Source organism: Taudactylus pleione, unplaced genomic scaffold (assembly GCF_031769625.1).
Source record: "Taudactylus pleione unplaced genomic scaffold, aTauple2 ptg000189l, whole genome shotgun sequence".
Lineage (NCBI taxonomy): Eukaryota > Metazoa > Chordata > Amphibia > Anura > Myobatrachidae > Taudactylus > Taudactylus pleione.
The window spans coordinates 14,545,153-14,617,241 of NW_028284591.1; the positions used below are offsets into that span (position 1 = coordinate 14,545,153).

General features: G+C 41.4%; 1 protein-coding gene across 2 annotated transcripts; it reads left to right on the forward strand.

Moving 5' to 3' along the window:
• The first annotated feature begins 2,965 nt into the window (after nt 1-2,965).
• On the forward strand, nt 2,966-28,554 carry SYT4 (synaptotagmin 4). 2 transcript variants are annotated; one of them, XM_088476571.1, is made up of 4 exons: nt 2,966-3,621; nt 6,811-7,622; nt 8,281-8,401; nt 26,037-28,554. In XM_088476571.1, exons 1-4 carry the CDS (start codon nt 3,582-3,584, stop codon nt 26,342-26,344), a joined length of 1,281 nt encoding a protein of 426 aa, XP_088332697.1. In that variant the 5' UTR covers nt 2,966-3,581; the 3' UTR covers nt 26,345-28,554. The 2 variants fall into 2 exon arrangements, with proteins under 2 accessions (XP_088332697.1, XP_088332698.1); XM_088476572.1 differs by having other exon boundaries at nt 6,865-7,622.
• The last annotated feature ends 43,535 nt before the right edge of the window (nt 28,555-72,089 follow it).

Below are 72,089 nucleotides of genomic sequence, written 5' to 3' on the forward strand. Positions count from 1 at the left end.
CAAAAGTACACTAGCATACTTTTTGATATCTTGGCAGTGTGTAAAGAAATGGGAGTGGTCACACTATGAGTCTGCTTTGATGGCCATCCACAGTCCCTTTCCTGTTCCTTAAAACCCTTTTCAATGATTCTGTATGTGTTCCATTGTTATAAGTGGTATGGAAGGGACACCCATTAACCCACATCATCCAACTGTCCTTAAATATGGATATAAGTCCTGAACCGCATCAAATGAGAAGTGGACTAATCTCTTCATCCTCTCTTTCACCCACAGGTAATTATCTCTGAACATTATACAATACACAGTATGTACCAGTTCATTATCCAGCATTCAGATGTGAATTTTTTATTAATTTAACAGTAATTATCTCTGCATCAGTTATATGAACTTTATATTGAATCAATGGCATTCTACTTTTTATGCTCTGTTTAATTCTTTAACAGTTGTATTACAGGTCTTTTTAGTGTAAGACTACTGTACTTATTTTCTTCCTCTTGACAAATGTGGTATTGTGGGAAAAGTGATTATAAGAAAGTTACAGAAGGTGAAGTGCCCCCTACTGTTCAAAGTCTTCTGTCCAAAACTATACAACATACTGATTCATTCTAAACTATATTTGTTACCACTGAAATAACAACAGTTTCCAGGTACCATTTAAGAGTTGTCTAATAAATCTCTCTGATCCTCCATGCCTGGCAACATATAATTGCAAAAATATTTGCAGTACATCAAAACATACAGTATTATACACTATGTAGACAATAGTAATTGGACACCCCTACACAAGTGAAATGCATACCATGCATAACATTGCACACGAGTTCCAAATGTTTCCAGGGCAATGCTGGACTGGTATACAGAAAATTTGGTAACCCAGATGAACTGGCCAGCTCCGAGTCCAGATCTTAACCCCATTGAGAACCTCTGGGATGAATTGGAGTGACATGTTCATTCTAGGCTTGCTTGACCTCCTTCAATGTCACAGTTGATCACTGTACATAAGATGGAATGGCAGAACATAGTGCCTACTGTTGTCTAGGAACTTGTGGAAAGTTTGCCGAGAAGAGTGTCTGCAATTATCACTGCATGTGGTGGACCTACAAAGTACTGATGTCAATAAAATCTAATTTATCTATTTGACATCAGTGTCCAATTACTTCTGTCTACATAGTGTATAAGAATGACATACACATTACATATTAGTATTTATTTACTAATACTGGATATATCTACACAATTTGAACTCATCTAAAACAATCAGACACTAATGCTCATTATCAAACCAGACAGATAATACTAACTGCTGTATATTTACTCAAATCCAGCACCTTAATGCTATGAATGTGAGTCCTATAGCATAAACATTGCTGGAACAGCAGCTTACCTGGCTGACTAGCTAACACAAATTATATCCTCATCTTCACACAGTTTAAAATAGTCGTCATATTCTGTGAAATTTGTATCACAATGCTCTGATCAATGTGATCGTAAGTAAATTCAATCTTTAATGGCAGATGACATCATAGTATAGCCTATGGTCTTATAAAAAAAGCAAAAGCTATAAACCATTGGAAGAATGGAACTTACTTTAATTAATTTCTACACTATTTATATCTCTGGTATCAATTCCCTGTACATAATAGTTGTATTGCATTCCTAATGGTTTATTTATATAAAACTGTAGCTGAAACATCCTCGTTGTTAACTGAAATTTGGCCAAAATATAACATATAGAATGACATGATCATATAATGTATTTGTGTGTCTGTGCCCATTACATACAGTATATTCATTTTCTTGGAACACATTTATACTGATGAATACAGTTCTTTATACTACACCATGCAGAAGAACGGTGGTGTCCTAGTTTTCTCTGCTCCTCCTTCTGGTGTTTATGAAGAGCCCAATCTGCTACTTGAATCAGGTCAGATATCTTGGAGGAAAAACATGTCTACTAAGATTACGGTGAAGACAATAGACAACATATAGCCTACAACAGTGGACAAGGAGACAAATGAAACAGTGAAGCATTCCCAGAACTTATATCTTTTGTAGTCAGATTCACCATAGATCATGTCCTACAATATACTGCTCTTCAGTGACATAATAATGATGTCATTTGGGCAGGGCCATCTTTCCTGTCTGATTCCTGTAATTCTACATCATTTATTTCTATAGCAATAGCCTCAATGTACAGAGCCGAGCAATGTATAGTTGTATTAATTATGTAGGTGCATCAATTTCTAATCATAACAATTCTATGAAAATAAAGCTTTCACTTCCAAATATATGTTGACTCTTGGAAGTGCAACAATGTATGCAAATGTGTATCGCAATGTATTTGTATTATCATTATTAATTAATAATAATGATATGAAAGCAAGCTTTTATATAAAAAAATAACGTTCACTTCCTAATATATGTTAACTCTTTGAAGTACAACGAATTGCAGGAATGTGTATTGCTAAATAATACTAATCATAATATGTATTATTAATATATATATACTAGTAATACATACTCAATATATAAACTGCTAAAAGTGCAGCTACATGCTCAAAAGTGTATTGCAGCATAATACTAAAAATAATATTTGAACAACAATAATAATAATAATAATAATAATAATATAATAATCATGATATAATAAATGTGCTATATATCATTTATAGTCTTTTATATGTGTTTATTTACACATGCTTGGTGCTTTGTTACCCAGAACATTTGTATACATTAAACATTGTTGCCAGTACTTGCAGAAGAGTATGTCTTTATGTCTGAAAAAGATTGAGCACGTTTTTAACTGTTTGGTTCCATGCCTGTCTGCAGCCAAGGAAGTGTGAGTTAATCTCTAGCTGTTAAAATAATTGATGAGCATCCTGTAGATCCCGAGAGAGTGGGGCTGGGGAGGTGCTGTTTCCAGCCTTGTAGCGTCAGCATTGCGTCAATTTGGCCAGCAGCCGTGTCTGCAGCTGGAGCAGGACACGCAGAGCAGGAGGTGAGCTGCAGTCAGTGCAGGGAACCGAGTCAGCCCCTCCTCACACAGAGATCTGCTGGATGCCGACAGATTTCCACTCGCTCTCTCTGCCATTTTCTCAAGCTGCACGCAGAGGAAGAGAGAACAGGGAACCGACAACCGACCAGATTTCAGCACCAGAAGAGGCCACAGAGCCGGTCGGATTTCAGCACTTTGGACAGAGGAGCGGGGGAGAAAAGGAAGCCGACCAGATTTCACAACCTTCAACAGAGGCGCACAGAGAACCCACCAGATTTCAGCACTTTGGACAGAGGCGCACAGAGGACCGACCAGATTCCAGCACCTTGGACAGAGGCGAACAGAGAACCGACCAGATTCCAGCACCTTGGACAGAGGCACACAGAGAACCCACCAGATTTCAGCACTTTGGACAGAGGCGCACAGAGGACCGACCAGATTCCAGCACCTTGGACAGAGGCGCACAGAGAACCGACCAGAATTCAGCACCTTGGACAGAGGCGCACAGAGAACCGACCAGAATTCAGCACCTTGGACAGAGGAAGAGAGAACAGGGAGCCGACTAGATTTCAGGGGAGCCAGCAATATGGCTCCAATTACTGCCACAGCAGGCGAGGAAGCATATGGTAAGCAAGTTTTCTACCTAAAGTTCTGGGTCTTAACCACCTAAAGCAATATACATTATGAAGATGCATGTAGTATTTTTTTTTTTATGTTTTGTTTCCATTCCTTTAGGATGGGAGACAGGGTGAGTGGGTGAGGTTTCATCTGACAATTATTTCATGGTAAAGAAGTGTTAGGAGAAAATATATATCCAATTACACCCTCTTCTAGTTAGTATAAAGTATATATTAAGTACTAGGGGTCTGTTCTTGTCACTAATCCTATATACGCCATCTCTGAGTTGCTGGAGGGGCGTGGGGCAATCAGATGACTGTGTCTTTCTATTACAATAAAAAGAGGCATTAAAGTTTTTAAGATGTTTCATTTAAAAAAATATTGTAACCATATTAAAATGTATTGTTTATGTCTCTGAATGTGAAAACTATAAAGCATTGGAGTGCCAACAGCTTTCAATATGTAAATGTTTCACAGTGATGGAAGTTTTTGGATTGATAGAAAATATATATTTTGAAGTATATTTGTGATTTATTTTGAATGTGTTTGGACCACACCTTTGACCTTATTGCTAAGAGAATGAAAAGTCGGTTGAAAACCTCTGCTGTATGAGAAGGGATCAATCTGCCTCACATTTTATCCTCCTCTATCCATGATTCATTGCATCTAAATGTAAAGTGCTAATGCATCCCATCTAAATGACGTCATGAAATATCAACAACTAAAAATAGCTTTGCTGAACATACTGTAGAGCACATCTGCTAATGTTCAGGTACACTCTACTCACATCACTCTAATAAGGTTACCCATGATTAACTGTTACAGCACCAAAAGATGAGTGAATTTTATTTAGAAACCTTTCTGTCTTGTATTTTGCACAAGATCTAAGTGGTTAAGGTTTGAAATGATCAAAAAGTGAAGAGATAAAAGGGTGGGGAATGATAGGAGTGGACAGGGGTTTAATTGACAGTACAGAAGATTTTTATGTCAGGGATTGAAGTAAAAGTGTGGAAGGATTAGGTGAAAGGGTTAATTTTTAGTAATTGGCACATTTCCTACTACAATGAAAAGTGCAGACCAGCATAAGTCACACAAAGTTCCACAGTCTCTCAGACTACATCACAGACTTCAACTCCAAAGCAGAACAAAGGCAACTGATGTACCTTCTGAGAAAAGGTACACCTACAATGGAAAATAGATGAAGCAGCATTTAGTTCACCCAGCAAACCAATTAATACTGGATCCATTAGGAAATTGATCACAAATTGTTCCTTGAGGCAAATGGGCATTAGCTGTGACATACTGCGACACCTGTACTGCTGTGTAACGCCACACTGATGACAACTCCATACACAGCTGCAAACTACTGTATATCAGCTCCTTATTAGTATTAACATGACAAATATATATGCATTTTTGTCTCTTCTCCATTGACGCCTTTACAATATTATGTAGTCATGGTTATAGGCTTATTTGACTTTGAGTGCCTAAAGGCGTTAACTGAAAAAGGATTAAACAATACTACAGATATGGAAATTGATGGTATACAAAGTTTATAAATGTTGCTTATACTTAGAAATAGTTGACACATTTTTAGCGCTGAATGGATTAAACTACTCAGGAGTTGTGGGAATGGGTTTAAGAGGACAATTGAAGAAAAGTAATCAGAAGATGACATTTAGATAAAGATAAGTAAGTGAAGTAGTTAAAATATGAGCTATTGTAGATGTGGAGGTAACTTGCATTACTGTACTTCCAATATTGTTGTATTGTTATTTTGTCTGTGTGCTGTGTGCAAACGTTCAGCAGTCACTGTGCACTAGTAGTCCTATCCCTATTTGTGAGATGTCAGCTCTATGTATAGAGCATTGGGGTTATTTGGATATAAGTTGTCACCAGACACAATCTGTCAGTATTACCAGCCCCTGTAACTGTGCAGTGATATCATCAAAGACATGCACAAAATAGCTTCAACTACCTTCACAACTACCCCACCCTCAGTGTGTGTGTGTTCTTCCCATCTACATAAGTGTTATTGGTCCAAGGAGGGGCCAGTTAGGACACAGAGCTGAATGTATCTGAAACTGCTCTCCTTAGCAAAGGAGTGGACAAAGGAATACAATATATTTGAAAAATAAATCACTTGGGAGTTGCAATGATTTTCTAGTACCAATATCATAGGACAGAGTATATTTGAATAAAAAGTTGCCTCTAGAAAAGACTAGGAAATATTTGTATGCCATACATGCCACACCCCTGTCCTACACCATGGAAGTCTTTGTGAGGAAATATTATAGTATACTACTATGCATTGTATGCATTTGTATTTGGTTTTAAGCCATTATATGTTTAAATCAAGGCTAGAATAAATAGACAAATGATGATTTGTTGTTCATTTTAAAAAATAAGTGTTATTTTAGTTTCCTATTTATTCACTTGTAAAATTCTTAGGTAACCTGGTAGACATTTTGTTGTGAAATGTGTAACTTAAAATTTGCAATTTTGCTTTGGTTTTATTTTTTTATTTTAAATATTTATTTATCTAGTCACAACAGTATGCAATATGAGCTAAATTATGGATATGTTAATGTTAATATAATTAGATTTCATTAAAGATGTGGTAACTGGCTATTTATCAAATTATATACCTTATACATATATGTGATAATTTATGCAATCAGATCACAGCGAAAGCAACACTTATCTACTTCCTGCTATTTTCTTCTTAACATTGAATATATAACAATATAGTATACTGAAATAATATTTGATTTAAATTGCTAAATAAATTGTCTGTTTGTAAATCTACAAAATGTGGGTCCAAACCATAATGGGTTTTATATTTTCAGTTTTATTTGTATATATTTGTCTTTAAAAGCATTTTTTTTAACTTAAATTTTTTTTGCCAATATTTAGGTTGTAATGTAAGCTTTTTAGCTAAATATAAAAGTGTACTTTTACATTTATTTTTAAAAATTACTTTTAAGTACAGAAAAATAGAATCCAGGCACTGAGCTTTAGAGAAATATATGCAATACTAAGACCCAACAGCAGGTGGAGCATATAATCTATTTTGCATGCAACAAAAATATGTTTCTACCTCTACATACATAAAGGATACATTTATGTTACAATATGCTACCTGTATTTTAAACTTAGCATTTTACTTATTATTTTTTTATATGTATCATTTTTAGATGCAATCCCTACAATGGTTGGACTCATAAGTGCGTTTGGCCTTGTGTTTACAGTGTCGCTGTTTTCCTGGATTTGCTGTCAGCGTAAATCAACAAAGTCAAACAAAACTCCTCCATATAAGTTCGTACATGTATTGAAAGGTGTTGACATATACCCTGAAAATCTAAACAGCAAAAAGAAATTTGGGGCAGATGAAAAAACAGAATTATCGCCAAAATCGCATATATCAAAGACGTCGCTTCACCTTGATCTAGAGAAAAGAGACTTGAATGGCAATTTTCCGAAAGCGAATAAAGTCAGAAGCTCCCCAGACCTTGATGATTTCTCCCAGCCTCAATTACCAGAGAAAGACAAAGATTCAGTATCTCCCGAGAGCATCAAGTCCAGCTCATCCCTATCATCTGTGGATAAACCAGACAAGCTCGGAACACTTTTCTTCTCATTAGAGTACAACTTTGAGAAGAAAGCATTTGTGGTGAACATAAAAGAGGCAAGGTCTCTCCCAGCCATGGACGAACAATCAATGACTTCTGATCCCTACATCAAAATGACCATTCTTCCAGAAAAAAAGCACAAGGTTAAAACAAGAGTACTCCGGAAGACCCTTGACCCAGCTTTTGATGAGACCTTCACATTTTATGGAATTCCATACAGCCAAGTGCAAGATTTAGTCCTACACTTCATGATTCTGAGTTTTGACAGGTTCTCCAGAGATGACGTCATTGGAGAGGTCTACTTCCCTCTGTCTGGAATTGAGTTGTCTGATGGAAGAGTGCTGATGAACAGGGAGATCAATAAAAGGAATGTCCGGGTAATATACCATGTGATTACATTGTTATTGTTACCGAGTTTGTTTATTGATTCATGCTCTGACATTTAGATAATTAAATGATAATAATAAAAACATTGATGAATATTTTATCAAATAATTATATGTTATATTCTTCAGCAACTATGATATAGATCAAATATATTATTAGATTATAGATGATATAGACTAAATTTATTATCATTATATTTAAGAAAAAAATGTGTTTATTGATTATGAATGAGGACATTGTAAACATTTTCTATTTAATCATGGACATCTGCTTCGAGCCTGGTTGACTGAATGTTGTCATAATCACTAACCAAAAATACAAAAGACAAATTGTGCTGCTGAATTTTAATGGTCTACATTATACTAGCTAATATATCATTGGAAAGTAGAACGTGCAGCTGTTTTATAATGCATGATAGACGTATTAAAAATTCCCATGTTGTCCACTGAAAGCACAATAGGATTGATTTATATTTACTATTGAGAACACATGTTCATATTTCGGGTTGATATTTGTGTTTATCCTGACATGTTTCTGATTGATGTGTAATATTGTGACCCACAGGTCAGTAATGTATTATATCATAGAATCGCTATGTCAGTTTGACAGTATTCCATTATTAAAGGAAAGCATTGTATTTACTTTTAGAAGTCAGCGGGACGAGGAGAATTGCTGATCTCTCTATGCTACCAGTCTACTACGACCACCTTAACTGTTGTTGTGCTGAAAGCTCGCCATTTGCCGAAAGCTGACATATCAGGATTCTCAGGTACAAATTAAAATTTGCAATTTGTTTTTAACTGTTAATACCATGTTTGTCAATGATCAAACAGTTCAATGTGATGGCTTAGTAATATATTCATGATGCATTTTTTGAAAATATGTCTACTACTACTAATATTATTATTATTATTATTATTATTATTATTATTATTATTATTATTATTATTATTATTATTACTTTTATTCATGCTATATATAAAACATTTTGTTAAAGAAGGTAGAATAAAAAAAAATAGTTTCCTTTGTTTTTACATTTCCAGAACTCATTGCCTAATTCACTGATTCAGGATTATTTTACAAAAACTATTACAGTAATTACAGTATTATACAGGCACAGAAGACTTGTTTGAAGCTAATTAATAACAGATATAAATGTATAGACATACATCTAGATTCCTTGCACATTAGACAGCTCCTCTAATCACGCCTTGCAGCGGTGTGACCCGGTAGTGCTGAGCATCTTTTCATGCAACTGTTTCCCTATTTTTCTCACTAAGCGATGTAAAAGGGCGCACTAAGCAGGTTATGCTGATTAGAAGGATATGCGGCATGCCTATATTTTGTGTGCGACTGCGGGTGTATCTGCATGCAAAATGCTACTTTACCGTGTCACAGCCACTGATACTGTAACGTAGCATTTTGCATGCAGATTTAAACGCAGTCGCACACAGAATATAGTCATGCGGCAAATCATTTTAATCAACATAAGCTGATGAGTCTTATTTGCATCACTTTTGCGAATAAGACACGCTGTAAGGGAGAAAGTAGCAGAAAAAGACACTCAATGCTGCAGAGGCACATGGCACTCATGCATTATATGGAATGCAAATTCTGTAGATCAAAATCACACCCTTTCCTATGAAGATAAGCTTTGCCATGTTACATGTGTGTTTCCATGTGTGTGTGTTTGTGTGCATTGAGACATTCACTGAATTCTACTCTACCTGCACATATAATTATAGAAAAAGTCCAGTTTTTGGAAATGATATATTGCATTAGTTTATCTCAATGATTTATAACTATTTTAGTCAGCCAAAATGTGGTTGTTCATTTAGAGGATAAATCACACCATTTGATAATGAAACTGGTCCCTGCACATAGGTGCCGGAACAGACAAAGACCTCAAATTACACCTCCTTCATGCAGTGCAGGGGCTGTGTAGCCTATTGCTATAATGCCAAGCCTCTGTCTCCTGCTTCACTATGGTACCGCCTACTTCTCCCTGGTGGTCCCGCCCTCCTCTTCTTCCATGCTGTCGGCCTCCTCCCCCACGCTACTGCCCCGCCTCCACCCAGAAACAGGTAACAGAGCGCCAAAATTAAATTATATCTTGCCCTCCCAACATAAAAATGTTCTGATGCCCCTATCCCGGCATGAACTTAAACTATTTACTGAATTCCTGGAGATATTGAAGAGAAGGTGTTCCTGTATCAAAGAATGCAACATGTCAGTAACACACAAAATAGTACCACATATGGACACTGGGTGGTGCTGTAGATGCCTTCAATTCTGCCTTGGCTTTTTGCTGGATCCTTAAATGTTAAATACAGTATAATGCATGTGCTGGATAATTAAGGCTGATTGTAGCACCCACTCACAATGTACAGTAATTTAATACATAATATTTGCTTTTTATATTGTTCTCAATCAATTTTTTTTATCTACAATTTTAATTATCTATATAATAAGCGAGAAAGTGTGTGTGTGTCTGTCTGTTTGTCCTTTATGCAAAGCCAGAGTTTTTTACCTAGCTTCACCAAATTTGATATGGTGATGGAGTTGACCAGGATTGGGTTTTTGGCTACAATATGTTTGAAGTTCATCAGGGCCATGGAGGTCTACATGGTGCCCACCAAGCAGGCCGTGGAGTTTCTGATTTGAATGTTTGTTTAAGTAAGTTTGCTCAGGATGTTTTTCAGTGCCTAAAACTGCTCTAATCTGAAGGCACAGGATGTACCAGTGGGGGGCAGGCAAAGCAACAACGTAGGAGCAGTGAGTCGGTGGATCAACTGTCACACTGCACCTGCACTGACAGTTATTAAAGTCCAATGTTAGTCTGCAGAGATTTCTGCTCGGCAATGATTTCTGTCCTGCACTAATTTCTGTTCTGCAGTGATTTCTGAAACTGCAGTGATTCGGAAAGCTATACTGATTTCTGTCCTGTCACTCTGCTCCTGATATAACCCATTCCAAACAGTCAGAGAATACTCCTTGGAATGTGGTATACTAAATGGAGAAATCTTTGACTAAGGGCCCGATTCAGACCCACTCGCAGGGGCAGGGTCGGCCATCATTCCTGGAAACAGGGGTTTGTCCGCTCCATTTTCCGGGAGTGACCAACCCAGGATCTGAGTTGATCAGCGTCATCCTCACAATGGTGATACCAGCCTGTGACCTCTGTCACTGTGCTGGCATTGCAAATGCAATAGGGGATGTCAAACACCTCATGCTGCATTTGCATTATTGCAAGGATCGCAACTGCAAAGGTGCCTGCATGCATAACTCATATATCTATAGGCTGCGTGCATGCATCATATATCTATAGCCTGCGTGCATACATCATATATCTATAGCCTGCATGCAGCTTTGCAATTGCCATCCTTGCAGAATCAGGCTCACAGATTTATTCTGATTTGGGAAATAACATAAAAAATTGAATGAAAAAAGCTAAATTATAAAGAGATTTTTGAATACTGGGATTGTTTATTTTGGCAAAAAAGACAACGGAGAGGTATTCAAATTAATATATGTAAATATGACCAAGGACAATTCAAAGATTTGTCTAAATAACTTTTTGTACCATTTAGACGTAAAGATATATGACTCTCCTTTCAGATGTGTCCTCACACACCTACAGTAGCCGCAATATGCCATACGGCGTGAGACTAACGACGCCACTGAGCCACTCCGAGAGGTGTAGCATACCATTTTTTTCTTTAAATTGATATTTCAAAAAGGTAGCATAGAAATTCATATGAAGCACTCATCATAAGAAGGGCTTCAGCACATTACTCTAAGTATTAACTAAAGCTGCCTATACACGGTGCGATGCACCGTGTAGGGCGACTGCCGATCCGTTGGCAGACGGCTTGTGCTGTCACCGCCGGCAATCGTGCGGTCCTGGCAGACCGCACGATATGCCGGCTTCCCCATCCTTCATCTGAATGGGATCGTACATCCCATCCCAGATCAGATTGTTTTTCAGGAAGATCTGGGGATGCAATGTATGACCCTGCGGGAGCGCGTAGCACGATATCAGGTACGATATCGTGCCCATACATGCCACAATATAGCACCTATATAGTGCCGATCTGTTGGATCAGCACGTATATCGTGCCGTGTACGGGGGCCTTTGTTTTTTGTTTTTTTTTAAAACATTTTTACATGAAGTTCTAATATTTCTTTGTTAATATTCAATGTACAGTAGGTTTACACACACACACGTATTTTAATACACCACATTTATTGGTTTTGTGATTCTTACACAAGAGCAGTTATTTAGGGGTATCACATTTTCGGTTATTTTTTATGAATTTCAGCATTTCCACATTCTGGGGAGAATAAATGACTGATAATTTTGGTTAAGTTACCACAACAGCAATTATTAAACTTACCAACACTGAGCCATGGACAATGGACTGGTAGTATTTTGCAAAGCCAATGAGCATTACATAACAGACTTGCCAACTCTCCCCGATTGTCAGGCAGATTCCCTGAAATAGCAGCAATCTCTCTGACTACCTGAAGAGTCTAGTAATCTCCCTGATTGCACCTTACTCTCATTATAAAGCTGTTATAGTAAAAAATACCCAGAGATATATACATTCCAATTGAAATAACTAGTATTATTTCCCTGCATTGGTTATAAAATACAATGATCCCTATGGCTACATGCATTTTCTGAAAAGTATCAGTGTGTTTTCATCAACAAGTTGATATTACTGACTGCTTTTGGGCTCATTTACATTTGGATGTTAGTCAGTTTTATGGCACGCCTCTCAGATGTAGCAGTACAGTCCACATTACCACTGTGCTCATAGGTGTGGCTTTCACAGTCTCCTTCAAATGCTCTTTCAAAAGTAGGCAAGTATGTTACATGGCCTACACATACTTAGGAATAGGTCTTGCATCAATAGATCTGAATTCAGCACAATTCACCTGTAAGCTTTGTGTCTTAAGAACTCCAATGTTATTTGCACAATAGAACTTTTTTTATTATCAAAGACATGCTAAAATATGTTATGGAAGAGAATTTAGGATATCATCAAAGTACGTTACAACAAGCTGATCCAATAAAACTCTGAAATCTTTATTGTACTGTATGCAGGCTGAGCTGTTCTCCATTATACTGTGCAGAAATGTGTGGTTGCATCCATCTCTGCAGGTACCCCAAAGTGAGAGTCAGTTGGAACATTGCAAAGGTCAAAATTCCATATTAGGTCCAGAATTAGATTTTCTATGTGTCTCCTGGTCAGACCTGAATCAGATTATAGAACCCCTGAAGGCTTAGTCTGGTGAAGCATTTAATATTCCATAATTGTTCCAGAAATTCTGGTATCATAATAAGTAGATATCAGTCACACTCTGTGATCAACTTCCAGGCAAATTATGAATGCAGGAAAAAATATCTGTTTTTTTCCCCTTAACAATTTAAGAATTATACAGTATTCAGCCAAAATTAATATGAGCCCTGGATAAGAGACCAATAGGGCATTCATATGACAGAGGATAGTGCAAGGCTATGACCACGGATAATGCAAGGATATCACTGAGGATAATGCTAGATTATGATCAAGGATAATACAAGGATATCACTGAGGATAATGCAAGATTATGATCAAGGATAATGCAAGGATATGACTAAGGATAGTGCAAGGGTATGACCGAGGATAATGCAAGGATATGACTGAGGATAGTGAAATAATATGATCAAGGATAATGCAAGGATATCATTGAGGATAGTGCAAGGATAAGACCGAGGTTAGTGCAAGAAAATAAGCAAGGATAGTGAAAGCATATTACCAAGGATAATGGAAGGATATGACCATGGATAGTGCAAGGATATCACAGAGCATAGTGCAAGGATTTGACCAAGGATAATGCAAGGATATCACTGAAGATAGTGCAAGGATATGACAGAGGATAATGAGAGGTTATGACCGAGGATAGTGCAAGGATATGACCGAGGATAATGCAAGGATATTTTTAAGGGTAGTGCAAGGATATGACTGAGGATAGTGCAAGGATATGACCGTGGATAGTGCAAGATTATAATCAAGGATGATGCAAGGATATAAGTGAAGATAGTGCAAGGATATGACTGAGAATAGTGCAAGGATATGACCGAGGATAGTGCAAGGATATCACTGAGGATAGTGAAATGATATGACCGAGGATAATGTAAGGATATGACTGAGGATAGTGCAAGATTATGATCAAGGTTAATGCAAGAATATCACTGAAGATAGTGCAAGGATATCACTGAGGATAGTGCAAGGATAAGACCAAGGATAGTGCAAGAATATGACCAAGGATAGTGCAAGAATGTGACCAAGGATAATGCAAGGATATGACCGAGGATAGTGCAAGGATATCACAGAGGATAGTGCAAGGATCTGACTAAGGCTAATGCAAGGATATCATCAAAGAAAGTGCAAGGATATCACAGAGCATAATGCAAGGATATGACCAAGGATAATGCAAGGATATGACTGAGGATAGTGAAATAATATGATCGAGCATAATGCAAGGATATCACTGAGGATAGTGCAAGGATAAGACTGAGGTTAGTGCAAGAAAATAACCGAGGATAGTGAAAGAATATGACCAAGGATAATGCACGGATATGAACATGGATAGTACAAGGATATCACAGAGGATAATGCAAGAATATCAATGAAGATAGTGCAAGGATATGACAGAGGATAATGCAAGGATATGACTGAGGATAATGCAAGGATATGACCGAGGATAGTGAAATAATATGATCAAGGATAATGCAAGGATATCATTGAGGATAGTGCAAGGATAAGACTGAGGTTAGTGCAAGAAAATAACCGAGGATAGTGAAAGAATATGATCAAGGATAATGCAGGGTTATGACCGTGGATAGTGCAAGGATATCACAGAGGATAATGCAAGGATTTGACCAAGGTTAATGCAAGGATATCACTGAAGACAGTGCAAGGATATGACCGAGGATAATGCAAGGATATGACCAAGGATAATGCAAGGATATCATTGAGGATAGTGCAAGGATATGACCGAGAATAGTGAAATAATATGATCACAGATAATGCAAGAATATCATTGAGAATAGTACAAGGATAAGACCGAGGTTAGTACAAGATTATACCTGAGGATAGTGCAAGTATATTACCAAGGATAATGCAAGTATATCACTGAAGATAGTGCAAGGATATCACTGAGGATAATGCAAGGATATGACCAAGGATAATGCAAGGATATCAGGGAGGAAGTGCAAGGATATGACCGAGGATAGTGCAAGGATATGACTGAGGATAATGTAAGGATATGACTGAGGATAGTGCAAGATTATGATCAAGGATAATGCAAGGATATCACTGAAGATAGAGCAAAGATAAGACCAAGGATAGTGCAAGAATATGACCAAAGATAATGCAAGGATATGACCGAGGATAGTGCAAGGATATCACTGAAGATAGTGCAAGGATATCACTGAGGATAGAGCAAAGATAAGACCAAGGATAGTGCAAGAATGTGACCAAGGATAATGCAAGGATGTGACCGAGGATAGTGCAAGGATATCACAGAGGATAGTGCAAGGATCTGACTAAGGCTAATGCAAGGATATCATCAAAGATAGTGTAAGGATATCACAGAGGATAATGCAAGGATATGACAAAGGATAATGCAAGGATATCACCAAGGATTGTGCAAGGATATGACTGAGGATAGTGAAATAATATGATCAAGGATAATGCAAGGATATCTCTGAGGATAGTGCAAGGATAAGGCCGAGGTTTGGGCAATAAAATAACTGAGGATAGTGAAAGAATATGACCAAGGATAATGCAAGGATATGACAGAGGATAATGCAAGGATATGACCAAGGATAATGCAAGGATATCACTGAAGATAGTGCAAGGATATGACCGAGGATAATGAAAGGATATCACTGAGGATAATGCAAGGATATGACCAAGGATAATGCAAGGATATCACTGAAGATAGTGCAAGGATATGACCAAGGATAATGAAAGGATATCACTGAGGATAATGCAAGGATATGACCGAGGATAATACAAGGATATCTTCGAGGGTAGTGCAGGGACAGGACCGTGGATAGTGCAATGATATGACCGAGGATAGTGCAAGATTATAATCAAGGATAATGCAAGGTTATCACTGAAGATAGTGCAAGGATATGACTGAGGAGAGTACAAGAATATAACCAAGGATAGTGCAGGGATATCACTGAGGATATTGCAAATATAAGTCCGAGGATAGTGCAAGGATAAGTCCGGAGATAGTGCAAGAATATGACCAAGGATAATGCAATGATATCACCAAGGATAGTGCAAGGATATCACCAAGGATAATGCAAGGATATGACTGACGATAGTGAAATAATATGATCACGAATAATGCAAGGATATCATTGAGGATAGTGCAAGGATAAGACCGAGGTTAGTGAAAGAAAATAACCGAGGATAGTGCAAGAATATGACCAAGGATAATGCAAGGATATGACCGTGGATAGTGCAAGGATATCACAGAGAATATTTAAAGGATATGACCAATGATAATGCAAGGATATCACTGAGGATAGTGCAAGGATATCACAGAGGAGAATTCAAGATTATGATCAAGGATAATGCAAGGATATCACTGAGGATAGTGCAAGGATATCACAGAGAATAGTGCAAGGATATGATTAAGGATAATGCAAGGATATCACCAAGGACAGTGCCAGTATATGATCGAGGATAGTGCAAGAATATGAATACGGATAGTGCAAGGAAAAGACAGAGGATAGTGCAAGTATAAAACCCAGGATAGTACAAGAATAAGACTGAGGATAGTGCAAGGATATGACGGAGGATAGTACAAGGATAACACTGAGGATAGTGTAAGGATAAGACTGAGGATAGTGCAAGACCGGGGATAGTGCAAGAATTAGGTTTTGAACTAAATTTAGTGCCAAGATTTTAGAACTTACAGTTTTTACATAATAACTAGGCCAAGTCATCTGGACTGAAGAAATTTTACTGCCAGAAAGTTTCACATAAACCCTTAATCAGTGATGGCTGGGATGGCTATCATATTATTCTGAAGTTTAACTTGAATGGATAGGGAACCATAGCACTCTGAAATGATGACTGTTGTCTGATAATTGCAGGCTTGAAATTAACAAAGGGGAAGGTTTGGGAGAAATAAGGCAGTGTCCCTGGGTCTAGGCTTTTCCTTACCCACATATAGGTTAGCCATGAAGCAGACACCGGCTATATACTAGAACAATAAATACAGTGGTTTAATTCTTGCAACATTTACAGCCACTATCAATGTGTATGGTTTCCATGGCAAGAGGACTTTGAAAATAACAGTATTTGGCTGGTGCACAGCCAGGGGGGTATTTATAATGGGTGCAGGATGTGCGGGGAACACGGGCCCCTGGGTCCAGGGTGGCCCCGCACCGCACACCCTGTACCCATAATATTACTTACCTTTCTGGAGTCCCACGTCGGCGTGGTGGTCCAGCACTGTTAAACGACTAGAAAATGGCCGTGGCGGCCATTTTCCTATTGTTTGCGCATGCGAAGTACAGGGAAAATGGCCACTGCAGCTGTTTTCCCAGCTGCAGTGGCCATACACTATAGACTCTGGGCACACTGTAGTGCCCAGAGTCTATAACTTCAGCACTGGCCGCACACAGCTCAGTGCGCTGCCGGCCACTGGGCGGAGAGGAGGGGGCCCATGTCAGAGACTGCACACAGGCCCCCTCCTCTCTAGAAACGCCCCTGTGCACAGCAATGATTCATGCTTTTTTCTTCCCGTTGTTCAATAAGATTGGCATCTATACCAATGCACTGCACAATGAAATCCTTCAGTTTTTTGGGGGGGGTATCCATACATGCCAGTTCATCCTATATCAACATTGAGACCCAAACAAGATTGATAAATATGACCATGGTATTTCATTGAGTGTCATCCACCAATCTCTGGGATTATGTGGTGTATTCAATAACAGTTCTAGAACACACTCACAAGGATAGTGTAACTTTGGCTGTAGCCTAACAGTGGGGATCATTGCAGACTGTTGAGAAAGTTTGCTGAAAATGAGGGAGGGATTTGCGAATCTTATCTTGTGGGGTAGGTGAAATGGGAAATCTGGCTTCCGTAAGCAACTGATGATGACACTACCAGGAATTTCACAAAATAATAGTTTTTTCAAAGCAGGAAATAATTTGGTATCTGTCAATTTATTTTTTTCACATACAATTTTAATGCTCTAATTTATGTGCAAAGTTCACATTCCCTACCATGTGTGGCAATATCAGGGTAACATTGCCGTCTCCTGGGGTAAATTGTCGCACATGTCATGAAGCAGCCAAGTAGTAGTAAGGGAAGGCAGGGCTAGTTGTTACAAAAATACAGAAAATCAAATATCTAAAAAATCTTTAATCACAACCAAACAGAAAAATTTGCAAACAAAACAGTCTTCTTTCTTCTATTTATATTGGGTGTAATTTACATCCAATAATTGTTAATAACAATTAAAATATGTTTTTTGGAACAAAAATAATTGTAAAAATCTGCCCCCGATGAGGGTAAGTTGTTACGGGGTTGGGGCAAACTTTTACCTATAAAATAATCTATACAAAATGTTAATATAAAAGCATTCATTAGAAAACTGTACATTTATCACAAAATCGCATTTGGCATATATTTGGTATATAGTCTGATAACAATGACAGATATCACTCATCGTCTTTACTGTTGATTTCTAATTTGCAATTGGTGTAAGTAAATGTTACTGCATCACCTCTTACACAAGCAATATGAGCCCACCATTTACATGCAATACATTGGACCCACTTCTGGCCAGGTTTCGACAGCAGCCCTGCTCTGCTCTATCCATGTATCTCTATCCCCCTGCTCACAAGAAAGTCACCTCCCTCTCCAGGTAAAAAAAAAGCCCATTTGTCAAATGCAGTGGACAACATGGTGGGTTAGGGGGGGCAGCCTGTTGTGCCGCCCCCAACAAGTGGCGCCCCTAGGCACATGCCTTCCAGAATCAGACCCACAGACTCTAACAGGAAATGCGTTGATATAAATGTATTACTAAGAACCAAACCATGGCTCCCACACTATGAGCTAGCATTGCTAACCACTGTGACATTGTGCCTTCCATAACTGTGTCACCATGTCATAGTACTTCTCTCATATTCCTCAACCTCAATTTTTGGCAAAAAGTGACTGAATTTAAATTGTAATTTTAGATGTAATTGGTTTTCACTGCTGCAATTGAAAATAGTATATTTTTGTTTGCATGAACTGTCACTTGGATTATTTTTTTTATTGATATACAGTAAGTTGTAATCAGGTATCTGACAGTCAATGCAAGTATAATAGATATTGCAGTTTGCAGAAAAACTGTAGATTATAATGTGTTTTGTGCAAGCCATTATGTTGTGACGAGCACATGAAATGTTATAACAATTTATATTTGGACATCTACATAGAGTAGCTTATAGTACTGATGATAAGTCCTGTAGAAAATGGCAGTGTTTTCAAATAAACACACAGGCTCATATGACCAAGTATAATTCTATTTGTATACTTAGATTGACAATGGGGCTAATGACAAGTTCACTGCCTCATATTGTTATTGTAAGTAAGTGTGTTTGGAAAAATATTTCACCTCATATCACAAAGAATTGCCTGTATATTTTAATATGTTTGTAAAATGATGAGTGCCTAAAACAGTTGTGTTTTGTGATTTCATGCAGTAGTTACAGATTGTATCTGCTGACAATCCAATGAGTGTCTAAGTTATCCCGGTGGTTTTTCTCAATGCATGCTGAATGGCTTCTTTATGTACCATGCATTATGATTGAGTTCATTCTTTTGTTTATGCTAATTATTTTTGGTGATTCAGGAACTTTTCACATTTTAATTTTTCACTGTTGAAATGTTGAAAGTTGGGTGAATTTCAGAATCTCTTTGCTAATGTCTAGTCATCAGTTGTAATATAATTTGCATATGAAGTGGATATCTACTATAAAGGTGATAAATCTGTTGAATTCATTATCAACTGAAGGGGTGGTGAAAAATTAACTTACATAATTTAAAATGGAATTGATGTTTATCTTGTAGGAAATGCTATTTGTTACTAAAATTAGCATAACTTTCAATTGTCCCTGTTTTTAAGGAACAGTGCTGATTTATCATATATGAAAGTGAGTGAGGTTTCTCTCAAATGTGTCCATTTATTAATAGACCAGGCTGAAGTGTGGCTTATTTTAACTTTATGAGATTTTCCATAACATTTTTGAAAAGAGTAAAGTTAATTTGAGAAATTGGAAAATAGGAATTCCACAGCACACATCTCACTCACCCACATTAGTGCAGGTCTAGATGGCATGTATTTCAAAAGTCCAATGGAAACAGTAGGACAAATCATGGGTGTTCCAAGATTAGTACAAGACTGCTTACTAGGGCTGCAGGAAGTCCTAGAAATTATGTTCCAAATTTTGGATCAGAAATCACTCATTTTAAAAATTTGTTTGTGGAGTCAAAAGAAAAAAGAAAAATGCCATCGGTTTTTGCCCTGATTTCACCTGTTCTGTTCAAAAATAAATACATAAATAAAGTGACTATTTTCTAATAGTGATTATTCAGTGGTAGTGCACTCACCACTGGAGATACTAATTTATATTATTAATCATTTTTTCTTAAATGGTCATTAAACTACTTATAAAGTTAAAAACATTTACTATATATTTTATACAAAATTTTTTAGATGGATTTAAAAAAAAATCTTCATATTTGAGGTTAAATTGTAATGTTACATTTGAATAATTTCTCAGGCAAAAGGCAAGCTAAAAATTCAACCTTGGCCTTAAACACAGTAATGTTCGGTGTTCAAATATATAAATTAAAATTACTATAAGCTTTAAGTTTTTTTTTTTTTTTCATTTTCAACTCAAACTTATTACTCTTTTTTCTGTAAAAATTGTAATTTGCCAAACTGTGATTGTTCAATTGAATTTCATACTGGCTCAAAGAGTGAAATAATCTCTATTCACCACCTGTATTAAAAAAAAACTTCTTAACATTATACACAGTGCACTGTTATTGTTATTAATTAGTCATTTTAAAAACAATGAAATAAAAAAAATCCCCAAAAAATGAACAGGGGACCCTGAGACTCCTGCCATATAATAAAAGAGTAAAACACATGTAAATTAAAAAAAATATTTTAATTGGAGAAAATATCCCTCTCACCCATCAATTTACATCATGGTCCAAAAGGAAAACAAATAAACAAAAACTTAAAGGCACCCCATAAAAAAATAACCCATTCGAACATTCGCTAACCACGTGCATTATCTAAGCAGGGACTCCAAATACTCTACTTATCAGAAGTGGCCAGAGTGTAAAAGCACGTGAATCCACAAAATGATAAAGCTAAGAATCAATTGCTGTTAAGAAACAAAGTGAGCATCACCTTGAAATGTGCAAAGAGGCTCATTTGCACAAATAACTAACTAATTTAGAAATTACCTTTTTTTAGTATCATTTACTAATCAAAATTCTGAAAATGTACAGGACATGTGATTGCACTTAATTGTCAATACTAGCCCAAGTTTGTGTACTTACAATCTATATTCCCTTTCACATGGACACACATACAAATTAGGGTTTATAGCCAAAGTACCAATATATTACCAGTATGTTTTTGCAATTATGATAGAAAACATGAGTACAGAGGAAACACATGCAAACACATTGAGAACATGCACACTCCACACAGATTAGTCCCTTGGTTGGAATCCAGAACCATGACCACAGTGCCATGAAAAATGGGAAAAGTCTCATTTTCCTATATGATCTCTGTAATCTTTTGAACTGCAAATATAACAAAATAGGATACATTGACCAACGTTTTTAAATAGGCAACACGTAGGTTTTTTCCCAGAACTGAAATGTCAATTGTTTTTCAACATCTTTGATTAATCACTCTGCATTTAATTTATCAATACCTTGTACATGCTAGCATGCTGATTGCTAATTTTGCCTAATTCTCAAGCAGGCTATCAATTCTATGAACATTTCAATACGATTTAAACATTCATTAGCATAGAAAATAATTTTTATTATGTCACATGTATAAAATGTACTGTAGTTGGTTTTACTATATTATGGTTTTGTTCTTTATCTATAAAGCTTTTTTCTTATCACAGGCTTTTTTTTAATTGTGAAACTAAAAGTTATGGTGAACACTCAGAGAAAATGTTACATTCCTAATTTTTTTATTTATTATAGGTTCATTTATATCTGAAGTGCAATGATATTACTCTAATCCCCGTTTATTAGGCTACGATGACCAGCAGTAGGTTCTGTTGTTGAGACATCACAGATTAATATCACTGATTAAAACTGGCCTTAGATGGCAAGTGTTATTATTTCCTATAAGGAGTGCTGTGACTGCAGTACCGTACACGATCTTATGCTGGGTACACACTGGAGCGCCGTCTGGCCGATTTGCCATTTCGCAATGACAAATCATTTACACTGCTCTCCCGCGGTCACTAGTGATGGTCGCTAGGTGTGATGTGTTACACATTAACCCTGATGACAGTGCTAGCAACCTATGGTAAGTTAATGAAGGACAGAACGGTTATCGTTTCGTCATTCATTAACTCCTTCAAATGTGGACGGGCAATCCCCATTCAAGGGCATTCATTCTAATGTCAGAACGATTGCCCATCGCTCCAGTGGCATCGCTCCAGTGGTCATATGACACAACCCCACTTAGGAGGTGGAGAGGATTGTTTAAAGATAATCAGTAATTTAACTACAGCAATATGAGTATGCCCAAGTCTTAGGCTTATTTAAATACAGCAGAAGATGTGTTAATTCTAATTTTGTCTGCTGTTGGGGCTTATTATGCATGACTAGTCCATACCCAGAGGAAATATAACTGTATCATCAGCAACTTATTCACTTAACCCTCGAGCCTGGTGTGTTGTAATTAGTTTATCCTGTGTAATGTGGGTTAGACATAAACTGCAGGCTAAATTGCTAGTGTAGCTGGAAGAAAGGCATCAGAGGTAGGTCATGAAAGGACAGAGAGGACAAGGAGTTGTGAAGCCTGACACCTATAAGAAGATAATTTTTTGTGCACTAGCGGTTTATGAATGGGGGAGAAGAAGGTTGGGGTGAGAGGGAGTTCTAGTATGGAAGGAATGATGGACTTGGAAGCAGGCGATCTTACCTGTCCAGCATATTAGTAAGGTGGGAAATAGATTGGCATGACTGTATGTATGGAGGGAGGTTCTATGTCCAAGACTAAGGGGAAGATGTATCAAACCTTGGAGAGAGAACTAGTACCATCCAATCAGCTTCTAACTGTCATGTTACAGGTTGTTACAGTTTGTGCTAATTGGTTGGTACATTATCTCTTGCCACATTATTTCTCTCCAAACTTTGATGAATCTCCCCCTAAGTCTAGATTGCCAGTCAGGCTATATCTTCTACACAAGTATTGTGTTATAATGATAATTCAAGTCCATGAGAATCTAATTGTCTTTGTACAGTAGGTGCTGAGAACATTTCTAGGTATACACTTACATTACAATTCTTTTACTCTCTTAAGCACATCATTTTGCAATCCTGATTGTCATATGAGTCACATGACCTCATTTAAAGGTAAAAATGGCTCAGGCACCACATTAAAACCCCTTTAATAGCTCTGTGCATCTCAGTTTGCTCAGGTGTGTTAACATGTTTTAAAACCAAGATGACAGCGTTTCTAAAGAAGTTTGCACAACAAATGCCAGGAATTGGGTGTAGTGAGGTCACTCCTTGCTAAGTACTGAGTAGACGTACTATGCTGTTTTCTTTGTGGAGCATTGCTAAAACAAGAACTCATTTGGGGAGTATGTTTATTAAAATGACAAAAAGGAGGGAGATGACAAATTTTGGGATTGTTCCTTACTAAGTGGAATGAGGACGCAATTACCCTTCCTAAAAATGACCTGCAGTACATTTTAAAACTCTGAGCTAGCAGAATACTGGTCTCATTCAGTACTTTCAATGGACACAGTTATAGAACTTTATTTTGCACTTCAGCAGAGAATCTAATTTCTAGTCACATGTTGCACAATGGAATCAAAAAGGCACAAAGTGCCACATATAATAAAGGTGCACTTTTAGTTTGGAGCGGTATTTCCTGAGAGTAGGTGTGCAGGACAGGTTTTTAAGACACACCAATACCTCAAAAAGGCATTTTGCTGTACTCATCTATTGGCCTTTGCAAAAAAAGGTCCATGGGCAGTAAAAAAGTTCAATAAAAAATGCTAAATCAGAAAGAAATTACATTTTGTTTAAACTTGTATTATCATCCTAAACAATAATCATTTTAAAAAAATAATAATAATTGTATTTCAATTAAAAATTATTATTCTGCATTCTTACCGGGTTCTATTATTTTTTTTTTTACAATGCTGAAATAAATTACAAAGACATAGTTAATAATAAGATGTCTGTGCATGTTAATATTATTTAAGGAAGTTAATTTTCACATATTAAAGATAATTTGCAAACCATAAAATTTGAGGAAATGACATTACATATTGTGCAAATGCTCCTATTCATCCACATACTATTTATTTATTTTATTATGTATTTATTACCAGTTATTTATATACAGTAGCGCATACATATTCTGCAGTGCTTTACAGAGAATATTTGGCCATTTACATCGGTCCCTGACCCAGTGGAGCTTACATTCTATATTTCCTACTACATGTACACACACATACACACTAGGGTTCATTTTTACTGGGAGCCAATTAATCTACCAGTATATTTTTGGAGTATGGGAGGAAACCGGAATACCCAGAGGAAACCCACGCAAACACAGGGAGAATATACAAACTCCACACAGTTAGGGCCGTAGTGGGAATTGAACCCACAAACTCAGTGCTGTGAGGCAGTAACACTAACCATTACACCGTCAGTGCTGTGCATACTATGAAGTACTGTACACCTTTGAAAAAAAATCTACTCTTCACTTTTGTGGTATTGCGGATCTGGCTAGAACTGTATGCAGGGAATTGATGTAAGTGTAAAATCAAGATACAGCATAGTATAACTTTTCAAGCAGTACCTTCATTAATTTAAACTTGTACATATTTATTTTAAAATACTGCACAGTTTAGCCTTATTTCTGTCTTTAATTATGAGTGTGAGGATACATTAGAACCATAATTATTATATTGTTAAATTGTACTTTACATGCCTCCCAAAAGTTGGAGAGTGCAAAATGGAACATCAAAGTAGGTTCTGGTCATTCTACAGGGGGGTGAAGCGCTCTTTGCTTCCAAAGCACAGGGCTGCCAAAAATCTCTTCTTTTGCTATAAAACTGATAAAAACACATCTTCCATCTGTCCTGCAGTGGGGATAGCCGGACAGTCGGACAGTTCCCTCAAATCTGGACTTTTTCTCTAAATTGTGACAGATAGAAGACATGACTTTCCCATATACAGTGCACCTTGGTAACAAGGTGCCCCATTTATAGTATATACAGTAGCCTGTTTTTCACCACCTCCAATAACATGTAAAAAGCAAGTGCTTTGTAGGGGTAAAACAGTCTTTGAGCATCTGTAAACCAGGATATGCCCCCAAAATGTGCCCTCTGCAACCTAATATTCACATCATAACATATGCAAAATGTATACATGCTGCCATCTTGTCTTGCACTTCATGTGGTTCCCCATATAAATTAGGGTATTTAAGCTTAAATAGCTCAATAATATCGCAAAACAGCATTCAAAGAGCCCACAATTTTAAATTATTATTAATATGTCTTAATATTAAAATGTTTTATCATATTTTCTTGGCCTTTTATAAACTTAGACATTTATAATTCACCATTTATAAATGGAGAATTCTATGTCAAAAGTTTAAATAATGTGATGATTATATTTGAAACAATTAATTATATATATATATATATATATATATATATATATATAATGTAAGCTCTTACGAGCAGGCCCCTCTACCCTCTTTTGCTTCTCCCTACTTTAGTTTCATCTACTTCTTACTCACCATTAGGGCACCTAACACTTGGTTGCTTATGCTCTGTTGCTTGTCTGGTTGTTATGGTTGCTAAAGTAGCAATATATATTATCCATGTCCTGGTCCTGCAATGTATTGCTCTGTAAGTCACTTGTCAGCAATTTGTTTATGTACTTTGTAAGGCGCTGCAGAACACTTGTGGTGCCATATAAATAAATGATAATAATAATAATAATAAATATATATATATATATATATATATATATAATTTTACATATTAAGTGTAATTTTTAAATGTCATGTGTCATGTGTCTTTTTGTTGCAGACCCATATGTGAAGGTGAATCTGTATCACGCAAAGAAAAGAATTTCCAAAAAGAAAACTCATGTGAAGAAGTGCACCCCGAATGCTGTCTTTAATGAACTGTTTGTGTTTGACATTCCGTGTGAAGGCTTGGATGACATAACCGTAGAATTCCTGGTGATGGATTCAGACAGGGGATCCAGGAATGAGATTATCGGTCGATTAATCCTGGGGGCTTCAGCAGATGGAACAGGTGGAGAACATTGGAAGGAAATCTGTGAACATCCTCGGAGACAAATTGCCAAGTGGCACATGTTGTGTGATGGTTAGCAGCCTAGATTTAAGTGGACTTAAGACATCTCCATTTTTTTATATTTATTTGCCATGTAAAATAAGAAGCTTGCAGTGACATTTTTTTTTACATTGACACATGATCAATTGAGCATAAAACTAACAAAAGTGCTGAAAATAATAAAAGTAAAAAACAAAAATAAAAATAATATGGAGGATGACAACCTAAACAAAAAAGTATGCAGTAACTTTACTTTAAAAATGAAGCTTTTTGCAGTTTACAGAATTAAAATGTAAACACTATCCTTCTTCAATAGTGTGCCCATTCACAATATTTTTGTATTTTGCTCTGCACATTGCTTATCTCTTCATTAGTGGCTCATACGTTATTAACTACTTTATGACTGGATGGCTACCCACCACTGCAAACACTTTGTGATACACCAGAATCCTTGGTCTGTCACTAAGGGTCCTGGTCTGTTATTGGTGGCATGTACATGAGCATGGCCATTACTATTGTTGCCTTTCTACATCATCTCAAAGCAACAACCGTGCCATGATAACATAGAAAGCCTAGGGTGTTGGGGAAGTATTTAAAAGTTTTAAGTGGTATCCTAAAACTATATGCTTCTTGGCTAGTGTAATCTCTTCTTTAACATAAGGTTATTTAAATACATTTGCAAACAATGCATATTTTTTAACTACTAGGTGATAAAAATTATCAACCTTGGATGATTAAATTCCTGAACATTTTTTGGTCTGCTTCATAACTTTTTCAATGCACAAATTTGAGATATGCGCTGACCCTTGTGTTTTGGTTTTGGATCTTAATTCATCTTCATGTTTTGGTTTTGGCTTTGTAAATCCAACCTCAAGAGTTTTTGATTTGGATCTGGATTTTTCTTTTTTTTTTAAAAAAAAGCATGTAATTTTGCAATCCAAAAACTGAAATTAAGATTTAAAAAACAAATACTGAACCATTGGAAGATCAGAGCCATGACTTGGATTTATCCGTATCTCCTCAGGAGATTAGTATTATGACTTGGATCTGTCTGGATTCAATTCGGGTGGTTTCAGATTTCTAGAGAACTGATCCACGCATCTCTAACCCAAATTTATTAAGTTAACAATCAATTTTTGAGTTTGTAATTTTAGATTGTAATGAGATTTTCAGGGCTGCCATCCCACAAATAGGAACAATATTTAGAATTAAAATAAAAAAACTGTAAATTGCCGAAAACTTTTTGCAAAGGGGTAGGGGGCAGATTATGTATTTATGGATATAATTATCTAATAACCAACACAAGGGTTTAAAAATAATAATTGTTCTGTTCTCACAACTCCTGAGAGTTGAACAAATCACTGAACAACCATGAAGTTTTTGAAAAACATTTTTTTTTAACTCTGGGTTACAATATTCTCCAGACAGCATGAATAATGACACTGTTATTCATATCACTCTGCTGTGACGTAAACATTCTCTTATGAAATCCATAGTATCAGGAGAAAGTTTGCCACGATCAACCCAAAGACTTGCTAAGTAAATTGAACAACTTGCTTTACATAATGCATCTCACGCATTATTGTTCTCTTTGTGAATTGTTGTATGGAATTGTGATTTTAATACAGTATGTGATAAAATAAGCAAAACACAAGAAGAAGACTGCAAGGTATTTAAAGGGCTTGGACTCAGAATCAGTGGGTCTTGTGAGTGATGTGAATCTGTGCACTATAAGAGTACAGTATGTAGCATACAGTATGTTATATTAAATTATTAACCTGTATGTCCCAATAACAAATAATGGGGTAGTAACTGTTTTGTGTCATTGGAATAAACAAAAACAAAAAATATTAATTTTCAAATGTGTAGCAGATTTGCATTCTAATGTCGTTTTGAATGTTCATGTTTTTTTTTTAAACTGCACTATTGGTGTATAAGTGTTACAAGATTTTTGGGGGGTTTTCTATTTTTTTTTGTTTTTTAATTGATGAGCAGGAAAGAAAGAGAGGGATGATATTTTAAGAAAAAATCACCATATTTTGACATCTGTTTATGGAGGTTTAACAATTTTCCAATATGTAAGAAAAAAATGTATTATCAATGCTGAATTAGGGTGAGTGGGTGGTTATTCCTCTTTATCCTAGTATGTATACGGCTTGATACTTTATTTGCAATTTATGGGACACGGTTTTCAATTTTACTGTACAGCTCATTTGGGTTGTATTAAAGATAAAGGCTATGCATTTTAGTATGTGATCATGTTTCTTTTATTGATGACAATAATATTAATTTGAGAAAGGGTATTAATTTCTACCAAAATCCTCTCAATAGTTAGGGTGAAGGACGATTGGGCCATCGCACTTGGAAGACCTCTGCAAAGACTGGTATATTGATTTTTTAAATTAGTTTATTAACCGTAAACATGCAAGAAAAATGTACTGCACCAACATGATTGTTCTGCCAAATATAACTAGCGGAGACATCTACAACAGACAGCAATTAAAGATTGTGGTAGATGCATCATTTTACACATATAAAATCAGCCCCCAAATCTTCTTCACTAAAACAAACCTAAGTTTTTCTACATAAAGTCCCTAATGTAGGATTTGGGGGTAATGTACACAGTTGGTGCTAACACTATGCACACCTAGGGGTAAATTTACTAAAGTGAGAGTTTTTAGAAGTGAAGATGTTGCCCATAGCAACTAACCAGCTTCTAGCTATTATCTTCCAGAAGGTGCTAATTAAATGTTAAGTAGACTCTGGGCCTGATTCAGAGCCGGACGCTCTGACAAAGCGCTCGCTCTGAATCAGGGCCGTCCTTCTTGTTTTTCAGAGTGGCCTCCTGGCCACTTGCATAGCTGTTGACCACCCACAGCTATAGTGAGCAGCCAGGAAGATACCATCACGACCATCGGTCTTACGACGAGACCCTTGTGGTAGGGTCTTGTTGTCGCAAGCCCTAGAGTGCTTTCGGCTCTACCAGAGCCGAAAGCACTCCCACTGACATCACTTGTGATGCCAGTGGGGCCGGCTCCAGACAGTAGGCATTCCCATGGGAACACCTCCGTCTGGGCAGCCACGCCCTCGGCCCGCCCACCAAAGGGTGCGTGCTGTCACTCAACATCGACAGCACGCCCCCTTTGGTACAAGACCCAGAGTGACGGTTTGCCCATCACCATCCGGGTATTGCGCATGTGCACAACGGAGCCGGCTCCATCGTGCGCATGCGCACTGGGCCACAATCGTCCCATTTGCGAGCGCATGGCGCTCGTGAGCGGGTCTGAATCAGCCCCTCTGTTTGGTTGCTATGGGCCATATCTCAACTTCTAAAAACTCTCAATTTAGCAAATGTACCCCCTACAGTAGGTGGGTGCATATGGAGGCATCTAAAATACTATGAGGGGAATGTATCAAACCTTCTAAAGAGTGAAGAAGTTGGCAAGTGACATTTTCCTTAGCAACTAAACAGATTCTAAATAACAATGTACTTGATAAATGTTCATGTGACTTTATATTCACTATGGAACCTCATGTGCTGACCATTGACATAGAGCAGGGATGGGGAACCTCCTGCCCGGGGGGCCGTATTAGGCCCTCAGAATTATTTGGTCTGGCCCTCTGAGCTTTTTCTCATAGCCTCATCTAGAATGGCACACTGCAGCCAGAATCTAAACAGCAGTGCTGTCTGGAGCATCGTTAGGATGCTTCGGATGGTCACACTGCTGCCCTTACAGCTCCCTGTAGCATACTCAGGATGACCCGGGCATTGCTGTACTCACCAGTGATTGTGGCCCTGTCCCTGTGGGACATCACGCAGAGGGGGTGTGGCCTGCATAGTGTTCTATATATCAAAATGGCCCTCATCAGAAAAAGGTTCCCCACCCCTGACATAGAGGAACAGTAGCCAGTCAATGTCTTACCTGTGAATCTGTCAGCTGCTGCTCTTTCATGTTGAAAATGGGCTCTGAATGTGACATGGGGATATACTGTTTCCGCGCATTGCCAAACAGCCAGGGATTGATACTACAAACTCATGCTCCTCATATGGGGTGGAATGTACTAAAGGGTAAAATGTGGAAAAAACTTCAGAAACCCCCATTTTCTGAGTTATGGCCACATTTATTTAGGTACCAAGCTCTAAATTGCGATACATTCTGGAGCTTTGACCTCATCTGTAACACCATCTTTAGATGGCATTACCCAATGGAAGCATATGTGCTACTTTCCGCAATTCCACCTGAGAGGGATCCAATTGGATCCCTCCCAGCACCCACAGTGGTGCACGCATCCTTCTGCACAGAAGAATACCAGAGGGACTTCTGGGTCATAAACCAAGAAGTCCCTCTATCGCAAAGGACAGCTATTATCAAAATAGAGATTTTCTAGGTACATACCAGTGATATTATCAACGGTTTGTACCCAATAATTGGCTGAATGTACGGCATAGTGGATGTGATGCTTTGCACATCCCTCCCATGGCATTAAGTGGGGGCCAGACAGTGCCTATGATGGGGAGAAGGGCACCTAGGGGGTGCCAGCCATTGATATACAGCAATATATATATATATATATATATATATATGTAGAGAAGGAAGGTGCGGCACTCTGGCATATGAAGAAATGGCAACACGCAGTGGTTGATTTTCAACGTTTCAGTTCACTTGGAACTTTTTTCAAGATAACAGTTTAATGATACAAACATACCTTAAAAAGAAGAAGCCACACCTCGTGAGACGCCTCTCAGCCGGAACTGGGACTGCACACCCGCCCGGCGGCGCCAATAGATGACGTCATCGCGCTCCTACGTGGGATAGCAACGACCCCATCAGTGACCCCATCACCATGGTTACCCATCACAACAATTACATAAATATTGTAAAAAAAAAACAAAACATATAGAGCGAAATACATCACAATTATTTAATGTTCAGCACTGTTGTTAGAAGGACATCTTGTAACAACCCTTTATTGCTACTAAGACCAACACTAAATATCATCGTTGCAAAAAACTGCAACCGATGTATACCTAGATTATATCACTATAATAAATACATATTCAGGGCTATAGCAGCCACACAAATGTCTAATATATCTATATCCTACCGTAGGGGTCCCATATCGATATTCCTAAAAGGGGGGGACTACTACCCTCCTGTAAAGATGACCTCCTCACAAGAAGCATGTATAGGAAATGTTTTCATTTAGCCCCCGGGGGTGTACTACATCCAAACGAGCGATCCAACGAGCCTCGCACTGCAGTAATTTGGTGGCCCGATCACCACCACGTAGAAGAGGAGGGATGTGATCAATCATACGGTAGCGAATACTGGCTACCGGATGATTACACATGGCGAAATGCCGTGCCACCGGCTGTTCACTAGAACCCACCTCAAGAGCTTGGCGGATGGCGGACCGATGCGCCGCCATGCGCTCCTTAAATTTTCTTTCGGTCTTACCAATGTAGGTAAGACCGCAAGGACAGATAATTTGGTATACCACAAAGTTGGTATTGCAACTTAACGAAAATCTAATAGAAATTATTTTGCCACTATGTGGATGTGCAAAGGAGTCTCCAGGTATGAGGAATTGGCATGTTGTACATGTACATTTAATGCACCCCACTTTTTTCTGTAAAAAGGATCTGTTAGTGGGAATTTTATTTATTTTAGAAATGCCCGTTTTGACCAAAAGGTCACGTAAATTACGTCCTCGTGAGTAACAAGGCATCAGCTGGCTATTCTTAAGGTAAAGGTTCTTATCTGATTCTATGATAGGCCAATGTTTTTTTGAAATTTTATTAATTACTGGGGTTGCTACATTAAACCTATTCACCCAGGGAAATTTTTCTATAGTGGTCGTATTTTTTTCTTTCCTAATTAGCAACTGATCTCTATCCAACTGCATAACCCTATCTTTAGTTAATTCTAGAGATTTACGTGAGTATCCTCTGGCAGAGAATTTTTCTATAAGCTCATTTAATTGGACTAAGGCTCTCTCTGAGTCATTATTTATGCGTCTTATCCTTATCATTTGGGAGTAAGGTAAACCCCGTAAAAGGTTTTTAGGATGACAGCTCTGAGCCTGTAAAAGCGTATTTCTATCTGTGGGTTTAGAGTAAACTGTAGTAGTTATTAGTTGGTTTTCAACAATGATTTTAACATCTAGGAAATTTATGGTCTGTTGACTCATATCAAATGTGAATTTAATTGGTGAACTAGTCTTGTTATGATTCTCCAACATCAATTGCAGCTCAGACGCTTCTCCACACCAAAATAGTAGTAGGTCATCGATAAATCGTAAGTAGAGGAGAATTTTACTGGACATCTGTGTGTTACCAAAAAACAATTCTCTCTCCACTTCAACCATAACTATGTTCGCATAAACCGGTGCTGCGCTCGAGCCCATCGCGCAACCCTTGGTTTGAAGAAAAAAACTTTTATCATAAATAAAGTAATTATTTTTAAGGAGTAATTCCAATAGTCTGAGCACAATGTCACACAAAGCTGGTGTAAAAATAGCCTTCCTAGACAAAAATTTTTTGACACATAATACACCAAAATCATGAGGAATGGAAGTATATAACGACACAACATCTATACCAACAAGCCAACATTTATCCGGTACATAGGGGATGCAATTAAGGGTTGTTACAAGATGTCCTTCTAACAACAGTGCTGAACATGGAATAATTGTGATGTATTTCGCTCTATAGGTTTTTTTTGTTTTTTTTTACAATATTTATGTAATTGTTGTGATGGGTAACCATGGTGATGGGGTCACTGATGGGGTCGTCGCTATCCCACGTAGGAGCGCGATGACGTCATCTATTGGCGCCGCCGGGCGGGTGTGCAGTCCCAGTTCCGGCTGAGAGGCGTCTCACGAGGTGTGGCTTCTTCTTTTTAAGGTATGTTTGTATCATTAAACTGTTTTCTTGAAAAAAGTTCCAAGTGAACTGAAACGTTGAAAAACAACCACTGCGTGTTGCCATTTCTTCATATGCCAGAGTGCCGCACCTTCCTTCTCTACAATTACCTTGTCGTGAGGGCACCGGCAGCAGTTATTTATACGTTATTTGGAGTGCCAGTCCTTTCCACGTGTATATATATATATATATATATATATATATATATATATCCAAAATAGGCACCTTAAAAAAAGGAAACCAAAAAAAGGGCACTCACCAGCAAAAGTACGCTTAATCCATTTTAATGTAGATAATCAACTGGTTGTAGTCAATGTCAATGTTTCAATCCACACAGGATCTTTGTCAAGACTCGTATTGTTATTATTATTATTATCCTTTATTTATATGGCGCCACAAGTGTTCCGCAGCACCTTACACAGTACATAAACAAATAATTTGACAACTGACTTACAGTACAAAATAGGACAAGGACATGGATAATATACATTGATACATAAGTGACCATAACACCTAGATATGCAACACAGCGTAAGCAACCAAGTGTTAGGTGCCCTGGTGGGGGGTAAGAAGTAGGTGAAAGTAAAGTAAGAAGAAGCACAAGAGGGTAGAGGCCCTGCTCGTAAGAGCTTACATTCTAAACATAGGTTGTGTAAATATCCCATGTATTCCTAATGATCTGAAGCTGCCAGTGACCTTAAGTCATAGTTTCCGATTTTCAGACCTTCCCTCAGATGAAGAGGGCTGCTCTGTGAATAAGGTAGGTCTTAAGGATGCAACTGCCTACTGCAGCTCAATTACGCAAATTGCCATGGTGGGAGGAGCATGATGATGCCAACTGCACAGTTATTCTGGATCCGCTTGCTGCTTACCCTACTTATATGGTTTCAAGGTGACTGTGATACTCTCTCCGGCATCCGGGTGCCCACACTCTGTTTCAGAAGTCTCCCGAACATTCCTCGGAGATTGTCAAGTATGCCTTAAGTTCTAGTATACCATCAAATGTTAATGTTATTTTCATTATTAAGGCTAAGATTTATCAACAAGTCATATTCTTGCTATTACTCGTTACATCTCAAAATAGTATAGTACAACCATAATGCACATAAAACTCAGCAGCAGCACCGTCCACAACAGTGAATGATGGTTTTATGTGCACTATGGTTGTACTATACGAGTCTTGACAAAGATCCTGTGTGGATTGAAACATTGACATTGACTACAACCTGTTGATTATCTACATTAAAATGGATTAAGCGTACTTTTGCTGGTGAGTGCCCTTTTTTTTGGTGCCTATTCCGGATATACTAGGAACATCTCATCAGGTGTTCTAGAAGGTTCCACCCCGTTGTTGAAGTTTCTTTGGACGTGAGTGCAGGACATTGTTTTCTCTCTCTCTCTCTCTCTCTCTCTATATATATATATATATATAATATGGGTGCCATACGAAGAAGTTAGTTTTCCTTTATGATTTGTTCATAATAACTGGACATTTAAACTTTGTAAACCTAGGGTTGTCTTGGAACAAAAAGGGATACACTGTTTTCAAGCAGTCACTGAGTTTTATTGTGCTGATTAGAATGACAGATGATTGGAGTGCTACTATTTTCCACTTTAGTAAATCAACATCATTTACATTCATTTAGAGATTCAAATACTATAAGAATAGGCATTGGATGATGACTATTACCAGGGGGGGGAACTATATTCATAGACTGCAAACAATGCAATCAATTGTTCTACAGAGCATTGTTTTATTTCTGAATGGAACAATCTGCAAATGTTAGGCTTCAGCATTTGCCTCCTCTGATTTCTATAAACATTTAACTGGAAATTACTTTCAAAATATGTGAAGCCTTGGCAACCAATGAAACACAAAGGAAGGGGGATGGGGGGGTTGAAATGGTTCTAACCACATCCCTTGTATCTGGTGCTTGACAGTAACATTATGAATTGTTTGAACAAAAATATATATATATATATACACCATAAAATAATTCACCATAGGTAGAACTACTGGCCTGATCTCTTAAATCAGTGCACAAATGGAACCATAAGAGGAGAAAAATAATAAAGAACCTAGAAAGACTTTCTATCAATTACTATACTGCACAAGACCCATTATTTGCTAGTAGTAAATGTTTGCGCTGTACATAAATAATAAAAGCAATGGACAGCTTGTACATATACTTGGCGGGAAACAAGTACAGAAGTTGACCCCCCATGGAGGTTAGGGTTAGGCTAGGGGAAGGGAAGATTAGGGTTAGGCACCCCTGAGGGGAGGTTAGGGTTAGGCACCCCCCCAGGAGACTTAGGTTTAGGCAGCGGGGATGGGGGGGTTATGTTTAAGCACTTAGAGAGGCGGTTAGGGTTAGGCACAGGGAGGGAGGTTAGGGTTAGGCATCCCTAAGGAGGGTTAGGGTTAGGTTAGTAAATACTTACCTTTAGGACGATCGGGATTTCCTCCTTTGTCGGGTAGCCGCTGTTGGTAATTGAACCATGCGGCCCGGCGGTAATACACCCGATTGTATCTGCAAGATATTGATGCACAGTTTCTCATTTTTAAAAGAATATTCAAAAATGCATTGGTCACAGCCCGCATCAGCACAATAGATAGAGCATGCTGATAAAAGAAAAGTATCATATATATCATATATATATATATATATATATATATATATATATACTTTATTTTCTGTGTATTATTATTTTTATACTACTGTACATAGTATATCTTCTATAATATGAATGTAATGTTAATACACACACAAACTTCCAGTAAATAAAACTTGCATAAACTGATGTCTTCATTTATAATTGCTAGCTCCTGATGTCATCACTTTAGCGTTTATTAGTAAATCCTGAACATTATAGGGAATAACATGCTCCCTACTGTAAATAATGATTATTATAAGTCACTTTGAAGATCCAGGACCTGTATAAAAGTCTTTTTATGATCATGGATCACTTCAGTGACTTAGACTACCATTGTAATCTACAGTAGACAGTACATTATCCCATTTATTATTCTTAGTCTTATTATGATTATTATGATTAATAATAATAATAATAATAATAATAATAATAATAATAATAATATAATCTACATCATCATTATTTAGAACAATTTATTCAGCTAGGGGCATTGGAGTATTTTGGAATGACATTTTTATAGAAACTACAGTCATACAACAAGTGTGAAGAGCGTAAAGAGAGGTCTCGTGGTGTGACCATATGGTATAGAGAAGAAAGTGAGCTAATAAGAGACTCTGGTGTAATCTGGGCGCAGGAGTCAGGATAAAATGCATAGGCAAACGTGGGGGGGTCCGTCTACCTGGAAACCCCCCTCCCCAGCACACACCATGACCACAATAGAAATAGTAATATAATAAAATGTTACTAGCACTGCATGTTCTTCTCAGTATCACAATTGAAATGATTAGCACCACCTGTGGATCTTTTAAAATGGGCCAGCCAGTAATAAATATACCTGTGCGCCAACTAGGAGATGTGGAACACATGCACTGTTAGGGGTGCACTGCTATAGACCATCAATAGGGGAATTATTAATACTGTATAATAATACACTATCTACTAGCGGCTCCAGGGATGGGCAAGCCGGTCAGTCGCCCGGAGCGCCATGAGATCCAGAGGGCGCAGGAAAAGCCCTCCATCCCACCCGGCGCTATGTTGCTGATATACGCACAGGGGGAGGGAGTAGAGGAGGGAAGGGGCGGCAACACAGGACGGTGCTGGGCGCTGCAAACCCTAGCGCCGGCCCTGACACTATCCAGTACATAAATAGTCCAATATGTACATACAGTATATGTCCAGGGGAGTGCTAGGTTCTTCTGCTGCTAGTCAAGACTCTCGAACTTGCTCCCATACCCTGGAATGGAGCTCACATCTGAAAAAAAACATTCAGCTCAGGCAGGATGGCCTACTGCCGTATCTAATGGCATACTGTGATTGCTGGTCCTGTATATGCTAGAATTATGCAACACAATATACTTTGTATGATGCTTATTAAAGCTTGATAAGTGCTAATTATGTCCCTTCATGGACTGGCCACACTCACTGTAAAATCAAGCATTTGGAAGCCCCCTCTAGAAATCCTGCGTTTGCCACTGAAATGGGGAACAGGTTGAATGCGTAAGAAGAGGAGTAAATGGAATCGGGGTAAGTTTCTCTATAGATAAGAGTTTTCAAAGATCAATGAAAGGTTGAGAAGCTAGGGGACAGTATAGATGTGTATATAAGTCTTGGATCAAGTGATGAGAGCAGTTGGATTGTGAATTGGGTTTTTTGCTTAAGAATATACTTGATATGTTTTTCTTGCAGCAGAGAGAGACAGTGTTCGCATTTGAAGAGCTGGGCAGCTGTAGATGAAAGGTTGGCGTATTGGATAAGCCTGGGAGCAGCTGAAGCGGAGATAACTGAGTGGTACAGACGTCAAACCAAGATACTATATAAAGAGCGCATGCATTAAGGCCTCTATTGCGTTGTATCTCAGAATGGTTATTTTTACAGATATTGTTACACTCAAAGCAGATAAAAAAAAAACTCACAGCACTATAAATGACCTAGAATAAAAGAATCCGTGATGGTCACAATAACAACTTATTAAAAACAAGTAGCAAATAACATAAATGATTACACTAAAAAAACAACACTTGATCTTACTGGCAATGACCTAGGTGTTATGTAATTCTGCAACAATTGTAACCTGAACCAACAGCAAAATGTTTGTTCTTAAAAAGATAAATTCTATTCTGAGACACCTGTAATGATATTAATGATAAGTAACATAAGTCCAGAAAAGAGTATAAACTTGAGTGTGCTGTATAATCTTACACTGCCTAGTTCATACTCTTTTCAGGACTTCCATTACTTATATATAATATCATGACAGAATTGATCTTTTTAAGAACAATATTTTGTTGTTCATTCAGGTTACAATTGTGGCAGAATCACATAATTCTAGGTCATTTGCCAGTTAAGATCGATTGTTTGTTTGTTTTTTGTATTATTTGTTACTTGTTTTTAATAAATTATTTAATAAATTGTTATTGTGACATTCACAGATTATTTTGTTCTAGTTCATTTCATAGTACTGCGAGTTTTTCATTAGGTTTTATGATGATGAGGTTGGCTACCTACACAGCAACTTTGATTTGACCTTAGACTATTCACTTCAATGCCTTTGGGTATTTTTTCTTTAACTAAAATCAGCAGGATTTGTTCAGTGATTTAATATGAGGTTGGAAGGACAGGTTGCAGTAAATTGTATCCTAGAAAGTGAACATGTGGGTAGGTGGAACAATCAAGGTTTTGACGGTCATGGGAAATGTGGAGATGTGTGGAGGATGAAATGATGAAATACTAACAATTCTGCAGATGGGTCATTAATACCTGGGAGGAGGTGGGAGGGGGTCATAGGCCTGTGGGTCCTACTTCAACATATATTTCTTATATATAAAATTAATTGGTCTGTGTGTTTGTTAGTTTTGTTTGTTCCGGTTATGCATTCAGACACCCATCCACTGATTGGTTTGAAATCAACGTGAGGTGGTCCAATTGGATCTTGGACAGGTTTTAGTGGGGTTAGGGTCCCTGTCGGACCTCCTATTGGTGTACACTGGGCAAACTTTGACCCGGGGTGCCTGTTCTGAGCCTTCCACTGGATGGATTTGGATAAATACTTCACAGAGGGGTGGAAATAGGTCTGGGATGCTTAATGGAGTTGTTGGGGTCCCAGTCGGACCTCGCAGCAGAGTGCGCTGGGCAGAACCTTGACCCAGGGAGCCTGTTCTAAGCTTTCCACTGGATGGATTTGGATGACATCACATGATAAAACTTAATAGCTTGGAGATTTAAACTCCGGCAGCGCCAGGTACTTCAGCTAGTACTTATCATATTTTGATTTTTTTTCAATTACAGCAGAGTGTGTGATTTCATTTGACTCATTGAATCATTCATTCTAAGAGTGTGTTACGTACCTGGCCAAATAAGTTCTTTCTCGGCTCAAATTACATGAAACAATATTGATTATAATTTAGTTTGTTACCTAAGACGTTTCCAATTTCCCCAGTTGAAAATTTTAAAAACACATTTCACAAAGATGTAGATTCCATATGGTGACATTTTTCTGATCAATGTAATTGGATTTAAAATAATTCTAAGGCTGCGCTGAAGGCCAAAACCAATATATTAAGTTAATGAGGGCTTATGTCATCTGTCTGACCTTTCCTTATCATTGGTGTAATGGATTAGACATGTAAGAACAAAGGCCCTCATTCAGAGCCGTACGCTCTGAGCAGAGCGTTCGCTCTGAATGAGGGCCGGCCTCCATTTTCATGGAGCGTCCTCCTGGACGCTCGTATAGCTGTGGGTCACCACCCACAGGCTATACGAGCGTGCATTGTGATGGTCGCGATGGTCGAGACCATCGCGACCATCGAATTTGCGAGCCGGAGCCTGCGGTTGAGGTTTTCAACCGCAAGCTCCGGAGTGATATTGGCTCTATCAGAGCCAAAATCACTCCCACTGACATCACTAGTGATGTCAGTGGGTCGACTTCTGACGGGAGGCGTTCCCGTGGGAACGCCCCCGTCAGGGAGGCACGCCCCCGGCACGCCCACCAAAGGGGGCGTGCTGTCAATCAACATTGACAGCACGCCCCCTTTGATCGGACACAATGAGCGAAGGACTTTCCTTCGCTCGTCGCGTCTGGCGCATGCGCACGACGGAGCTCCCTCCGTCGTGCGCATGCTCAGTCCATAACATCGACCCACTTGCGAGCGGACAGCCGCTCGCGAGTGGGTCTGAATCAGGCCCAAAGATCATTCAACCTCCTGTTTTAAATACAGACTGAAACTTTCCTGGGATGTGACCTGGATGAAAAAATAAAATAAACTTTTTTTGGGGGGGAGTTTAAGAGAAAGAAGCATTTTGGGCATCTGTATTCTCATACAGTCGTGCAACAGGAAATGATGAGAGTGCTGACAGCTGTATTACGTTATGTGCTTCTAAGAAAGCTAACATTTTTTATTTGCTAGAAATAACAGCCTGAGTCGTACAGGAAACGATTTATAGTAGATATGCTGCCAAAACATGTATTTAACTGTTTTCAAACTGAATACATATTTAACATATAAAATAGTTTATTTGCAAATAGCTTTCACAATCTGAATCTTTATTCATGACCGTAATATAACATAAAGGAGCCCTGAAGGAAATTGGTTCAACTCCTGAAAATAGAGGAGCAAATATTCTCCTCTGTAGGGTAAAAGGAATTATTAAGCCACATCTTCCAACATATGTATGTAAGACTCTAATCTTCTCTCATAAATCTGTCAGGGAATGATCAATGAAAGTCTCTTCTCTTTAGCATAGATGGCAGTAAGTACTGGAATATTATTGCAAATTTTAGTGCTTGGTGCCAAGTTTTGGTTTTAATATTTTTTTATATATATATATATATATATATATATATATTATTATTATACCATCTGAAATGCAGTGTTACTGACTTTAGTGATCGTAACCAGAATTTTTTTTATCCAAATCTATTTAATCTTTTTTGATTGTTTGTATATTGAATGTAAGTGTATAAAATCCAAGGTAAAAATTGCAACAGCTGTAAATGAAGTTAGTTTACCATTGTCTTTCTCTAACGTAAAATTAATGTGTTTATACATGATGATTTTTTTTTTAATAATCTTTTTTTAAGAGAGATCCGGACTAATGTAACTTTAGTCAGAAGTGGCCATTAGGCCAATGTACATGTAAATTAGGCATTATTTGTGACTGTGCATGTGTAATAATCTCTAAAAGGTGGCTTGGTGTCTGAGAACAGAGTAGGGTGCAGAACCAATTGTGCTGTACTGATCTTAGAATGGATTGGGTGTTCCTGTACAGTGACTGGGCGATGTCTAAACAGATGCACGAAGATATTGTATCTGCTGGGACTATTATGGCAGTGTTACAGGGTCGAATGAGTGATTGCAAACTCAGGCCCTGATTCAGAGCCGGACGCTCTGACAGAGTGCTCGCTCTGAATCAGGGCCGGGTTATTTTTTTTTCGAACGGCCTCCTGGCCGCTCACAAAGCTGTGGGTGACCACCCACAGCTATAGCGAGCGGTCAGGAAGATGGTCGCGATGGTCAAGACCATCGTGACCATCGGGCATGCGACGAGACCCTTGTGGTAGGTACGAGACCCGGAGCGATGGATTTCCCGTCGCTGTCCGGTTCGTGAGCATGCGCTCTGGGCCACCATCGACCCGGTTGTGAGTGCTCAGCACTTGCGACTGGGTCTGAATCAGGCCCTCAGTCACTTAACCGCATACATTGGAGACCAGTCTCTGACAGAGATTCTGCACCAAACATGGGGCTGGAAGTCCCACTGGTGATACCTATGGTTGCGACTGCAGGTGTTCAAAGCGGGCATCTCAGTCTTTGAACATTCAGACACACGCTTGTACACCAGGGGAAAGGATTTTACTAGCATTAGCATAAAGTCGCAGATGCTACTAAGGAAAAAGGCGCATCATACTTCTTATAATCAGCCCTCATGATGCGATACTGTGGCTCATCTCTCTATCTATTTATTTATTAATATTGTCCTTGATTTGGAATGCAACACACTGCTGTCACAGCCCTCTTTGGAGACCCCAGAATCAGACTCCGTCACTTATCTTTGCAGGCGCTGGCCCATGGCATCTTCCGACTCCTACGATGTGCTGCAGTGGCTCCGTCCTATTCAGCAGGTCCCACTGGTCTCCTCTCTTCTCACAGGCATCTGCACTTTCCCCGCTGTAGCAGGCCTGGCATCCCACGTGGTCAGGCTTCTGCTCTCCACGGAAGAAGGGTGCAGCCAACTTGGACAAATCCATGTGACACCACTTCCACCAATGGAGCAGCTTCTCCTCAGTCCTCAGCCAATCAGCATGCTGCAGTCCCTATAAAGAGACTTCCTGCAGCAGTATCAAGTTGCCAGTGCAACTGGACTTATAGCCTTGACAGTGAGCATCCATACTGTGCTCCTCAGATTGATTTCTCTATACCTTCCGTGTTGTCCCTGTGAGATTCAATCCATCCTCCGGTACTAGCCCAGAGTCCAGTTACCCTCCAGCATCAGTCCTGAGGTCAGTTCGTCCTCCGGTTCCAGCCCGGAGTCCAGTTATTCTCCAGATCCAGCCCAGAGTCCAGTCACTTTCCAGTGCTAACTTGGAGTCCGGTTAATCCTCCGGTACCAGCCCTGAGTACAGTCACCCTCTGGTACCTGCAGGAGTACAGTTACCCTCTGGTACCAGCCCGAAGTCCAGTTACCCGCCAGTACCAGCCCAGAGTCCAGTTCCACTCCAGTACCAGCCTTGGAGTCCAGTTCAACCAATATTCTTCCAGTACATGACTATAGTATTGCAGCCAACCTGCTAGTGCTACATCTCCTCTTCGGATTGTATCCTGTTATTCTACTCTATGCGCAGAAACTTCATTAAACCCAGTAGTTTCCAGCATGAGGCTGACTCTAACAAATCAGACCCGGGAACACAGCCACAAATTCCTACGACTGTGACAAGTGCTTGGTAGCACAGATCGGTGGGAAAAACAGCACATACAGTCCCAAAGACAATATTGCCTTTGCGCCATCTTTCCAAATATATCACATGGTAGATGGCACAGCTGGTAGATTGAATAAGGGGAGGAATTGCTGCAGGTACACTTTGGTATCTGTTCCGGGTGTAAGGAATGTGGTACAGGGTACACACAACAACCAATATAGATATACGCTACAGAGACGAACAAGGTCAAATAAAATGCAGACATATAAATAAAGAGTAGGGAGGGAGCATTTTTATTAGATAGCTTGCAATTTATGTGAAAAGATCAGAACTGAGACAAAAGGAATGAGGCCTTCATTCAAAGGCGGCCGTACGGTCTATGACCGCACGACCGCCTCGATGTTTGTCAAGTGCGCATGCGCACGAGGGAGCCGGCTCCTTCGTGCGCATGCGTGAGACCCGCTACGACCAACAGCGCCAGTCGTAGCAGGTCTCTTTCCAAAGGGGGCGAGCTGTTGATGTTGATTGACAGCTCGCCCCGTTTGGAAGGCGGGCCGGGGGGGTGGCAGCCCAAATGGAGGCCTACCGTTTGGGGGAGGCCCCACTGACATCACTAGTAATGTCAGTGGAGAGCTTCCGGCTCTGACAGAGCCAGAAGCTCTCCGGGGCTTACGACAAGTGAGACCCTACCCTAGGGTCTCGTCGTAAGCCCCGATGGTCGCAATGGTCTCTGACCATCGCGACCATCACCCTAGTGATCGTTAGAGCTGTGGGTTTAAACCCACAGCCTAACGACCGAAACAGAGACGGGCGGTCAGGATGCAACGGCCGCCCAGTTTCTGAGCGACCGCTTGCATTCTCCGACCGCCTCTGAATGAGGCCCTGAATATGGTGATGGTGACAATAACAATGGTATACAGGTGTGAGCAGTGTAGATGTATGTAGGGTATGCTCTAGAAAATAAATTAGTATTCTGTGAGCATTTAAAGATTTAAAGGCTGGGGAGAGTCTGATTAGCATGGTAAGGATTCCATTGGTAAGTAGCAGCACTGGAGAAGTATTGTACTGTAGTTTAGATTGAGAGATGTATTATAAAGTATCTTTTGTTGGAAATGAGGTGTGTGCAGATGTTGATACTACAGAGTTATATGGGCACACACCAGCTAATGACTCAACTTATAAACAGACGAGTTACTTAACCAGTGTGTTGGTTTATTGACAGAGAGCAGATACAACCATTCTCACTGTTACTACACTGGTAATGGAGTGAAGCTTGAGTGGAATATGGTCCTATACAGCTCACCAGCTGCTGAGTGTACATATGTGTTCAGCTACATCTATGCCGATCACGCTACAAATGTGTGCACTTATTGCGCCATGTGATTACCCGCAGCAACATATGCTATGGTATGCTATGGTGCGCACTGCGATTGTACCATGCAATTCTATGGAGGCACGGGTGCGAATGCAGTGCGCATATCCACTCGTGGGCACATGCCTCATGCCATTTGTGTCGTGATTTGCCACATATGCAGCAACGATGTAGCAGGACACATCTGTATGCTGTTTGTGGGTAGTGGGGCATGATGCTGGAACATCTTTATGCAGGTATAAACTGGGGTCTCTCACATGGAGCTACTGTCTCTCACCATGTTACCACCCAGCACTAAGATGGATCAGGTTGAAGGACAGACCTACCTGCAGACTCTGGGTTCTAGTGCCCAGCAAATATATGCTCAGTGGGGAGACATTTGTAACTGGTTTCTGGACAATATGAGTAGCTCATGTGATTTGGTGTGACATTTAGCCCAGATTGAACAAATGGGTGAGAGGAATGCCATAATGAAAGTGGTTACAGTAGTTACGGTGGAAGATGAAAGTATAGATAAGTGTTTTGGTTGCATCTTGGTTAAAAAAGGGTTTATTTTTGCAATGTTTTGAAGGTAACCAGTTAGAGAGAGAGTTTGCATGTGAGGAACATAGCAGAAATTACAGTCATGGGTGACATTAAGCACTGAAAACTCAAATTTCAAACATAATGGGTGGGATGCACTATGCTGAAAAATCTGGTCAAACCTCCAAAAATGCATTTTCCATATGCACCAAGGAGCTCATTCAGAGCCGGTCGCTGCCGGTAGCCGCTCACTCTGAATGTGGGCATTATTTTTTTTTTATCTCCAGCCGTTCGGGCTTGCGCCGAGACCCTGGGGTATGGTCTAGCTGCGGCAAGCCCAAGTGGACTTCCTGCTCTAATAGAGCAGGAAGTCCACTACTGACATCAGTAGTGATGTCAGTAACCCCTCCTACAAACGCTAGGAGTTCCTCATTAAGGAATGCCATCTATAGATGATGTTTTTCTAATAGATGCCTATGGGCTTCTTATCTGAGTTTTCCCAGAGAGAGATCCAATATTATCCCTTCCATGGTGCTGGCCAACCTCTGTGCATGAGCAGAATGACTCCAGGGTAATACACTCAGAAATTCCCAGACTGCAAAGGACAGCTGTGCAATTACTATTACATGAAGTATAATGTTTTTAGCACATTTAGCTGAAAATGGATGTCCACCAACCACCTCAAGGTGAACTTCATAAGATGGTCCCCTAAAATCTCTAATACTAAAGGTGCATACACACACAACGATTTTTTGAACGATTATCGTTAAAGATACCGTTTATCATTCAATCGTTGAAAAAATCGTTCACTTTCTAAGTTACAATGATGAACAATTATCATTCATGCGCGTTCACGTTTGTAGTTTGTAGTTCAGTCAGACTGACCAACTCAGCGATTTTCAGTAAGGGAATATGCAAAATTAATTTGTAGTTCAAAAAAATCGTTCATTACATTTAGTAAATGAAAAAATAAAAAATGAACGAAAATCGTTTACTAAAATCGTTGTGTGTGTATGCAGCTTATTACATTATATCAATTTATCAAGGATTTACCATAATAGTGCCCATTTCCATATGTAGACAGCAAAGCAGGAACCTGTGTTGATTAAACTCACCTAAGGGCAGATAAAGAAACCAAGCAAAAAGGAGTCACAACCTTCAGGTGTACTTTATATAACCAGATACAGTGGAAAAATTAGGGATTGGGTCTCTTGGTCTGCACACCTTAATTTCAAACATAACATAAACTCTATGATTATCATGGAGTATATCATAATTATGTTGACTATTTTGAGTGCTTAGAGTGTGTACCTGCATTTCATTTTTCCTGCACATACCTAGGAAATTGTACAGACTTGAGGTAGGGGAAAACAATATGCTCTGTCTGTTTAGAGATTCAGTTGGTCACAGTACAGTAAGTAGTACAGAGGACAGCGGGGAAGGGGTGGGTTACATGTAATCAGCATAGAGGTAGTTTAATGATAAAGTTAATGATTTTCACTTATTTTTATTATGGATTCTTGCAATTAATGTTACAATTTGCCTGTGTTACCAAGTTTAGAAATGATTTTGTGGAGGCGGACCAGGGCTACAATCAGAAGGTTATGGGGGTGCTGACAAGGGACCTATCTTTCGATGATCTGGACAATGGTGATGCAAACTGCTTCTGTTTCTTATGTTGGAGTTTGGCCCTGCATGTTTATTCTGCACTCAGAAGCGCAATATTTATTGGCAGCCATGTGGAGGACAACTAGGTAGTGGGCCTCCTATTCCTCAAGTCGGCTTCTTGGATATCAACCACTATATTTCTTTCTTATTTACTCCAAATATTTATTCCCTCTCACAATCCTGTTGCTTCCACTTTTGTAGCATACAGTATGCAGGATCAGTTCCTTTCTCATCTTGGGAGCAATTAAAATGCTCACTGGGGTATATTTACTGAAGAGTGGGTTTTATAGAAGTTGAGATGTTGCCCATAGCAACCAGTCATATTGTACATAACATTTACCTACCACCTTCTACAAAATAATAGCTAGAATCTGATTGGTTGCTATGGGCAACATCTCCACTTCTCCACAATTTAGTAACTATAACCCTCAATTTCTTCTTTTTTTGACTACTGTAACCTCATCACTGCAACCTCATCACTACTTCTTGACTTTCTTGACTACTGCAACCTCATCTCTCTTATTTATCTTTCCACTCTCCAATCCATTCTCAGTGTTACAACCAGTCTTGTTTGTCTCTCTTGCCGCTCTACTTCCACTACCCTTCTCTGCAATTTGCTACATTGTCTCCCCATTTTATACAGAATCCATTTCAAACTCCTCAATATAAAAAACCTCAGCTTTAAGTACAATAGAATGTAAATCAACATATATAAGAACAGCATACAGCAATAAAAATACAGACTACGTAGGACAAGGAATTAGGGTTGGGGTAGGGAAATTCACTGTCTTGTAAGATAAGAGATGGTAAGTCACAGAGACGGGAGGCTTGATGAGCCTATATCCAATGTAAGGGTGAGCATACACTAAAAGCATCACTGAATGGACTTGGAGACAAAAGACAAGGAGCACAGGTGGCATGGGTAGTACTAAGGAAGGCAAAAGAGGAAAAAAAGTCCTGCCCCTGAAAGCTACAAATGAAGAGGAAGGGTGAACAGTTGAAGGGTGAACTGAGGTGAAGGGCAGGTCAACAGCAGAGAGATGAGTGTATACTGTACTTAGGAGGAGGATTGGGGGCTCTAATAACACAGGCTTAGGCTTTAGGTTAAAGGAAAAAAACTTATTGGACACTGGTACCTCTATCCCATGGTTTAGTAACAGATACAAAAATTTAATTTCATATGTTTCTCAAAATGGTGACCTGCTTTGCTGTAGCGATGTCCCTGAACTGATGAAAAGGTTTCCCATACAGTATGATGTGAAAGAGTGGAGGCTTTTCAATGACTATTCCTAATGAAACCTCAAAGCAGTGTTTCTCCACAATGGCAGCAAGTACAGTATACTTCAGTACCAGTAGGGCATTCTGTTATTATGAAAGAATGCTATGATAATTTAGCTTTAAATTCTCACCAAACTGAAATACAGGGATCATGGATGGTTGAAATGTGTCAATCTCAAAGTACTTTCCATGCTTCTTGGACAGCAGAGAGGATACACCAAGTACCTCTACTTTTATGTGCATGGGACAGCCAGGATAGCGGCCAACACTGGATCAAAAAGGAGTGGCCAGGTAGGGTAACATTACAAACTGGAAGCAAAAATGTTGTACGGCAAAGTTTGGTTGATCTAGAGAGTCCTCCTGCCTCCACTTCATACCAAGTTTGAATTGACTAAACAATTTATAAAGGCTCTGTCAAAAGAAGGAGAGTGTTCTCAATACCTGTGTAACAAGTTTACGGGACTGTCAGAAGGAAAAGTGAAAGAAGATGTTTTCGTTGGTCCAGATATTTGGAAACTTATAAAAGATAACATTTTTTAAACAAAAATGGAAACAGTTGAAAAAGAGGCCTGGGAAGCTTTCAAAAAAGTTGTAAAAAAATTTATAGGGAAAAATAAGCACCCAAAATTTAAGTGTATCGTGGAAGACATGCTGATGCAATACAATCTCGATGAGATTAAAGGTACACTTCCTGAATTCTCATTTAGACTGCAGTAAAATGTATTATAAATCATAATCATAAAGGTCATATAGTTTGTGATTAAAAAACTTTATGTAGAACTCTAATATGCTTAATTTTTTTATTTTATTTTCTTATGTTTTTTAATTTATTCAGAAACTGTCAGTAATTTAATTCACTTTCATTCATTTTATTCAAATATTTGGAGTAGTGACACGTATATAATTAGCATATGACTCCTCTTTCATTCCATCTATCATAACAATGCAGCAAATAATTTTTTCTTCTCCACATCATTGTTTCATTCTCTAAGTCACATTATTCGCAAGCTCTCCCTGGTTTCATTACAGTTATTATATTATTCACCTTTAGTCTTATTCTTTCATAGGTTGTGGATCAAATATTTATTCATTTAACTTATTTCTTTTATTGCTACTTTGCCTCAGGGGATTATTTGGGAACCTGCTTCTATGCAAATGAATAGCGGAATGACTGCTGCTCTGGGAACATTACACTGAGGGGGTGTCGCTATCACTGCTCATGCAGTCACCTTATTCTTGGTGCGCCGTGATGGTATCCGAGAAATAGACTACACGCCTTATTGTTATCTTAGACTGTTTTTTCTTTTTTTCTTTTTAATCTAAATTTCATTGTGTCAATTTGTCTTCATTGTTGTTGCCTCAGTACATACTATTTTAAATATTTAGACATGTACTCGTATAGTAAGTGTTTATCTGTTCTTTTGTTTGTTCCTGTTTATTAAAGTAAACCCTTTAGTTTTGTTGAGGTTGAATCTTGACATTTTTTGATTATAATAAACTCCAATTCGGCAGATAATGGATGTAACAAAAAACTTTTTAACCCATACTTAACTAAAATAAAGACACAGACCAAGTATATGCCATTCAAAAAATAATGGGTCAGCTTTATTTATATGTACAATAATCAGTATGGTGGTAAAAGAAAGAACGGCAAGCAACTGGCACCCGCTTGACTTAGGCAAAGATGTTAAAAACACTAGGGCCAACTATCCCCAGTCAAGTATTAGTGTGAAATTAAATACTTGCAAGGGCCAACTCTTTCTTTCAATGCAAGTGAGGCGGTATCCAACACCCATGCCAATGCACTATTTGGGCCCCCTCCGTCAAGTGGTGCTGCTGACCCCAGTAGGGTGAAATCAGCCTAACCAGTGCATTGAAGGAGAGCACACCACTCATACTGCAGCAAGATGGATGCTTTATAGACTGCCATCCTTTCCTGCCACACATAGTTCCTGGTAGGGAAACAGGCCCACCATCATAATACCTAGCTCAAAAAATCCCCCTATCTGAAAAAATACTCTCCAGGCACCAAAAAATTCCCCTTCTCTGTTAGGCAAACCCTGTCCCTTCTAAAATGATGGGCATCCTGAACCATGCATAAAGGATAATGCACCACAAAACATCCCATGTCCAACAATCGTTTGGCCACCCATTTATTAACCTTCTTCCTGGCCTTGTCAATCCTGGCCCCCACAATATCTCCACCGCCAGGAAAGTCTGATAATAATGTTGGACCACACTATAACACAGTCACTACCCCAGAGAGAGAGGGGGGGAAGTGGTGGAAAGGAGGACTTGACCCAAGGTAAAAACATACAAAAAACCTACTGGATCTTTTAATTTTCTACTATCATTTTCTCTATCTTTGCTTTATTGTTGTATCTTTGTTTATTTATGTAGTATTGTTTTATTATAAATAATCATTGTCCAAAGCAGGACAAAAAACAGGGCAAAATCCCTAGAGACCCCCAACTAAAAGGTGACGAGTAGTCCAAAGCACTCAAGTCGACAAACACAAAACATCAAGAATTCACACTTATATACTTCCGTATGTATTTCCGATATGCATTGAACTTCTGTCTTCCCAGGGACTGGATCTCCTGAGAGGAAAAAAGCTGATGAAGCCACAAAAGTTGCGGTGTCAATTCAAAAAGAATGGGTGCCGAACACCGAGGGGAGAAACACGAGATGCCAGATGCATTGATGGAAAACCGACCTGAAGTGAAATTTAGTGAGAGGGAAACCATCCTCATGCATAAACCAGGCCCTCGCCAAAGGAGGATGACATCTAATATACGGGGAAGTGAGGTGTACAGGCAAATCATGTACCACAGATGGAAGGCAGACTCAATATCCATCTGAGCTAAAAGGGAACCAGCTCCAGAAGCACAGACTAAAGGAAGTGCAGAGTCAAAGGCCCCTTAAAAAGTGGGAGGCACATATAGAAACCATTGTAATTCCTACACCGTTCACCTGATTTGGATGTAATTACCCTCAAATTAAATCTGAAAGTCTGCAGTTAAAGCACATCTTGTTTGTTTCATTTCAAAGCCATTGTGGTGGTGAATAGAGGCCAAAATAGAAAATTCTGTCAATGTCCCAATATTTATGCACCTGACTGTATAATGCCATTTATACGGCTGCTTACCAATTCTTTATCTCAACTTCCCCCTGGGTCCAGGTCTTGCCAACAGCAGTGTTTCTTACCCCCATGGGGAAATGTCTATTAGGCTTTGCTGTATTAATCCTGCTGCAGGGGAAGGAGTGTGCGGATCTTGTGTAGCAGCTCCTGTGTATAAGGTTCACAAGGTTCTCTCTCTGGGTCGCACTCGGGTGAAGAGAACCATCATTCAGCAGTGGATGTCCCTACTTTAGTGAGGGTGGTTAAATCATTCCTGAATATAGAGGATGATGAACCGGCCCCTAAGCCTAAACCCCCAATGTTTAAATGTCAAAAGGTGGTTAACTTTAATTGGGCTAGAATGGATCAAACCTACACTCCAGGGAGGAGATAGATATAGGAGGTACAAAGGAGAATTATTGGTTACACAAACTAAGGACCCTCATTCCCAAAGGACTCAATGAATGCATCAATTTTGATCTCTGATATACAGTATATTTCTAGTCTTGACCCACTTGCAGTAAAACATTACAGTAAAACAGTTGGATATGAGATTTTATTTTATCTGAGTTTTTTCTCCCTTTTGATTCAAATGACACTATATTATTTTAAAATCTTACTACATTCCATTTCCTCTGTCAACTATTGTTACCTTAACATGATTTCTTCTTTTAGTTTGACTTGATTGTTTCCATATGGGTTTGGAACATTCATATTTGCTTTTTTATTAATATTGCACTGTTATGTATATTTATATGTGATTAATTTAGGACTTATATTCCTAATAAGGTACTCTAATCGCTCTTTTTACCAACTACCATAGGATTTGCTAAATTAATAACACTTTTTTTTCTATAGCAACATAATATAATCTGTCTACAAGAGAATTATATATATATTTTTTTTAATTTTTCTTCTCATTTTTTATAACTGGGTCTAATCATCTGTGTCTAAAGTGAAGGTTCAATAGAGTAGAATAAGTAAATAATGAAATCTAGCATTGGTACCATTTTTTATCAGGGTTGGGTATAATTTTGATCTAGCCACCTTACTCTAAGATAACATGGCAAATATAATTCAATATGTTCAGCCATATTCGTTTTCTGTATATATTTATAATTTTTGTATCTCTAATATTTACAGTGTATCTTCCATCTTTTATTTTGATAATAAGTATTAGATTATGTTGTTTTTTACGTTATGTTTTAGGATAAGCGGTATATGTGTCCCTGGACACCATCAATGTTTTATTATATACCATGATCACTATAGAATTTGTGAATTTGGGATAAGCACTATACGTGTCCCTGGACACCATCAATGTTTTATTATATACCATGATCACTATAGAATTTGGGATAAGCACTATGGGCCTTATTCAGAGGCGGTCGGAGGATGCAAGCGGTCGCTCAGAAACTGGGCGGCCGCTTGCATCCTGACCGCCCGCCTCTGTTGCAGTCGTTAGGCTGTGGGTTAACACCCACAGCTCTACCGACCGCTCCGGTGATGGTCGCGATGGTCAGAGACCATCGCGACCATCGTGGCTTATGACAAGACCCTAGGGTAGGGTCTCCCTTGTCGTAAGCCCCGGAGAGCTTCTGGCGATGTCTGAGCCGGAAGCTCTCCACTGACATCACTAGTGATGTCAGTGGGGCCTCCCCCAAATGGTAGGCGTTCCCATGGGAACGCCTCCATTTGGGCTGCCACCCCCCCCGGCCCGCCTTCCAAATGGGGCGAGCTGTCAACCAACATCGACAGCTCGCCCCCTTTGGATTGAGACCTGCTACGACCGGCGCTGTCGGTCGAGCGGGTCTCACGCATGCGCACGACGGCGCTGGCGCCGTCATGCGCATGCTCTGTGGGGGGCCATCGACCCGGTCCGAGCGCATCGGCGCTAACGTCCGGGTCTGAATGACCCCCTATATGTGTCCCTGGACACCATCGATGTTTTATTATACATCATGATCACTATAGAATTTTAACTTCCATCGTTATTACCGGGAGCTTAAATAAGTAGCCCTATAGATATCACTTCTTTTGAAAAAGTCACGTGAGCATGACGAAACGTATTAAGGACTCCTCCTTTTAACAGCACACAAACCAGGGATCGAAGTCTGGCAAACCCGGACATCAAGCGCAACCACCTGTGTTACAATTGGGGAACAGTGGAGCTCAACAGGATCCGAGGATGCTTGGATACACGGCATGCCAAAGACCAGCTGCAGGTGCTGCTATTATATTGAGACAGTCAGTAACCGCTATATGCCAAGGACGCTTGGAAACACAGCATGCTGACAATCAGCCGTGATGCTATTAATATACAGAAACAGTGAGTAACAACTATAAATCAATTGACTGCCGTTCCTGTCACCGCTAAAACTCAACACGGGTTTTACTAAAACTGTAATGTACGGAACTTTTCAAAACTAATGTCACTGCCGACTATTTGCACCTGTCAACCTTCTTACATGTCGACATTTAGTGTGTCGAACCTTTTGAACCTGTTGACCTTTTGTCCCTGTCTACCTATTGTCTGTCTAACATCTGGTGTCTATCTAGACATTGTCTATCTAATTACTGTCTAACTCTTATACCACACTCGGCCTATTGTGAATTTCAAATCCCTCAACAAATTTATCTGAGTGCCCAAATTCAGCATGGATACTCTACGATCAATTATCCTGCCATTAGAGTCTGGGGATTTTCATAGAGATTCAGGTTGCATACCTGCATGTGCCTATTATTTCAACCCACCACGGTTCCTATGGTTTGCTGTCCTGCAGCAACATTACCAGTTTTGGGCGCTGCCTTTTGTTCTGTCAACAGCCCCTCATGTCTTTACCTAAATAATGGCAGTTATGGTGGCCTACCTCAGGCACCAGGGAGACAGAATCCTGCCATACCTAGATGACCTCTTAATCTTGGCACATTCACCAGTTGTGTCACAACACCATCTCCAGCTAACTGTGGACTGCCTGCAAGCACACAGCTGGCTCAGCATTTGGAAAATGTCCTCCCTATCTCCAACACAGCAGATGGTACCTCTGTGGGCACTCCTGGATTCTCAAATACAAAGGATCTTTCTGCCTGCGGACAAAATTTTAGCACAGCACTTGGGTGTACGCAACTGGTTACATAATTGGAGGGCATCCATTCACTTTGCAATGTAGGTTCTGGGGTCCATGGTATCCACCTTTGACCTTGTCCATATGGACAAGGGTTGCCTCTCCTAGATTCCAAATTGGGAAGTTCTCTTTACAGATGCCAGCCTTCATGGATGGGGCATGATAATCGGTCATTATACTTTTCAGGGATGGTGGACAACCCAGGAAAGTTTCCTGCCCATAAACATCTTGGCGCTGTGAGCAGTGTACAGACGGCTCACTCTGGCACAAGATCTCCTCCGGGGCAGGCCAGTCCAAATCCAGTCCAACAATGCAACTGCAGTAGCCTACCTGAACCATCAGGGAGGCACGCAAAGTCAGGCAGCCATGCGGGAAGTAGCACACATTATGGTCTGGGCCAAATGTCATCTTCTTGCAATCTCAGCAGTGTCCATCCCTGGAGTCCTCAATGGGAAGTGGACTTCCTAAGCTGTCAGGACATACATGTTGGAGAGTGGGCTCTCCACCCAGATGTCTTTCAACTACTGCCAGATGTAGACCTCATGGCTTCTTGTCACAACCACAAGGTGTCTAGGTACGAGTCCAGGGCCAGAGGTCCCTCAACCGCCTTCGTGGATGCTCTGGCAGTGAGGTGGGGCTTCAATATCACATACCTCTTTCCTCCTGTCTCCCTCCTCCTGAGGGTTCTCTGAAAGTTCAAGTAAGAAGGCTGCACAGTGATATTCATAAACCCAGCCTAGTGACATTGGTTTGCCGGCCTACGGAGTCTCTCCATAGACAATCCTTTTCCACTTCCTCTATGGCAGGATCTACTAGCACAGGGTTCTTGCCTGTACCCAGACCTACCTCGTCTGTCTTTGTTGGCATTGCTCTTAAGTCATCCCTCTTAAAAGCCAAGGGTTTCTCTCACTCTGTAGTCCAGGCAATGCTCAGGGCACATAAGCCTTCCTTAGTCTGCATCTATCACAGTGTTTGGCACTCTTTCTTTCAATGGTGCTCCCCAGAGGCTATGACCCTACAGTGTTAGGGTCCCCTGGTTGCTTGCCTTTCTCCAGGCTGGGTCTCTGCCTGGCCTATCTTAGAGTACAGATTTTTGCACTCCCCTGTCTGATGTTAGTACATTCTTTCAGGGTATTCTCCACCTTCAGCTTCCTGTTGTCCTTCCGTTGGCTCCATGTGATTTGTCCTTGGTTCTCCAGGATCTACAGGCTCCTCCCTTTGAAGCTCTGGACTCAGTTGACATCCAGTGGCTGACAGCGAAGATCTTTCTCCTTGCTATCTCCTCTGCCCACAGGGTGTCTCATATGGCACCGCTCTCATGTCGCTCCCCATTCTTGATCTTTCATCCAGACAGAGTTGTCCTCCATACCAGGGCTGGTTACCTTCCTAAAGTGGTATCCCAGTTTCATTTGAATGAAGAGATTGTGGTTCCGGCCTTCCAGTCCTTGGATCTTTCTTCAGGTGAAGCCTCCTTTGATGGGGTTCATGCAGATCTACGTGGATCATACTAATTCCCTTAGGAAATCAGATTCTCTCTTCCTGTTCCAAACTGGGTTACAGCACATTCCACTTTGTCTGTGGGACCCTCGTGGGTGGTTCGATGTCATGCTTCTGCTGAACAATTGTGCAAGGCAACCACGTGGTCTTCCATCCACACCTTTCTCAGGTTCTATGCCTTTGATACCTTTGCCTTTCAGGATGCTTCATTTGGGCATTGGGTTCTCTTTTCTGCTTAGGAGCATTCCCACACATAGGAGAAACTGCTATGGGACATCCCCATGTTAACCCTGTGGATCTCCTGTGGACCCTGAAGAAGAAATTAAGAGTTATGGTAGACTTACCCTTGTTAACTCTATTTCTTTGAAGTCCATAGGATCCACAGGGCACCCACTTTGATGCACGTGGCTTCATTGGGTATTTTTCTCTTGATCACTGATGCCTTTATCTTCTGGGGGAGTGTTTCCTGAGTGTACTGCTTTTCCTTCCTCTCTTTCCTGCTCCTGCCTTGGGCTTGTTTACAAATCTGTCTGCCTGTTGCTGGGGGCGGGGTATATGTGGAGGAGGACCAGTGCATCCTGGGAGCTAAAGCTTTGACTGTTTGGTGCCTGGATTAATCCACACCAGCAGAGACTTGGCAGAAAAATCCTAGGTTATTGGACGTTATAGAGGAGTCATCCTAAACTGAGCTGCTATCTTCCTCAGCTTCGTCATCTGTACACAGGAGCCACTACACAATAACCACACACTCCCTCCCCTGCAGCAGGATTAATACAGCAAAATCTAAAATAGATTTCCCCACATGGGTAAGGAACACTGCTGTTGGCAAGACCAGGACACAGGGGGAGTTTGAGATAAAGCGCTATAAATGCCATTATACCTCTCAGTCCACAAGGGCAATTGGATCTCTTGTTATATATTAATTATCAATGATTATATACATCTGTAAGATCTGCCTAATATATGACAAGAGTGTGTTTTTTTAATTGAAAGAGGCACGCTACCTGAGCTTTTTTAAAAAAATATTCACTTATATGTTTGTTTTTGCATTCTTTCTGTGGCTTTAATATTGCTTATATGTAGAATGTATTGCTATTGATTTATATATTGTTATTAAATTGTGTACTTTTATATGTAAGCACTCTTTTGTATAATATTAATTATTATAACTATTTAGTAATTTCAAGCAGTGATTGCAGAGTCACTTTTAGGAGCTGCTTTCTTTGCAATATAAGTTCATACATTTTTTGATTATAATTAAAGCGCTTGAATTCATTTTAGTTTTATTGATGATCTGGGTGGGTTGGGAAACCTCAATCCACACCTCAACATCTTTGTAGCCCAAATCCAAAGTTAATATTCTATCCTGTTTCCTACGAAACTCCTCATCATACTGCTGCCAGACCGAACCCCGAGATGACCTGAAAAGACTGTGGATCAAGTGGAGATAACGAATAACATTGAGATATTCAGACGGTGTACTCTTCAGGTAGCAGACGGAAAATACACAAAAACCAGACAGCCATTTATTATAGAACTTACAAACCTCATCCCAATGCCACTTTTGCTTTTCCCACTGCAAAAGCCTTTTTTGCTTTTAGCAGTAAAGGTGAAGATGTCCACGTGGGGAACCTTGCGTATGCGAGACCTAACCCGAGTATGCAGTCCACGGGTGACCTCCGTATTGGTGCAATGTTCTACATCAGAGGGACCAGCCCCACCCTCCATGCTAGTACTACTCCCAGAGCACCTATCGCTAGAATGTCATCGTCGTCTGTAACTGTGATTCCTAGATCGCTTGCTCTGAGCCCTGCAAGAACTATCACTAGAGAAAGAGGAGGAACTGCATGAAGAACTCATATCAGAGTAACTTTTGCAGTCACCAGAAGGCATAGCAACTGCTCTGACATCCCCAGGATCTGCGACACATCAGAAATTCCCGTGGAGACTGGAGAGGTGGCTATGAGGGCTGGATAGGTGACCAAGGGAGCGTCAACCACACTGTCACCTGAAAAGGAAGACACAGAGACAACATCTTGCAAACCAACAACATCCCTGTCAGTAAAAACACCAACATTCTGAGCAGGCACAGCAGCAGATGTAGCAAAAGTAACAGTGGGAGCAGCAGCTGGAGCAGAGAGGGAGAGGCTGCACATACTACCTAACTGTTGGACAAGGGGCCCCAACTTCGCCCGCACCGCTGATGCCGCATGCATGGATGAAGACACCCCAGTTGTACCTGCACTCCCTGACTGCTATGACAGCAGGGGTGTGAAAGCACCCACCACTGACAAAAGCAGCCCGGCAATGCGCTGCATGATCCAGAGAGATAGCACTACTGGTATCCTGTGGCATAACATAATTACTAGCAACCTGACCTGCTGTAAGAACACCTCCAAACCTGGAGGGGTCCACAGCAACTGCCATGGGGGAGCCCATGGCAGTATACAAGCCCTGCACTCCAGGGATTGGTATTCTGGCCACCTGGCCATGCCCCTCAGACTGGGAAGATGGCCACTGTCTCTACCCCCACAACATTGGAGTGAGTCGGCACCATGACAGGCTCTCGGCTCAGTTTATGGGGTGTGCACTTCCTAGCCCTTGGTCCCTGGCCACTTATAGCACCAGTGTGGGATGCAGGGGTGTTTCTACAGAGGAGGGTGCCTGTGTGCAGTCTCCGACTCCTCCTGTGTCTGGCAGCGCACTGAGCTGTTCACAGCCAGCACCGCACTTATAGACTCTGGGCACTAGAGTGTGCCTGGAGTTTATAGCACATGCGCAAGTCACAGGAAAATAGCTGCGGTTGCCTTTTCGAGCTCCAGCCCCCGATGCCGACGTGGGACTCGGGAGAGGTAAGTATACTATGGGTGCATGGTATGTGGTACTGGGCCCTCCTGGACCCAGGGGACCATGTGCCGTGCACACCTTGCACCCATTATAGATACGCCCCTGGTGGGACTCAGCTGTAATGAAGGGTGTGGGTGTGGATGGGACCTGAATGCAGTGACGCGCTACCAACTACAATGACGAGCAGAGGCTGCGCCAGTCTCACTAAATTGCCGGGAGGACGGGCGCATACATATATGAGTAGAGAGGGGGAGCAGCATGAGAGCCAAGGAAGGGACAAGACCTACCCAAGCAGCATCAGCCAGGCTGGCTGGAACGGACCTGGCATGCTGGGGGCGAGACATGGAGAAGAGACAGAATAGAGAGATAGAATCAGAGAAGGAAATAGTAAAAAAGGAGGCTGAAGGCAGGTAGAAAAAAGAGTTTAGGAATAAAGAGTTTGATGAAAGGAAAAAAGTAGGAAGTTATAAAACACTAGAGCTCTACAACCTGAGACCCCTCAGCTCACAGATCTGATTCAAAGAGGCAGAATAATGTTACAGACCTACCCACACTCCTACTAACCACTCCCCTTAACAATACATACACCAATCCCTGCCACTCTACCATTGTCCATCACTGAACAACCCCCCCCAAATTAATTAACCCATCATCCCTACCTAGGGGTTTATGTGCCCCCTGTTCTATCCGAACCTCGGTTATCTTTAACATCGCTTTTCTTTATAGTTCCACCAGCATCACTGAGCACATTCAGGCAATACACCAGTACCTGAGCAGGAGAATTCTGGATATAGGGTCACTCAGTTATGTTTCCTCCATGTTCTGTTGGAAGATTTGTATTGCTCTTTAAAAAAACTAAAAAAAAAAAGATTTGCATTGACCTAATTTTCTCATCCATGGTTGCAGGATGACTATCTGAGGAAGCTCAGGGCATTTGTTGTTCCTCACACTTCTCCCGTGGTCACACACAGACTGTGGGCCTGAATCAGAGGCTGACGCATTGGCGATTTTCATGCAGATTGAGTGATTGATTGTCACTGAATATGCATATAAGCTGGACTGCGCACTTGCTGTGATTGTTTTGCGATTACACACGCACAGAAGATCCATTTGCAAAGTGAGTGATAGGCAGTCAGTGTTTGGGGGACGTAATGGCGGCGTGGTTAATAAAACGCAGGCTTGTCTGACCATTTAAATGCCGTAACATGGGCATGCATAAATTAGCCCTTGCGGCCTCCTACGCAGCATGAGAGCCCTCTGCGTGTCATCAGAGCTGCCAAGTATGTGGCTGGCCAGTCCTACCGCAAGGGCAAGATGGCCGTTCAATGTGCTTCAATGTTACCGATATTTACGCAGGTATGCAACATCTTATGCAGATGATAAGGCAGCGGTCAGTGGCCCTCATTCAGAGCCGTACGCTCTGAGCAGAGCGCACGCTCTGAATGAGGGCCGGGCTCCATTTTCATGGAGCGTCCTCCTGGACGCTCGTATAGCTGTGGGTCACCACCCACAGGCTATACGAGCGTGCTTTTTTATGGCCGCGATGGTCGAGACCATCGCGACCATCGAAATTGCGAGCCGGAGCCTGCGGTTGAGGTTTTCAACCGCAAGCTCCGGAGTGATTTTGGCTCTATCAGAGCCAAAATCACTCCCACTGACATCACTAGTGATGTCAGTGGGCCGGCTTCTGACGGGAGGCGTTCCCATGGGAACGCCCCCGTCAGGGAGGCACGCCCCCGGCACGCCCACCAAAGGGGGCATGCTGTCAATAAACATTGACAGCACGCCCCCTTTGATCGGACACAACGAGCGAAGGACTTTCCTTCGCTCGTCGCGTCTGGCGCATGCGCACGACGGAGCTCCCTCCGTCGTGCGCATGCTCAGTGCATAACATCGACCCACTTGCGAGCGGACAGCCGCTCGCGAGTGGGTCTGAATCAGGCCCAGTGTCCTTATACTCAGGTAAGCTTTGGAACCATTAGCATATTTTCGCAGCTACGTTCCATACAAAATCAAAAACGTCTATCTCTGAATCAGGCCCTGTGTTCGGCAATCCTAAAAGGATAGCCCACAGTCTGAGCTGCAGGCCAACTACCCCTAGTCTCGTCCCCTCTCCCAGTTAGCAGTGAAGGGCGATCCTCATGAACACCCATTTATTTTCCTTGTTCCATCCATTACCATTGTCATGTGGTGGTTGTGAAAACACTGACACACTTATTACCTATATTGCTGTATGAAAGAGTGATAAGTGTGTACAAGCATTGGATCTCTTTCTGATGTGATAGAAGATAGCAATTTTCCTTATACAGTATATCATTTTACTAAACACACTGGGCCTGATTCAGAGCTGGACGCTCTGAAAGAGCGCTCGCTCTGAATCAGGGCACTTTTTTTTTTTGTGCGGCCTCCTGGCCAGTCACATAGCTGTGGGTGACCACCCACAGCTATTGCGAGCAGCCAGGTGAAGGTCGCCATGGTCTCGACCATCGTGACCAATGGGGCTAGCGACGAGACCCTTGCAGCAGGGTCTCATTCCCGCAAGCCCCAGTGAGCTTCTGGCTCTTAATAGAGCCGGAAGCTCACCACTGACATCATTCGTGATGTCAGTGGGGCCTCCCCCAAACGGCAGGCGTTCCGTTGGGAATGCCACCAGGAGCAATGGAGCGCCCGTCGCTAGCCGGGTCTCACGCATGCGCATGTCGGAGCCGGCTCCGGCGTGCACATGCGCAGCGGGTCTGAATCACACTCACTGTTTGGATGACAAACCATCGCCTGTGTAGTTGTGCCCCAATGACAGTTGTGTTTTATGGTGATCAGAGTATTGCAGTGAGATATCAATTGAGTTAAAACAGCTAAGAAAAAACCAAGTCCTATTGCCATTACTACAATACAGTATAGACAGCTATGAATCATGTACAGCAATGCCATAGGGGTACATTTACTAAGATTCAATTCTGATCAAGTTTTTTTGTTTAAGCTCGATTAGCATCGCAGAATTTTGGGCGCTTTGTCGCTCCTGAAACTCACAAATTTACTAAGAAGTGAGTTTAGCTGAGAATGAGTTGGCCGATGGTGAAGCAGATCGAGATTTCTCCCCCCGAGTTGCAAGTTTAGAATGAGATTACTCACCCGAGATTGCAGTGTCTTCTCTCTGCCTGACTCTCCTGAACAAGCTGTCTGCACATATCAGTGAGATATGTGAAGGCTGCTTGTGTGGTCTACCTGTAAAAAAAGGATTAAATGTATAAAAAAAATTATGTAGGGTCCCCCCCCCAAAGACATAACCAGCCCTGGACTGCTCAGCCAGTCCTGGTTCCTAAAATTACAGGGGAAAAAAACATGTAGGGTTCCCCCATAATTTAGAAGCCAGCACCTGGCTGCAGGGCCAGTCCTGGTTTTAAATATAGTGGGAGAAAAAATGCATAGGGGTCCCCCTATATTTAAAACCAGCACTGGACCCAAACTGACCAAGGTGTAATGCCACAGCCAGGAGACCCTATCACAGGGTCTCCCCAGCCAAAGCATTAATACCCCAGGCTGGTCAGCCCAATCTGGGGATTTAAGGGGAGATGGGGACCACCCAGAAAAGGGGCCCCCCTCTCCCAAAACCCTAAGCTTCGTCTGAAGCCCAGGGCTCTTCCCCGCACCCCTGGGATGTGGTTACGGGGGTAATAAAGTGTAAAATCAAAGTTAACTATTGTATTTTACAGTGGAACTACAGGTGCCAGTGTGCCTGCCCTTTGGCACTTGTGGAACTACAAGTGCCAGCAGTCGGCTGGTACACATGCCTCCACTATAAAATAAATAGTTAAATAAAGACACAACACACATACACAGTATATAGTACAAGTTTATTACACACATACCTCAATCACACATACTTACCTGTACCAGCCAGTCTGTCCTCTTCTCCAATGTAGAAATCTGTGTGGACTGACCAGCAAAAAAGATCCTATACTCACATACATCCTGGTGCTGCTCTCCATAGCATCCAGGTTCTTGTTAAAACAACAAACCAACTTACCCGAAGCAGACCGAACATGTGTAAGTATATGCTGTTACATATACATGTTCAAGAATTAACGCATAAAAAACCTGGGCACAGTAGCGGCTCCAGGCACGGGCAAGCCGGTCCGTCGCCCAGAGAGCTACTGTTTCCGGAGGGCGCATGAAACGTCCACCTCCCTTCCAGCGCTATGGGAGCTATTTAAGCTCAGGGGGGATGGTGCGGAGGAGGGAAGGGGCGGCAACACAGGACGGCGCTGGGCACAGCACAGCCTAGTGCCGACCCTGCCTGGGCACCCTGGTAAACCTGTATTGAGTAGAGCTCAGAAGGTGTGGCTGCCAAATGCAGAATTGGAGATTGCCTGTCTCCTCTGCTATTGAATAAAGTGGGGATTTTCTGCTACTATTATTATTTATAACATTTTATATATATTCTTTAATGATAAAAGTAATTTACTTTTGCAATTATATTTGTCTCTAAACCAAGGAATTACAATTTGGAAAACCTCATTACTGATCAGACCAAAAACACCTGAATCAATTGAGTGACCACTATAAAGGATTACAACTTTTATTGCTTTTTTTACACCTGCTTCTTGATAAAGTCGTGCAGCACGGGGAAACGCATCGGAGCCCTAGGTGTTTCTCCACTTGGAGGCTATTCATCATTTGCCGCACACCTAACATCTTGCTGGAGCAAGTCTTCCATCCACGGACTTAACCGGTGGACACAGCCTATGTGCGGACTTACCCACAGCGGTCAGATGAGCACGACTGCGTGGAGTCGACTCCCAGGGCAACCCGCTAGCAGCTGAGCTAGCTCATCGTCACAGGAGCCACAGGACCTGCGCTGTCCCTACCTCACATTGGAGCTTAGCATAGAGGATTTCCTCATAGGCTCCTTACCTGTTCCAGACTGGAGTCTGGCAGTGGACTCTAGCGGAGTGAGTATTTAGAGCAAACTGCTCATTTATACTTACCACCATCTAATACTACACCCTACCTGCGGATCTGTATGCATTAGTGTGGAGACTTAACTCTATTCCAACAAACTTTGGACATTTTATTGCTATTGTGACTTTTTTCCATTTCTAGCTGCATGGATAAGAATTTTTCGGACTTTTTACTTGGGTCTGATTTCATTCATTCATGCCCACTATAAATAGCACTGTTTTTATATATTATATGTGATATATGTGCTCCCGGGAGTAATTGCTATTTATTTTTGCTACTTATTCATGTTTAATAAGCATTGTATAATTATCTTTAAATTGGTCTGATATTATGCTCAAGTTGGTATAACGCCATTGGAGTATTTCTTTGACTTACACATGTTCAGCCTGGTTCGGGTAAGTTGGTTTGTTGTTTTAAGAAGACCCTGGATGGTGTGTGTGTTGTGGCATTACACCCAGGTAGGTTTGGGTCCGGTGCTGGTTTTAAATATAGGGGGACCCCTAGGCAATTTTTCCCCCTATATTTAAAACCAGGACTGTACCTGCAGCCTGGTGCTGGTTCCTAAATTACAGTGGAACCCTACTCGTTTTGTTCCCCATAATTTTAAAAACCAGCACTAGCTGACAAGTTCGGGGCTGGCTAGGATTTTGAGGGTGGGACCCTACATCAAGTTTTTAAATTAATTTAATTCGTTCTTAACAGGTACAAGACACAAGCAGCTTACACATATCTCACTGATATGTGCAGGATGCTTGCTCGGGAAAGTTAGACAGAGAGAAAACTCTGCAATCTCGGATGAGTAATCTCCTGAAAAATGTGCTACTCAGGGGAGATATCTCATTCTGCTTCACCATCAACCAACTCGATTAGGAACAAATCACCTTTTGGTAAATTTGAGTGATAATAAGTGAATAAATCACCTGAGTTCTGGCGTGGTACAGCGAGATTGATCTCTTTACAAATCTGGACAATCTCGATTCTTAGAAAATTTACTCCTTATACTCTATTCCATCTTTGTATTTCTTTCAGATTTAGGATAAATGAATGTCCATCCCATGCATGTTAGATTACCACAGGGCCATAATTAGGGGAGGGCAAGCGCTTCCCCATGGCACCTATAGTTGCCACCTGGAGCATCCTTTGGACCCTCCAGACACTCAGGGGTCCCCTGGCTGTGGCATTACACCCCGGCTGGATTTGAGCCCAGTGCTGCTTTTAAAAATAGGGGGATCCCTATGCAATTTTTCTGAATATTTTTAAAACCAGGAGAGGCTCAGCAGCCCAATGCTGGTTCCCAAAATACAAGGAAATGCTACACATTTTTTGCCTGTATTTTTAGGAACCAGGTCTGGCTGAGTGCCCGGGACTGGTTATGCTTTTTGGGGGGTGACTCTATATAATTTTTTTTTAAGTAACCCTTTTTTCACAGGTACAACACACAAGCAGCATTCACATATCTCACTGATATGTGCACGCTTGTTGTTCGGGAGAGTTTGACTGCGGTCAGACACTGCAATCTCGGGTGAGTAATCTCAATCTGATAGACCATCAGAAAACACGATATCAGCTAAACACGCTTCTTAGTAAATTTGAGTGTTTCAGAAGCCCAAAATCACCCGAGTTTCAGTGATGCAAATCGAGTTTCTAATCGGTAAATCTTGATCAGACGTGATTCTTAGTAAATTTACCCCTCAATCTCTCTCTATTCCCAGCAGCAAGCCTTGGATGCTACAGGATCTTAGCTTCTCCCCATAGTGACAACTGCCTCTCTCCCTCATTCTGATGACGATGACTATATTCAAGATGAATAAGTTCACATCTAGAGATCTGGGTTATCAATGTCAAATCCTTTAAATACTCTATTGGTGACCTTTAGCTCTTCTGAATGCTCTTCTTTTACTTCAATTCTCCGTAGTCTGTCCTTCAACGTATACCTTCTCAATCCCACTAACTTTAAATCCAATATCAAGCTCTCTATTAAATTCATTTTGCAGTCTTAGTAGTGGATCAATGTCACAGTTAAACCATTTTCATTTTTACCATTTTTTGCATAAAGGGATATGAAAATGGGATTTTGGTACCTACCGGTAAATCCTTTTCTCTGATTCCACAGGGGACACTGGAGGTGCTTACGCTGGGGTATAGAGGCGTGGATAGCTGGAGCCGGCACTTTAAATAATTTAGAAGTGTGAAGCTCCTCCCCCTCTATGCCCCACCAGCCCTCAGTTTAGAAAATGAAGACCGAAAGGAGATGGAGAACAAGCGGAGTGAAAGGGAGAGAAGAACACACAATAATCAAAACATACAACATACGGAACAAACCGAACAGGCAGGCGAAGAGCGCTGAGGTGGGTGTCCAGTGTCCCCTGTGGAATCAGAGAAAAGGATTTACCAGTAGGTACCAAAATCCCATTTTCTCTTTCATCCACTAGGGTACACTGGAGGTGCTTATGCTGGGGACGTCCCAAAGTTTTCCCCACGGGCGGGAGTGCTCTGCGGTGCCTGCAGAACAAGGTGGCCAAAATGGGATGCCGAAGTAGCAAACGTTTCAAACTTGTAAAACCTGACAAACATGTGAACTGAAGACCAAGTAGCCACATGGCACAATTGTGACATGGAGGCTCCTCTACCGGCCACCCATGATGCACCCACAGAACGTGTGGAATGAGCCAAAATGGAGGAAGGAGGACGACGGTCAGCACTATTATAAGCCTGATGAATAGTCAGCTGGATCCAACGTGCCAAAGTCTGCTTAGATGCCGGCCAACCCCTCCGAACTGCATCGTAGAGGACAAAAAGCGACTCAGATTTACGGAGAGACGCCGTCCTGGCAACATAGATGCAGAGAGCCCTAACCACATCCAAGGTAGAAGATCCACCAGAGTCCTCCAGCAACGACGGTACGACAATAGGCTGATTGATATGAAAAGCCGACACAACCTTGGGAAGAAAGGAGGCTACCGTCCAGAGTTCCGCCCTATCAGCATGAAACACAAGGTAAGGTGGCCAACAGGACAGAGCACCCAATTACGAAACTCGACCAGCCGAAGCGAGAGCCAGGAGGAGGACAGTCTTCTAAGACAAGTACTTAAGATCAACCTCCTCCAAAGGTTCAAACATGGGCGACTGAAGAAACCGAAGCACTAAGTCTAGGTCCCAGGGAGCTATCGGAGGTACAAAAGGAGGCTGCACCCGCAAGACTCCTTGAAGAAACGTCTGCACCTCAGGAATGAGGGCCAATTTTCATTGAAAGAAAATGGAAAGGGCAGAAACCTGCACCTTTAGAGTTCCTAGCCGAAGACCAGAATCCAGACCAGTCTGAAGGAAAAGCAGAAACCTGGACAACCGAAAAATTCTAGATGGAAGACCCCGACTGGAACACCATGAGATATAAGCACACCAGATGCGATGATAATGCGCAGCCGAAACTGGTTTCCTGGCGCATAGCATGGTGGGAATAACCGCGTCCGGGATACCCCTGCATCTTAGGATATTGGTTTCAAGAGCCACCCCGTTAAACGCAGTTGCGCTAAATTGGGGTGTACGAATGGGCCCTGCTGTAGAAGATCCGGGCGTAGAGGAAGGGGCCATGGATCGTCTGACAATAGGGACCGAAGGTCCGAGAACCATCTTCTCCGAGGCCAGTTCGGAGCTACAAGAATTACAGAGGCTGTTGCTTGTTTTATCCTTTTTAGAAGACAAGGAAGAAGCGGAATCGTAGGGAAAATGTAAATGAAGTCGTAGATGCACGGACTTGTCAGGGCGTCTACCGCTGTCACCTGCGGATCCTGAGTTCTTGAGACGTATACTGGGAGCTGACGATTCAATCGCGATGCCATGAGGTCCACCTGAGGACATCCCCATCGACGTATCAGCACGTTGAAACCTCTGGATGAAGCATCCATTCCCCGGGATGCATATCCTGTCGACTCAGGTAATCCGCTTCCCAGTTGTCCACACCCGGTATGAATACCGCCGACAGGATTACTGACTGTCTTTCGGGCCACTGAAGGATCTGAGTTACTTCCCGAATAGCCATGCGACTCCGAGTCCCTCCTTGGCGGTTGATGTAAGCGACGGCCGTCGCATTGTCGGACTGAACTCTTACCGGACGAGCCTTTAGCAAGTCTTTTGCCTCTATAAGAGCATTGTAAATAGCTCTGAGTTCCAACACATTTATGGGCCACTTCTGTTCTAGAGGGGACCATCGACCCTGAAAGTGATGATCGAGGACTACTGCTCCCCATCCTCGAAGACTGGCATCTGTTGTTACGATGATCCAGTCCCACACTCTGAATCTTCTGCCCGCTAACAGATTGGTGGATTGTGTCCACCAAAGAAGGGCCACTCTGGTACCGGGGCTCAGACGGATCTGTCAATGAAGAAGCAGATGAGACCCTGACCCCTGTGATAGCAGTTCCAGCTGAAACTCCCTGGAGTGGAATCGGCCGAACTGGAGCCCCCCCCCGCGCACGCACGGAAAAAATAGGCGTGGTCACTTAAAAATGGGGCATGTCAAAATGACACACCCCTTTATTTTCACGTTGAACATTCCTATCCATATGCACCTTAACCCCAGTAGTACCCCTTATACAGTACCCCCAGTATGCAGTTGTGGTCCCTCTTATGCAGGCCCATAGTAGTGCCCCTTATACAGTATCCCAGTAGTGGTCCCCCCTTATACAGCCCCAGTTAGTTCCCCTTACTCAGTGCCCCCAGTAAGTGGTCCCCTAAATGCAGTGCCCTATGGTAGTGTTCCCCCTTATGCAGTGCCCCCTGTAGCAGTCCCGACAATGCAGTGCACCCAGTAGTGGTATTCCCTAATGCAGTGCCCTTTATATAGTGCCCCCAGTAGTAGTCCCCCTCCTATGCAGTGCCCTTTATATAGTGCCCCCAGCAGTAGTCCCCCCCATGCAGTTTTTCCCAGTAGTGGTCCCCCTTATGCAGGCACCCAGTAGTGATCCCCCCCTATCCAGTGCCCCCTGTAGTGGTCCCCGCAGTGCCCCTAGCAGTAAGCCCCTTATATAGTGCCCCCAGCAGTAGTCTCCCCCCTCCCATGCAGTGCCCCCCAGCAGTGGTCCCCCTGATGCAGGCCCCCCAGTAGTGACCCCCCCTATCCAGTGGTCCCTGTAGTGGTCCTTCCTGTTATTGCCCCCAGTTGTGGTCCCCCCAGTGCAGTGCCCCTAGTAGTAGGCCCGTTTTATAATGCCCCCAGTAGTAGTTCCCCCCCAAGTAGTGGTCCCCAGTTGAGGTTCCCCCTCCCAATTAAGTGCCCCCTGTAATAGCCCCCACCAGTAGAGGTCCTCCCAATAATGTGTGCCCCCAGTAATAGACCCCCAGTAGAGGTCCTCCCAATAATGGTGCCCCCAGTAGTAGCCGCCCCCCCGTTGTGCCCCCCACCCCAGTAGAGGTCCCCCCAGTAGTAGCCACCCCCCTCGCCCATTGTGCCCCCAGTAGTGCTGACAGGTTTTTTAAAAAAATATATAAAAACATACTTACCTGAATCCACGCTGCTGCTCCAGACCGCGGCACCGCCGCTGCCCGCCAGTCCTCCTGGGCTGGCGCGCTCAGCATAATGGGAGAAACGTCATGATGTCATGACGTCTGTCCCATTACCCAGTGCAGGAGCCGGACGGAAGTTGGTGCTGCAGCAGTCAATGAGAGTCTATGCTTGTGTTATGTACAGCCTGAGCCCGCCACCTGGTGCTATTGGGCAAGCGCTCAGGGGGAGGGAACGGGCTCAGGTGTGCAGCACAGGACCGGCGCTGGAAGCCTAGCGCCAGTCCTGTGTAAATGTGTAGCGCTGACCGCACTCACTGCGGTCGGCGCTACACTGGTGGCTAACTAGGGCAGGCCGGACCGTGGCCGGCAGCGCCCCCCCGCACTGCCGGTCCCACGACGCCCAGGGCACGCACCCTGCTCGCCCTGCCCTAGTTACGCCACTGGTCCAGGATGCCGATTGGATGAGATTGAACTGCTTAGCCAATCAGTATCCCTGACTGCTGTTTCCCAAGAAAGATAAAACCATCAGGTACCACAGCAATGAAAGTGGATATATCAGTTTCAGTTGTAGCAGGAATGTATATTATTCCATATATAACATAATGCATAGATCCATGGCAAATTATTTTTATACAGAATAACAATCATTCTGTATTTACCTAAATTATATTTGTTCAGAATAAAAGAATTTCCTATTACCTTGGTTTCGGGTTGATTCTGAGTCACAGGCTGCTGCAACTAATGCTAATTATAGTATCAGCCCTTCCCCTGGAGTATGCGTCTGACTGTGCAAGGACTGAGACGACCAATTTGAGCAAGTCCTGCTTGGTGCGTTTTAGATGCAACCATCGGTCGTACCATAAAAAAAACGAGCAGCAGCCCTATGCCAGGCGCAGTTTATTGCATCAGATTGTTGCCTCCAATGTGAGCATTTAAGCTTCTGTGTTTGCAACAACTTCAGAGACACGCCCACGACATGCCAACGACACGCCCATGAGACGGTCCATCTCCATGCGTCTGAATAGTCACCTCCCAGTCACCGCCCAGGAATGCTCGTCACATTTCCAATACATTTCTGATACCAGTGCACCTCAATCGAAACTGCGCCTCCAGCGCATGCGCCGTACGAGTCTTTAGCGCTTTGCATGCACGCGCAACAGCAAGACAATGGCTCAACTCCATGAGCATCAGTGATACGTGCAGCTCAGAATACGGCCCCCTGAGAGCGTGGGTTTTTCATTTAAAAGCAACACTTTATATCAAGGCAACGTCCCCACAAATTATTCATGAATCCACAATACAGTATAATGAAACTGTTACTACTTGCTATTTAGTTTTTATTTGATGCTGTTCATCCTTTTCTACCTTTTTGCCTTGTCAGATACACATGTGGCCAATATTACTACGTATTATTCAGTGATGCATCATTATCTGGTCACATATTACTACCCCACTGGGACCAAGGGTGAAACAAATTAAAGCTGTAATTTTGTGTGTTCCCCTGTGGAGAAGCCAGGGATACATTTGCGCGTTGTGATGGCATTTTACAATCTCGGCAAGTTAAGATAAATACATTTTATGACCTTTTTTATTGGTGAGTGAGTGGCTCAGTGGTGATGTGTAAATCAGTAATATCTAGAGAATTACTAATGCTGGATATTGAGCAGGTCACGTCCTACTGTGTCTTAGGTACCATTGGTGAAAAAATGCATAAGAACTATAGTATAGTATAAAGAAAGTAATATGTATGAACACTATATATACTGCAGTGGCTCCTACCTTCTCGGATGAGGGGTGCTGCCTGCTGCCTGCACTGCAGTAGGAGAGGAGGAGACAGGAGTCACAGGCGGGCCAGGTTCTGGTGCCTGCGCAATGTATCTTGCAGGCGCCAGGCTTGTTGCATGCGCACATGTGTAATACACCATCTATTAGGGACTGCATCGGCTGCAGCCCCTAAAGACTGGGTTGGGCTGTCCGAAAGGCAGAGGAGTGGTTTTCTACTGGAAGTACGCTCTCTACTAATTGCAGTCCTAACTGGCAGTCCCAGGAGGAGGAAACACCTCCCCCTGGGACTGCCTTTCCAGTGTGTGATTGGCAAGTACCACTTCCAATGGGAAACCACTATCAGTCACAGTGTAGCCAGTACAGTCATGGACTGAAACTGGCTCACTGAGGTGGTGGATGATACTGGGGAGGCTGCAACCCTGAAGCCCCTAGGTAAAATCTGCCACTGTACTGTATATATAGTATACAGTATGGGTGGCTGCACTGTGTATACAGCAGGAGATCTACTAGAAGCATGCACCCCCAAAGAGGTTCTTAGTGGACTTGTGGCATCATTGGATGCTGTAAATGTGCAGAACGGTGTTTATACAGGGTGTGGCTTGATATGTCGTAACATAATAATTTCGACATGTTCATAATGTTGGCACCGACCATGACGACATTTATTGTGTAGATATTGATAAAATGTTGACATGTAAGAATATCAACATATCATCTTTTGTGGGCCAGTGGTGTCTTACAGTACCTGCTCCTGATGGCTACAGCAGCATCTTCCATGTCCCGGCGTTCATGTGAGTGTGACTTCTGCTGCAGACATCTAATGAAGCAGCAACTCTGGGGAGAATACATGCCTTATCCCTAACCATAATCCCTACACCTAACCCTCCCTCTAGAGCCTAATCCTAATATGCCCACCCCGATAGCCTAACCCTAAATTCCCTCTAGTGCCTAACCTTATCCTGCCCACCCCAATAGCCTAACCCTAACCTCCATCTAGTGCCTAACCCTAACCCGCCCACCCCATTAGCCTAATCCTAAAATCCCTCTAGTGCCTAACCCTAACCTGCCCACCCCATCAGCTGAACCCTAAGCTCCCTCTAGTGCCTTACTCTAACCTGCCCACCCCAATACCCTAACCCTAACCTCCCTCTAGTGCCTAACCCTAACCTGCCCTCCCCGATAGCCTAACCCTAACCTCCCTCTAGTGCCTAACCCTAACCTGCCCTCCCCGATAGCCTAACCCTAACCTCCCTCTAGTGCCTAACCCTAACCTGCCCTCCCCGATAGCCTAACCCTAAGCTCCCTCTAGTGCTTAACCCTAACTTGCCCACCCCAATAGCCTAACCCTAACCTCCCTCTAGTGCCTAACCCTAACCTGCCCACTATGATAGCCTAACCCTAACCTCCCTCTAGCGCCTAACTCTAACCTGCCCACCCTGATAGCCTGACCCTAAGCTCCCTCTAGTGCCTAACCCTATCCTGCCCACCCCAATAGCCTAACCCTAACCTCCCTCTAGTGCCTAACCCTAACACTTTCAACCCGCAGCCTTATGTCAACATTATGGACTTTACACATTTCCATATTCTGAGAATGACGATGTGTTGCCTGTCGACACT

Bases quoted from the DNA above. Each gene is read 5' to 3' on its own strand.
- SYT4 (XM_088476571.1), top strand. From the start codon at position 3,582: ATGGCTCCAATTACTGCCACAGCAGGCGAGGAAGCATATG. The intron at 7,623-8,280 runs GTAATATACCAT...ATTTACTTTTAG, and splicing joins TCAATAAAAGGAATGTCCGG to AAGTCAGCGGGACGAGGAGA. The intron at 8,402-26,036 runs GTACAAATTAAA...TTTTTGTTGCAG, and splicing joins TGACATATCAGGATTCTCAG to ACCCATATGTGAAGGTGAAT.